Genomic DNA, 60,948 nt, shown 5'->3' on the forward strand with positions numbered 1-60,948 from the left:
ATCAAGGAGGTTGGTAAGATTGACAATGATGAATAGCTGATGCCATAACCTTCGCGAGGAATTCTAGGCGACAGTGGAATGCCAGCCTTAACATCAGAAGGGGAATCCCCAGTCTCCGAAATGAATGAATAAGCCCTCGAACCCTTGCAGATGATACAAGCTGATACAGAGCAGATATTGCCAATCAAATAAGCTTGCCTTTGAATATTGCACTCTTTTTGTTTTAGATTTTGTTATTCAATTGTATACTAAATATTGAGTAGAATTTACTCTTGCTACAGTTTTTTATGTTGAAAAATGGAAAATTTTGCATTGAATTTGTATCCTTCACAGATTTGTTTCATTGATTGTGAATTTTATTTGAAAAAATAAAAGGAGAAATGAAATGTCAATGTCAATGAGAGGGAAAATATCCAGTCTAAATGTGAGTGTTTGTGCAAATTAGTAACTATCGGTGCTCACCTTCAACACTCCTATAGACACTCGAGAGTTCATTTACACTAGTTCTATGTCTGTCTATAATACAGGAGAAGATACGTTCTCACATCAGCTATTTATTAAGATAAAAGTGACGCTAAATCTGAGCTACAAAGGTGTAAATATCTTTACCTTTTCCATATAACTCTTTAACATTTCCTTACTATGAAAACGTAAAATTTCATATCATTTCACTGTTTTTTTTTTGTTTTTTTTTAACATCCATTGTAGTTTCTACACTGTCATCAACTATTTCACCATCTTAGGTAATCAATGATAAACATCTATTCATTCCACAATCACCAATCATCAACATACCAACTTGTTATTTCAGTTGTACAAATGGAATTGTACGACAAAGACAGTGTTAACCTCTTTAGCATCAAGAGGCAAAGTGATGTTGCTGCTATATACCTATTGCCTATTAATAAGTCATTCCTCTTGTCTTCTGGGATGACCGGGGATTCCCCTCAAGCAGACGTAAGAGAAACTTACATTCCAAGGAATCCTCGCGTCGAATAGGATAGGTTTTTTTTTTTTTCGTGTTTTTTTTTCCATTTCGTTTGCATAAAAGTCTGAAATGGCAACATGATTCTAGTGCTGTGACCAGAAAGGAACAAATCACTAATTATGTGCATATTGTATAGAGATAATATCACTACACCAGCACAAAATGGTATTGAGTTTGACAAAAGATAGCGCTTCTTTTTAAGTATAGAATTATACGTCACCTAAAATAGAACATATTGAGCCAGCAGCAATTTGCTGTCCCCTTCAACTTTGTTTTTCGACAGCAATTACAATTCAGTCTGCAAATTATAGTCAGGTCGCTTTGTGAAATTACCGTTACATGGCGGATAAAAGCACCAAATTTGGAGAGATGACCCCTCAGGACCTACGTTTTATACTCATTGATATTTGAGTAGGAGCCCTCTGTAGAATTTTTATTTTCATGGTATAAATGCTGAATTTCTTTCTGCAGAAAATTTCACGGGTATGAAACTTTCGCAAATTTCACGAGGAGCTACATTCGCGAAAGCAAAATGCGCGCGATTCTAAGCAATGCAATTAATGCCAGTAGCAATTCGCGGAAGTTATATATGCTGCAAAAAAGACTGTCGGCTCAAATCCGCGACAATTTCAAGTCGGGAAAATACCACAGTATTTATGTATCTTGGGAAGTAAAGTAACAAAGAAGAGGCTCACATTGTTGTACTTTTTGTCTTTTTTCATGGAACTGAAAAACATGAACCCAATCTTTAGAATTCTATGATCAACAAAGCATTTGAAACATGGAGGTGGTTGAATAAATTACCGATTTATGAATAGAAAGAGCTGTTGAGGTGTCACAGTGTGATGTATAGGTCCTTACTACTCCCACTTACGTATACAATATCAAAGGGACTTGGAACATTTTCTAATGTCAATAAGGGGGGGGGGGGAATCACTCACCCTTGAGCACCCCCTCAACGGTTCGCAGCTCTCCCCACCCACCCCCCAACAGTAGAAAACGTTCTGCAGCCCCTTTTATGTCGGGTCTATGTTTTATATACATGTACATAACTATACTCTGAACTGGCAATAATAAATAACACTGTGACACCTCAACAGCATTTTCTATATTCATAAATCGGTTGGTCCTTTAGTTTAACCACCTCCATGTTTCAAATGCTTTGTTGATCACGGAATTCAAGATTGGGTTCTATGTTTTCTAGTTCCATGAAAAATGAAAAAAAAATACAACAAATACAAACTCCTTCTTTGTTACTTTACTTCTCCGATACATAAATACAGCTTTATTTTCGCGACATGAAATTTACGCGAATTGGAGCCGACGGTCTTTTTCGCAGCATGAAACTTCCGCGAATTGCCACTGGCATTACTGCATTGCTCAGAGTCGCCCGCATTTTGCCTTTGCGAATATTGGCTCCTCGTAAAATTTACGAAAGTTTCATACCCGTGCAATTTTCTGCAAAATGAAATTCAGCATTTATACCAAGAACATTTATTAATATCAAAATTTGACGTTAGGCGACCTGACTATTAGAATATAGGATACGCAGAGAAAAGAAGTAGAAGTGTACTTATTTAACTGTAAAATGCTACTAAACACGCAGAAACACACATTAGCCAATCGAGTACCTAATCCGAATGATTTAACATTCAATTTTATGAGATAGTATAATACTCATTTTTCAGTGCGGGGGAAGTAAATGCAGGAATATTTGAAGAAAAAATTTTTGTATTTGAAGAAAAAAGTTTTTGTTCTGCACAATATTACCACCAAGTTCCACACAGGATTTCACCATTTACTCTGAAATACAGCTTAAAATATTACAAAATACGAACATCTTCTTTAGTCTCCATTTCCAAACTCTATGGAAAAGAGGCTTGAGAGCATGGGACATCAAAGCAAGTGAAATGTTATAAAGCATTCCATTGTCATGCTATTGAACCTATACGCATAAATTTGCACAAATTTAATTGCGAAGAGATTCCTCTCCCTGGTATACAGATCAAGGAGGTTGGTAAGATTGACAATAATGAATAGCTGATGCCATAACCTTCGCGAGGAATTCTAGGCGACAGTGGAATGCCAGCCTTAACATCAGAAGGGGAATCCCCAGTCTCCGAAATGAATGAATAAGCCCTCGAACCCTTGCAGATGATACAAGCTGATACAGAGCAGATATTGCCAATCAAATAAGCTTGCCTTTGAATATTGCACTCTTTTTGTTTTAGATTTTGTTATTCAATTGTATACTAAATATTGAGTAGAATTTACTCTTGCTACAGTTTTTTATGTTGAAAAATGGAAAATTTTGCATTGAATTTGTATCCTTCACAGATTTGTTTCATTGATTGTGAATTTCATTTGAAAAAATAAAAGGAGAAATGAAATGTCAATGTCAATGAGAGGGAAAATATCCATTCTAAATGTGAGTGTTTGTGCAAATTAGTAACTATCGGTGCTCACCTTCAACACTCCTATAGACACTCGGGAGTTGCATTTACACTAGTTCTATGTCTGTCTATAATACAGGAGAAGATACGTTCTCACATCAGCTACTTATTAAGATAAAAGTGACGCTAAATCTGAGCTACAAAGGTGTAAATATCTTTACCTTTTCCATATAACTCTTTAACATTTCCTTACTATGAAAACGTAAAATTTCATATCATTTCACTGTTTTTTTTTTGTTTTTTTAACATCCATTGTAGTTTCTACACTGTCATCAACTATTTCACCATCTTAGGTAATCAATGATAAACATCTATTCATTCCACAATCACCAATCATCAACATACCAACTTGTTATTTCAGTTGTACAAATGGAATTGTACGACAAAGGCAGTGTTAACCTCTTTAGCATCAAGAGGCAAAGTGATGTTGCTGCTATATACCTATTGCCTATTATAAGTCATTCCTCTTGTCTTCTGGGATGACCGGGGATTCCCCTCAAGCAGACGTAAGAGAAACTTACATTCCAAGGAATCCTCGCGTCGAATAGGATAGGGGTTTTTTTTTTCGTGTTTTTTTTTTCCATTTCGTTTGCATAAAAGTCTGAAATGGCAACATGATTCTAGTGCTGTGACCAGAAAGGAACAAATCACTAATTATGTGCATATTTGTATAGAGATAATATCACTACACCAGCACAAAATGGTATTGAGTTTGACAAAAGATAGCGCTTCTTTTTAAGTATAGAATTATACGTCACCTAAAATAGAACATATTGAGCCAGCAGCAATTTGCTGTCCCCTTCAATTTTGTTTTTCGACAGCAATTACAATTCAGTCTGCAAATTATACATGTTATAGTCAGGTCGCTTTGTAAAATTACCGTTACATGGCAGATAAAATCACCAAATTTGGAGAGATGACCCCTCAGGACCTACTCATGGATATTTGAGTAGGAGCCCTCTGTAAAAATTTTATTTTCATGGTATAAATGCTGAATTTCTTTCTGCAGAAAATTTCACGGGTATGAAACTTTCGCAAATTTCGCGAGGAGCTACATTCGCAAAAGCAAAATGCGCGCGATTCTAAGCAATGCAATTAATGCCAGTAGCAATTCGCGGAAGTTATATATGCTGCGAAAAAGACTGTCGGCTCAAATCCGCGACAATTTCAAGTCGCGAAAATACCACTGTATTTATGTATCTTGGCAAGTAAAGTAACAAAGAAGATACTCACATTTGTTGTACTTTTTTTCTTTTTTCATGGAACTGAAAAACATGAACCCAATCTTTAGAATTCTATGATCAACAAAGCATTTGAAACATGGAGGTGGTTGAATAAATTACCGATTTATGAATAGAAAGAGCTGTTGAGGTGTCACAGTGTGATGTATAGGTCCCTACTTCTCCCACTATAGGTACGTATACAATATCAAAGGGACTTAGAACATTTTCTAATGTCAAGTGGAGGAGGGGGGATCACTGACCCTTGAACACCCCCTCAACGGTTCGCAGCTCTCTCCCCCCCCCCCCCCCAACATTAGAAAACGTTCTGCAGCCCCTTTTATGTCGGGTCTATGTTTTATATACATGTACATAACTATACTCTGAACTGGCAATAATAAATAACACTGTGACACCTCAACAGCATTTTCTATATTCATAAATCGGTAGGTCCTTTAGTTTAACCACCTCCATGTTTCAAATGCTTTGTTGATCACGGAATTCAAGATTAGGTTCTATGTTTTCTAGTTCCATGAAAAATGAAAAAAAAAATACAACAAATATAAACTCCTTCTTTGTTACTTTACTTCTCCGATACATAAATACAGCTTTATTTTCGCGACATGAAATTTACGCGAATTGGAGCCGGCGGTCTTTTTCGCAGCATGAAACTTCCGCGAATTGCCACTGGCATTACTGCATTGCTCAGAATCGCCCGCATTTTGCCTTTGCGAATATTGGCTCCTCGTGAAATTTACGAAAGTTTCATACCCGTGAAATTTTCTGCAAAATGAAATTCAGCATTTATACCAAGAACATAAAAAATTTACAGAGGGCTCTTACTCAAATATCAATGAGTAGGTCCTGAGAGGTCATCTCTCCAAATTTGGTGCTTTTATTAATCTCAAAATTTGACGTTAGGCGACCTGACTATTAGAATATAGGGCACGCAGAAAAAAGAAGTAGAAGTGTACTTATTTAACTGTAAAATGCTACTAAACACGCAGAAACACACATTAGCCAATCGAGTACTAGTACCTAATCCGAATGATTTAACATTCAATTTTATGAGATGGTATAATACTCATTTTTCAGTGCGGGGGAAGTAAATGCAGGAATATTTGAAGAAAAAAAAATTTGTATTTGAAGAAAAAAGTTTTTATTCTGCACAATATTACCACCAAGTTCCACACAGGATTTCACCATTTACTCTGAAATACAGCTTAAACTATTACAAAATACGAACATCTTCTTTAGTCTCCATTTCCAAACTCTATGCACTGCAAAAAGTCCGGTGTTAAATAGTGAACACCGGGCTGGTGTTAAATTTTCGGTGCTCATTTATGGTGTTAAATTAACACCTCCGGGTGTCATTTCCGAATTTTAAACTGTTTTTTGAAGAGTTTCTTAGTAACTGCACTTCTTGTTGATTTTTCATTTAAACAAGACGATCAAGAATTTTACATTAGAATACTAGATTTTTGAAAAAATGTGAAATTAAATTTTCACCAAAGTAACACCAGCTGGTGTGGTCTGTTAATGAAGCTGGACGGGTGTTAAACCATTGGTATTAACACCAACAAATATCAAATCAACACCATGTGGTGTCATTTTTGAATTAACACCAGTACAGTGTCAAAATAACACCAGGTACAGTGTCAAATTAACACCACGAAGTGTCAGGTGAACACTTTTCAACACCATCACAGTGCATTTTTAACACCTGTGGGTGTGGTCCTCTATTGAAGTTTGATCGGTGTTAGATTTAACACCCGTGGTGTTAAATCTAACACCGATGTTTTTGCAGTGTGGAAAAGAGGCTCGAGAGCATGGGACATCAAAGCAAGTGAAATGTTATAAAGCATTCCATTGTCATGCTATTGAACCTATACGCATAAATTTGCACAAATTTAATTGCGAAGAGATTCCTCTCCCTAGTATACAGATCAAGGAGGTTGGTAAGATTGACAATGATGAATAGCTGATGCCATAACCTTCGCGAGGAATTCTAGGCGACAGTGGAATGCCAGCCTTACATCAGAAGGGGAATCCCCAGTCTCCGAAATGAATTAATAAGCCCTCGAACCCTTGCAGATGATACAAGCTGATACAGAGCAGATATTGCCAATCAAATAAGCTTGCCTTTGAATATTGCACTCTTTTTTTTTAAAGATTTTGTTATTTAATTGTATACTAAATATTGAATAGAATTTACTCTTGCTACAGTTTTTTATGTTGAAAAATGGAAAATTTTGCATTGAATTTGTATCCTTCACAGATTTGTTTCATTGATTGTGAATTTTATTTAAAAAAATAAAAGGAGAAATGAAATGTCAATGTCAATGAGAGGGAAAATATCCAGTCTAAATGTGAGTGTTTGTGCAAATTAGTAACTATCGGTGCTCACCTTCAGCACTCCTATAGACACTCGAGAGTTGCATTTACACTAGTTCTATGTCTGTCTATAATACAGGAGAAGATACGTTCTCACATCAGCTACTTATTAAGATAAAAGTGACGCTAAATCTGAGCTACAAAGGTGTAAATATCTTTACCTTTTCCATATAACTCTTTAACATTTCCTTATACTATGAAAGCGTTAAATTTCATATCATTTCACTGTTTTTTTTTTTTTTTTTGGGGGGGGGGTTTAACATCCATTGTAGTTTCTACACTGTCATCAACTATTTCACCATCTTAGGTAATCAATGATAAACATCTATTCATTCCACAATCACCAATCATCAACATACCAACTTGTTATTTCAGTTGTACAAATGGAATTGTACGACAAAGGCAGTGTTAACCTCTTTAGCATCAAGAGGCAAAGTGATGTTGCTGCTATATACCTATCATTCCTCTCAGTTGTCTTCTGGGATGACCGGGGATTCCCCTCAAGCAGACGTAAGAGAAACTTACATTCCAAGGAATAGTCGCGTCGAATAGGATAGGTTTTTTTTTCCGTGTTTTTTTTTTCCATTTCGTTTGCATATATAATAAGTCTGAAATGGCAACATGATTCTAGTGCTGTGACCAGAAAAGACAAATCACTAATTATGTGCATATTTGTATAGAGATAATATCACTACACCAGCACAAAATGGTATTGAGTTTGACAAAAGATAGCGCTTCTTTTTAGGTATAGAATTATACGTCACCTAAAATAGAACATATTGAGCCAGCAGCAAATTGCTGTCCCCTTCAATTTTGTTTTTCGACAGCAATTACAATTCAGTCTGCAAATTATACATGTTATAGTCAGGTCGCTTTGTAAAATTACCGTTACATGGCAGATAAAATCACCAAATTTGGAGAGATGACCCCTCAGGACCTACTCATTGATATTTGAGTAGGAGCCCTCTGTAAAATTTTTATTTTCATGGTATAAATGCTGAATTTCTTTCTGCAGAAAATTTCACGGGTATGAAACTTTCGCAAATTTCGCGAGGAGCTACATTCGCAAAAGCAAAATGCGCGCGATTCTAAGCAATGCAATTAATGCCAGTAGCAATTCGCGGAAGTTATATATGCTGCAAAAAAGACTGTCGGCTCAAATCCGCGACAATTTCAAGTCGCGAAAATACCACTGTATTTATGTATCTTGGCAAGTAAAGTAACAAAGAAGAGGCTCACATTTGTTGTACTTTTTTTCTTTTTTCATGGAACTGAAAAACATGAACCCAATCTTTAGAATTCTATGATCAACAAAGCATTTGAAACATGGAGGTGGTTGAATAAATTACCGATTTATGAATAGAAAGAGCTGTTGAGGTGTCACAGTGTGATGTATAGGTCCCTACTTCTCCCACTATAGGTACGTATACAATATCAAAGGGACTTGGAACATTTTCTAATGTCAAGGAGGAGGGGGGATCACTGACCCTTGAACACCCCCTCAACGGTTCGCACCTCTCCCCACCCCCCCCCCCAAACATTAGAAAACGTTCTGCAGCCCCTTTTATGTCGGGTCTATGTTTTATCATTATACATGTACATAACTATACTCTGAACTGGCAATAGTACATAACACTGTGACACCTCAACAGCATTTTCTATTCATAAATCGGTAGGTCCTTTAGTTTAACCACCTCCATGTTTCAAATGTTTTGTTGATCACGGAATTCAAGATTGGGTTCTATGTTTTCTAGTTCCATGAAAAATGATAAAAAAATACAACAAATATAAACTCCCTCTTTGTAACTTTACTTCCCCGATACAAAAATACAGCTTTATTTTCGCGACATGAAATTTTCGCGAATTGGAGCCGACAGTCTTTTTCGCAGCATGAAACTTCAGCGAATTGCCAGGGAAATTAATTGCATTGCTCAAAATCGCCCGCATTTTGCCTTTGCGAGTATTAGCTCCTTGTGAAATTTACAAAAGTTTCATACCCATGAAATTTTCTCCAAAATGAAATTCAGCATTTATACCAAGAACATAAAAAATTTACAGAGGGCTCTTACTCAAATATCAATGAGTAGGTCCTGAGAGGTCATCTCTCCAAATTTGGTGCTTTTATTAATCTCAAAATTTGACGTTAGGCGACCTGACTATTAGAATATAGGACACGCAGAGAAAAGTAGTAGAAGTGTACTTATTTAACTGTAAAATGCTACTAAACACGCAGAAACACACATTAGCCAATCGAGTACCTAATCCGAATGATTTAACATTCAATTTTATGATATAGTATAATACTCATTTTTCAGTGCGGGGGAACTAAATGCAGGAATATTTGAAGAAAAAAAATTTTGTATTTGAAGGAAAAAGTTTTTGTTCTGCCAAATATTACCACCAAGTTCCACACAGGATTTCAAAATTTACTCTGAAATACAGCTTAAAATATTACAAAATACGAACATCTTCTTTAGTCTCCATTTCCAAACTCTATGGAAAAGAGGCTTGAGAGCATGGGACATCAAAGCAAGTGAAATGTTATAAAGCATTCCATTGTCATGCTATTGAACCTATACGCATAAATTTGCACAAATTACGAAGAGATTCCTCTCCCTGGTATACAGATCAAGGAGGTTGGTAAGATTGACAATGATGAATAGCTGATGCCATAACCTTCGCGAGGAATTCTAGGCGACAGTGGAATGCCAGCCTTACAATCAGAAGGGGAATCCCCAGTCTCCGAAATGAATAATAAGCCCTCGAACCCTTGCAGATGATACAAGCTGATACAGAGCAGATATTGCCAATCAAATAAGCTTGCCTTTGAATATTGCACTCTTCTTTTTTTTTAGATTTTGTTATTTAATTGTATACTAAATATTGAGTAGAATTTACTCTTGCTACAGTTTTTTATGTTGAAAGATGGAAAATTTTGCATTGAATTTGTATCCTTCACAGATTTGTTTCATTGTTTGTGAATTTCATTTGAAAAAATAAAAGGAGAAATGAAATGTCAATGTCAATGAGAGGGAAAATATCCAGTCTAAATGTGAGTGTTTGTGCAAATTAGTAACTATCGCTGCTCACCTTCAACACTCCTATAGACACTCGAGAGTTGCATTTACACTAGTTCTATGTCTGTCTATAATACAGGAGAAGATACGTTCTCACATCAGCTACTTATTAAGATAAAAGTGACGCTAAATCTGAGCTACAAAGGTGTAAATATCTTTACCTTTTCCATGTAACTCTTTAACATTTCCTTACTATCAAAGCGTTAAATTTCATATCATTTCACTGTTTTTTTTTTAACATCCATTGTAGTTTCTACACTGTCATCAACTATTTCACCATCTTAGGTAATCAATGATAAACATCTATTCATTCCACAATCACCAATCATCAACATACCAACTTGTTATTTCAGTTGTACAAATGGAATTGTACGACAAAGGCAGTGTTAACCTCTTTAGCATCAAGAGGCAAAGTGATGTTGCTGCTATATACCTATCATTCCTCTTGTCTTCTGGGATGACCGGGGATTCCCCTCAAGCAGACGTAAGAGAAACTTACATTCCAAGGAATCCTCGCGTCGAATAGGATATGGTTTTTTCCGTGTTTTTTTTTTCCCCCATTTCGTTTGCATATATAATAAGTCTGAAATGGCAACATGATTCTAGTGCTGTGACCAGAAAAGACAAATCACTAATTATGTGCATATTTGTATAGAGATAATATCACTATACCAGCACAAAATGGTATTGAGTTTGACAAAAGACAGCGCTTCTTTTTAAGTATAGAATTATACGTTACCTAAGATAGAACATATTGAGCCAGCAGCAATTTGCTGTCCCCTTCAATTTTGTTTTTCGACAGCAATTACAATTCAGTCTGCATATTATACATGTTATAGTCAGGTCACTTTGTGAAATTACCGTTACATGGCGGATAAAAGCACCAAATTTGGAGAGATGACCCCTCAGGACCTACTCATTGATATTTGAGTAGGAGCCCTCTGTAAAATTTTTAATTTCATAGTATAAATGCTGAATTTCTTTCTGCAGAAAATTTCACGGGTATGAAACTTTCGCAAATTTCGCGAGGAGCCAGTGGAGTTTCTAGGGAAAACGGCGCCCGGGGCAAGCACGAAAATTGCGCCCCTAATTTCTGAAAAAGTCTTCAACCCCAATCCCATCCCGGTCAAAACAAGGTCCACATGATGCTTTTTCAAGCACTTAAAAGGGATCTTTTGAGGGTGATTTAAATGTAATGAATTTTGATAGATTTTGGCGAGCGAGCGCAGCGAGCGAGCCGAAAATTTTTGTATTTCAGCTTACAAAACATGGAATTCTTGTCATATTTTGCTTACCAAATCTTACAATTCTAAACAAGATATAGTGACGGCCTTATAGATGACGAATTATACCAAAAAACTGAGGACCATACTCTACATTAGTACGCGCGAGTGAGCTGAAATTTGTATAATATCCTCGTCATCATCACGTATTGTTCTTATCTTTCTTAGTATAAATTTTGGCGAGCGAGCGCAGCGAGCGAGCCGAAAATTTTTGTATTTCAGCTTACAAAACATGGAATTCTTGTCATTTTTTGCTTATTAAATCTCACAATTATAGTGACGACCTTATAGATAACGATTTATATCAACAAAGTGAGGACTTGAAAAAATACTCTAAATTAGTACGAGCGAGTGAGCAGAAATTTTCATATTTCTGCGTTATCATTACGTTTTTTTTCTTATCTTTTTTTATTTTTTTGCGCCCCCCTCCCCCGTATGTTCGAAACCGTTGACGTCCTCTTTTGATAAAATCGGCGATCGCTTCAGAACGAATGAAATTGCAGACACTGCTCCGTGTAACATTTTTCCTGCTATATATAAAATGACATGAGTGAACACAATAGACATTGTCATTTTGTCCGCGTCATCGTCACGTTTTGTTCTTATCTTCTTATCTTTTTTTATACAAATTTTGGCGAGCGAGCGCAGCGAGCGAGCCGAAAATTTTTGTATTTCAGCTTACAAATCATGAAGCTCTTGTCATTTTTTGCTTATTAAATCTTACAATTCTAATCAAGATAATAGTGACGGCCTTATAGATAACGATTTATACCAACAAACCGAGGACTTGAAAAAATAATCTAAATTAGTACGAGCGAGTGAGCCGAAATTTGTATATTTCCGCGTCATCATTACGTTTTGTTATTATCTTGTTTGATTCGAGTTTTTTTTTTGCCCCCTCCCCCCCCCCCCCGTATGTTCGAAACCGTTGGCGCCTTCTTTTGATCCAATTGGCGATCGCTTCAGAACGAAAGAAATTGCAGCCGCTGCTCCGTGAAACATTTTGCCGAAAATTTTTGTATTTCAGCTCACAGAACATGGAATTTTTGTGTGAACACAATAAACATTGTCATTTTGTCCGCGTCATCATCATGTTTAGTTTTTATCTTGTTTGATTTGGTTTTCTGCCCCCCCCCCCCCACCATTCTCCCTCCCCCCTTCCGGGCGAGTTTTTTTTTTTTTCCTTCTTCTTCTTCTTTTCTTTTTTTCTTCTTCTTCCTTTTTTTTTCTTCTTCTTCTTCGTTTTTTTTTCGTTTTTTGCGCCCCCAAGGAGTGGCGCCCGGGGCACGTGCCCCCCTTGCCCCCCCCCCCTAGATACGCCACTGCTACATTCGCAAAAGCAAAATGCGCACGATTCTAAGCAATGCAATTAATGCTAGTAGCAATTCGCGGAAGTTATATATGCTGCAAAAAAGACTGTCGGCTCAAATCGGCGACAATTCAAGTTCAAGTCCCGAAAATACCACAGTATTTATGTATCTTGGCAAGTAAAGTAGCAAAGAAGAGGCTCATATTTGTTGTACTTTTTTTCTTTTTTCATGGAACTGAAAAACATGAACCCAATCTTTAGAATTCTATGATCAACAAAGCATTTGAAACATGGAGGTGGTTGAATAAATTACCGATTTATGAATAGAAAGAGCTGTTGAGGTGTCACAGTGTGATGTATAGGTCCCTACTACTCCCACTTACGTATACAATATCAAAGGGACTTGGAAAATTTTCTAATGTCAAGGAGGGGGGGGGATCACTGACCCTTGAGCACCCCCTCAACGGTTCGCAGCTCTCCCCACCCCCCCCCCCCCCCCCAACTTAGAAAACGTTCCGCAGCCCCTTTTATGTCGGGTCTATGTTTTATATTCATGTACATAACTATATTCTGAACTGGCAATAGTACATAACACTGTGACACCTCAACAGCATTTTCTATCATAAATCGGTAGGTCCTTTAGTTTAACCACCTCCATGTTTCAAATGTTTTGTTGATCACTGAATTCAAGATTGGGTTCTATGTTTTCTAGTTCCATGAAAAATGAAAAAAAAAAATACAACAAATATAAATTCCCTCTTTGTTACTTTACTTCCCCGATACATAAATACAGCTTTATTTTCGCGACATGAAATTTTCGCGAATTGGAGCCGGCGGTCTTTTTCCCAGCATGAAACTTCAGCGAATTGCCACTGGAATTAATTGCATTGCTCAGAATCGCCCGCATTTGCCTTTGCGAGTATTAGCTCCTCGTGAAATTTACGAAAGTTTCATACCCGTGAAATTTTCTGCAAAATGAAATTCACCATTTATACCAAGAAAATAAAAATTTACAGAGGGCTCTTACTCAAATATCAATGAGTAGGTCCTGAGAGGTCATCTCTCCAAATTTGGTGCTTTTATTAATCTCAAAATTTGACGTTAGGCGACCTGACTATTAGAATATAGGACACGCAGAGAAAAGAAGTAGAAGTGTACTTATTTAACTGTAAAATGCTACTAAACACGCAGAACACACATAAGTCAATCGAGTACCTAATCCGAATGATTTAACATTCAATTTTTATGAGATAGTAATACTCATTTTTCAGTGCGGGGGAACTAAATGCAGGAATATTTGAAGAAAAAAATTTTGTATTTGAAGAAAAAAGTTTTTGTTCTGCACAATATTACCACCAAGTTCCACACAGGATTTCACCATTTACTCTGAAATACAGCTTAAAATATTACAAAATACGAACATCTTCTTTAGTCTCCATTTCCAAACTCTATGGAAAAGAGGCTCGAGAGCATGGGACATCAAAGCAAGTGAAATGTTATAAAGCATTCCATTGTCATGCTATTGAACCTATACGCATAAATTTGCACAAATTGCGAAGAGATTCCTCTCCCTAGTATACAGATCAAGGAGGTTGGTAAGATTGACAATGATGAATAGCTGATGCCATAACCTTCGCGAGGAATTCTAGGCGACAGTGGAATGCCAGCCTTACATCAGAAGGGGAATCCCCAGTCTCCGAAATGAATGAATAAGCCCTCGAACCCTTGCAGATGATACAAGCTGATACAGAGCAGATATTGCCAATCAGATAAGCTTGCCTTTGAATATTGCACTCTTTTTTTTTTTAGATTTTGTTATTTAATTGTATACTAAATATTGAGTAGAATTTACTCTTGCTACAGTTTTTTATGTTGAAAGATGGAAAATTTTGCATTGAATTTGTATCCTTCACAGATTTGTTTTATTGATTGTGAATTTCATTTGAAAAAATAAAAGGAGAAATGAAATGTCAATGTCAATGAGAGGGAAAATATCCAGTCTAAATGTGAGTGTTTGTGCAAATTAGTAACTATCGGTGCTCACCTTCAACACTCCTATAGACACTCGAGAGTTGCAGGATTTCACCATTTACTCTGAAATACAGCTTAAAATATTACAAAATAAGAACATCTTCTTTAGTCTCCATTTCCAAACTCTATGGAAAAGAGGCTTGAGAGCATGGGACATCAAAGCAAGTGAAATGTTATAAAGCATTCCATTGTCATGCTATTGAACCTATACGCATAAATTTGCACAAATTTAATTGCGAAGAGATTCCTCTCCCTGGTAAGATCAAGGAGGTTGGTAAGATTGACTATGATGAATAGCTGATTCCATGACCTTCGCGAGGAATTCTAGGCGACAGTGGAATGCCAGCCTCACATCAGAAGGGGAATCCCCAGTCTCCGAAATGAATGAATATGCCCTCGAACCCTTGCAGATGATACAAGCTGATACAGAGCAGATATTGCCAACCAAATAAGCTTGCCTTTGAATATTGTACTCTTTTTAAAATTTTGTTATGTATATTGAATATTGAGTAGAATTTACTCTTGAACTTAGCTATAGTTTCTTTATGCTGAAAGCTAAAATTTTGCATTGAATTTGTACCCCTGATATATTCGTTTCGTTGATTGTGAATTTGATTTGAAAAAAAAAGAAGAGAAATAAAATGTCAGAGTGAGAGGGAAAATATCCAAGCTAAATGTGTGTGTTTGTGCAAATTACGCGTGTGTGCATACGCTTTGTGTGTAAGGTGAAAGGACATATCAATATGGTTTCAAAACGTAGCTAACAGTGGCGATGCCGAATGTGTTCTTGAAACAGGTTTCAATCAAATGAATCCAATGGGACATGGATAGTTAATCATGATATCCGGACACAGTATCAAAATACATAGGCTACCAAGGTCTCCCTTGTCCCTAATGTCACCCACAGGGTATACTCCCATTGTTCAAAAGTATCGACTTTCATAAAGGGTTGACATCGCCTGATACGGGCATCAAATCCTTTGACTTTTTTTTTTTATTTCTATAAAGGAAGCTACAGAGTCACCGAACATCAATGTTCTGAAAATAATGTTTCAGTATGATACCTTTTCCCCTGATTCCCAATAAGTAATGGAGATAATGCATGTAAATGGATAATTATTCGATGTGCAATCGGGCTGTAGATATTTCAATAAATGAGAAATGAATAACGCTGTTTTTGGGTGCACATCACGAGTTCGACACCCACGAATCATGCAGCCCACGAGTCATACGGCCCATGAGTTCCACACTAAGCAAACAGGGCCCACGAGCCCCACACATTAAGCCCTGTGTTGTAACGTCCACTCGTGGGCTGTTTTCACTGTCGCACTCATGGGCCTTATTTGCGTAGTGCCTAACTCATGGGCTGTATGACTCGTGGGCTGTATGACTCATGGATGCAGGTCTCGTGGGATGACCCCGATATTTTGAACTACGAGTGTGGAAGAAGCTTGAGAGAAATGGGCATACTCAGTCAGATTTGAGTTGAGTTCACCTGACCATTTCTACGGAACTTTATTTTCTTTTTTCAGATGAAATTCACAATCAATGAAACAAATAAGTCAGTTATATAAGTGAAAGTTTGGCTTTCAGTCTGAAATTCAATATAGCAAAATTCAATGGGAAATTTACTTCCATACTACTTACAGTATTATAAACGAGCAAGAATGGTGATTGGGTGAAATACATTATTATCTATAGGTATATATCCCCCCACCCTATATTCACCTATGACTATTATGTGTATATATCTCTTCCGTTCATGGCAGAAACTCATGTATGGCCATGATAATATCTGGAAAATTGTATTTCAAACATTTTTACATGCAATGCAATGATGGCACTGTTTCTTTTGTACATTGCGCTCGAAAATACGACGTATTGTTTATAATAATTTGTGTGCTGCTATGCTCACCCGAGCTTAAAGGGATAGTACAATTTCGGTTGAGATGGGGCTTCGGGTTTTCAACGTTTTTTTAATTATGATTTTTTGAGATAATGAGAAACATCTCATGAAATATGAAAGAGCAAATGATTCTAAGAGGAATTCAGAGTTTATTTGATGAAAATTGGTTTTGAAATGGCTGAGATATACAAAACAGTTCAAGGAAATCATAAACCTCGATTTACCAATTAAGCATCATATTCCACGTGTCCTGAAATCGATTCCAAGTCCTCAAAATGATGTACCTCGACAGTGCGGGAATAAACATGCTCACCTATTATGCCCTGGACAATAACATTCTGACCTGGGCCTTGCTGCATGCAGAGATTATCACATATCCGGATATTATGTGACCGGGGCGGATAAAAGAGACGTGCACGGAACTCTCCACCAACTGGGCATTGCCAATAACCAATTACTCTTATACCACCGCGATTTATATGAAATATTTCCACGTTTCATGATTGAGAATTCATCGTGTTATACATGTATAGAAACAGTATCAATCCTGAGTAAGACCAATGCTGTATAATCAACGTCCGGATCGACAGGCGAGTTTGACAAGACCTACGCGAGTGTTTAATAAGTGATGCAGTAATAATTATGGGAATTATCAAGAAAATTTAGGGTGCTAAATAAATGTCCACCTCTTTTTTCGGTTTTCTTTCTCCGACAATCGACCAGATATACCGATTATGACACAAGGTTGGGCTGATTGAAGGTTGAGTTAGATTGAGATAAGTTGAATCTATTTCTATAACTTTGTTCGTTGCTCCAAATGAATTACACAATCGATGAAGCAAATATTATGTCAAGGATACAACCGAGATACTTTTTCTTAAACAATGACATTTAGGAGGAATTTCTACTCCAATATTTTTGACAATATGATAAAAACATCTGAAAGGAGAATAAATGAAAGAGGAACCTGATGCAAATGCTAAGATTGTGTATAGTTTATGTCCAAAAACAAAACAAAGGAAATCAATACCGAACTAATAAATGCCTTAATCAAAACATACAAATAAAACGTAACGAAATTACAAAATTATTCATCAAACAATATAAAAAGTTGAGGAAATAGAAGAGGAAATGGAACATTACTCTCGAAACGGTTGGTTGTGAACGAGAGACACAGACATTGCTAATATAAGACAATACCATACATGAGAAGGCATACAAAGAATGGGAAAAGTGGAATATTAATAGAAAGAGAGAATAGTTGACATTAAGCATCGAATATTTGACTACAAAAGGTTTAGCTCATCAGGGTCATTACATTTACATTTAATAACCTTTCTTTGACACAAAAGCGCATAATGCGGCATAAAACCGCGTAATACCTTGTCTTCTGCTGGATTATAAAAGTGGAGGGCTTTCTGTACCCAATGCTTTCAAGAGTTGGAATGATACCTTCACACCAGGGTGCCTTTTCAACGACATGTCACAGTTGATAACTCATTAAGTATGCATTCATTCCTCAAGACGAGTAAACAAACGTATGATTGTTAGCAAAATATTACATATAAAGGTTCATTGCAAGCAACACTTATACGGACAAAGAAAGGAAATAATCCAATAAAAATAAACTAACCTGATTATTACTGAGAAATAGTGAGAAATGTATATATGATATTTCACTTTAACATCTATGTATATTTCTTCTATTCCACATACGACAGAAACACAATAATGATACGTACGACCAAGGGACATAGTCTAATACTATAAGGGCGGTGAGTTGGCTTAGTCGGTAGCGCGTCTGCCTCACAATCCTAAGGACCCGGGTCCGAACCCGAGTCTGGACTGAGCAATGTTGTGTGTAATCATACCGTCCCCTCTAGCAAGAGGTAAAAACACTCTGTCCCTCGGATAGGACATAAAATGGAGGTCCCGTGTATGACAGAGCAAGGAGCTGTGTGTGTAACTATGAGAGAGCAAGGAGCTTGTGTTTGAAGCTCCGTAATTAAGCTCCTTGCTTGGAGAGAGTCACAACTCATGCACGTAAAAGATCCCGCTTCATTCATTCATCGCAAAGAGCAGGGTGTTTAACCCGGTGAAGTGGTCCCACCTCACATCCAACTGGACCCATGGAAAACCAGCTTAGTGTAGCTAAATGTGGGCTATCCAGCCATCTTCTCAGATGGAAATGAACAAACAAACAAACAAACTTTAGTGTGTATAGCAGCGATAAGAAGCAACAAAAGCAAAGAGCTAAATTTAAAGGCATAATTTACCATTTGTAGATGAAACAAAAAACCCGCATTAGTGCTTTAAGATAGTTATACTATAAAATGTGAGTTAGGGATGGAAACAAACACTGTAAAAATTTGAATCCATATAATTGATGCTAAGTATCGTAAAATACATAAAATGTGAACAATAGTTATAATAAAAATGTTACCAGACTAAACCGTCTATACAGTTATGGTTTATAGAAAAAAATACTGATATCTCCTTATAGTATTTTAGTCTTTATTGCGAAAATATTATATGGTAGGATGTTTTGTGATACAACAGACCTACACATATGCATCAATGTGATATCTTGATTTTTTTTTTTCTAAATCAGGGGCCGCGGAACGTTTTTCAGTGTGGGGGGGGGGGGGGGGGCTGCGGGCGGGACCGGGGGGAGGGGGGGGGGTGGTGGCAAGGTCAAGACCCCCCCACCCCCCGCTTAGACGGGAAGAATCTAAGGGCGGAATCTTTGGGAATTGAAATTCGTGAGTGTCGTGATTTTTTTTTTTCCATTTTTTTCCATTTTTTTTTTTTTTTACGAACCAAAAGTGTGGGGGGGCTGCAGCCCCCCAGCCCCCCCGCTTCCGCGGCCCCTGTAAATCACTGCTCTCAAAGGTAAACAGGATATGATATTGTGTTGGTAGATTATCAATGACAGACAATAAGATAACAGCGTAATGAAAAGTACAACTTATTTAAAAGAGGTTCATTGGGGAAATGCTTTAGTCCTATGGTTGATAACATTCAGATATTTCTATTGCAGATACTACGAAACAAATAGAGAGAAAGAAAAAGAAAGCACAAATTAAAGAAGGACTATAGGTATGAGAGGTTAAAGGACTATTGCATTAAAATCAAAGTAAGCAACTTTTTAAAAATTAGATCAAGTGGTGGTCAAGCGAGCGCATTTTCTTTTCAGAATAACAGTTGGTACTGGTATAGCGCATAATTATAGAGAGAAAGAGAGGGTATTTAGTATAAAGTTTGGTATTCTATGCTTACAAAGATGTACAGTGAAACACTTAATGCATAGTAAGGGTAGCAGATCTATTAGGATCGTTCCTGGTCGTAAAATTTCGTTTTTAAGCACTATTGTTTTTAAAGATATATTAACATGACTTCAACACTAAATTGCCTCCATTTCAAACTTCTTCATTTCTACTCAGAGTTCAGGCGACAGTGTTTGATGACTGAGAGACGGAGAGAGAGAGAGAAAAAAGAAAGAGAATATGAACAAAAAGACATCTGACATCTTTTTTCCCTCAAAGTTTTGCTGAATGCAGCAGAGTCCAGATGCGATTGAGAGCGAGAGTGATTTGGCGGAAGAAGCGGTTGGCGTCCGTCTCCGAGCAGTTCTTGAAGGCACTGACAGTGAACTGGAGTCTGTATGCAAAGGGCGTGACAGGGCAACGTGACGTGGTGTGATGTTCTTCTTTATTCACTCTTTATTTCCAAATCATTCGTGCACACACCCTCACTTACACCATGGACCTAATACACATGGACTGTTCACTGCAGTCTTTCTTTGATGTAATGATCGTTATCGACACCTGATTATGTGTATCTCTGGACAATTGTGTGATCATGTATCGTCACTAACAAAAGAATCTTTTCCCTCATTTCAGTCTTGTTTCGCTGGTGTGCCTTTTTCAGACGGAAATATCTTTGAACAAATACAGATGATGAGGAGCAGCAAACCTTAGATCATTACAGATTTTGTGTCAAAAGATGGGTAATTGCTGATTAGCACATTTTCGCACACGCATAAGACCTTGCCTAATGGCAAGATATATCTGTTCTCTATCATTACCATCCCTTTTTGCTCTGGAATAAGCTGGAGAAAAATGAAATATTGAGATCACAAATGACAATCATTCTGCCAAAATGTTAGCTTTCTTTTAAAAACTGCCTGCTTCTCCCAGGCGAAATTGTTTAAGGTAGATTTCCTAACATACACCACAACTGCACATTCGCTTTACATGATTTTTGTGAGTTATTTTCTTCTGCGCATATAGTTTCAGATTTCTCGAATCTCCGTCTTGTTTTTCTCCCGGCTTGCTGACGGTGACGATCATGGGATCAAAGCAGTGAAGCATGCTAAAAATGTCTTTGTGGCGCTTTTGAGATGTACGGATGCATGAATTAATTAACGATACGATGAATGTCCATGTGTATTAAGTCCTTGAATATATCAAGTTCCTGGAAAGTATTCCGTTATAAACATGTTATGATCAGATTATAAATGTGTTGAATTGGGGGGGGGGGGGATTCATCAAAGAAAAAAGAAGAAGCGAATAAGTACAAGGGGGAAATATAATTGACATTCCATGTAAAGTCTCCTCGAATTATGCAATGCAATAAAGGAAGTGGATTTAAATAAAGTAAGAAAGTGATAACGAAATAGAGAAGGAAATGAAGGAAAATGAAGGGGGAGCAAGGATAGAGTATATTTGCATCGTAGACTCGGCTACTAAGTACCACATTCATTAACACTAGCACTAATTAGTATGTACTTGTATACTACAGTGCAAATTTGATGTCAGGGTTTGTTGTTGTTGTTGTTTTTCCTTATATACCCCCACCTAATTGCAAAACGAACATGGAAGAAGAATCGCAAAGGACGTCTTGATGTAAGTCTACATAGGATAAGCAGTTTCACTGTTATAATACTGACATATAGATCTACGTTTTGCAGAGTACCAGTAATACTCCTTTATAGATATAAACAGAAGGGAGGCGCAACTCACTCATCGCTGCCGATCCTGTAGCAACACATATATCCATCCTGCCTCATAGGGGCTATGGCTCCCAGGCCCTTGGTGTACCCAAGGGTGCTCGTAGACAGGGGGAAGTTGCCTCCACCTCCACTAAAAGTAAATATTGGGGAGCAGCTGTAATGTTTTGTATCAGAGAACATCCTCTATTGTCAGATCAAATATCATTCCTTTGATAAACTGAATTGTCAATCCCTCGTAAATATGGAGGAAAGAGACAGACTAAAACAAACTCCGACCAAACTGATAAAATTCTACCTTTAAGTTATTGGGGTTTTTTGTACCTCTTGTTTTGCAACTGATTGACAAATCGCCCAAGATTGACTTAAACGAGCACTGAAGTAATCAGTGTTTAGTAGTAGCCACTTTATGATAAAGGAAATCATGAGCATACATACTTTGGCAAGATTCGAACCTACGACCTCCTTTGTTTTACGTCGATGTAGGGCAATTCAATCAGTTGCAAACTCTGACCATATTACGTCATAATGGATGTTGTCAAGGAACTATCGAAATCAAAAGTCAATATATCAAATTGTTTTATTACATCCTCACATTGCATCAGTTGAAAAGAAAAAAGATGAATCTATATATTCGCTTGCATTAAACAGAAAAAGACCCTTAAAACAAAACTCGATCTTACCACTTTACAACATGATAAAGGATGTCATGAAAGAAAATTTCTGTCAGAGACAAGGTTTTGGAGAAACCCGGTTCTCGTTCTCTGTCTGTCTGCTCTTCCAGTTTGTGTCTTATTGTTTTACCAAGTTTTCGCATTGAGTCACTTGAATATACTTTTAAAATGATTTAATCTGTCAGCAAAATCGAGGTGAGACCGGTGATATATAGAATCTGTGTGCATATCTTTAGAACAGAGGAAATTAACCCTTTCTTTCATTGGACAGAATGCTTATGGAAGATGCATTCCCCACAAGATTAATACAATGTACTTCGTAAATCATGGTAGGCCCTACTTTTCATCAGGTTAGTATCATGACAGGCAATGTTGCGTATATCTGTATAGGTCACTGACCTGAGAGTGTAGGCCTTGTCCATAAAAAGTTCTGGCACCGGTAGGCCCATCTCCTGAGAAATGAGGTAAAGACCAAGGAGGTGCCGGTCAGTCCCTTGACCACTGGCCGCTTCTATCATCAGGGCTATGTGTCGGTCGTGTGCTGTCCTGAGCAGAACCAGTTTTGTAGATGCCTAAGATAGTTTCACACAAAGTTGATAATGCTTCCGGCGTCCATTGAGAGTTCAGTGTATCATTTCGCAGAATCTGTTCAACATTAGACTCTTCGAAACATCAGTGTGAACATTATAATGATTATAACTCGAGTTCAGTCACACCACTCATTCATATCTCATATAAATAGCAGCAGGTCAGCTGATTGACGTGTAAAATATGGAGGTCTCCTAACCGGTCATTTTTAGTCTGTATTCCAAAAGGAACTCTCATAACTTTCCTGATAAAAGATACTGGTATAGTCGATTGCTTCCATTTTTCATTCATACATTTCCCATCATATCTCGTTTGGCATTGTTCGTTCTTTAAGCGCATACAAGTATGTCATTATTAGTCATATTCAATTTCCTTATTTTTACAAATTATTATAAACCATCTTCATCATAATTATCATGATGAAAAATAAAAATTTTCTAATTTCAATGAAGGCCTGGCCGAAAGGATTGAAAAAGAAGAAAATAGATGAAAAGTACTGCCCTAGAGAATAACGGATATGTACTTTATTGATACCTTCAAGTTGCATGGAACGATAACTGTAGCTTGAAATAATGGCTACAGGGATAACTGAAGTACAGAAATACGATCTGGCACTGAAGGACAGATATATAGAAGCGTACAAATTAGTAGCGTCTATGGCATATGTGAAAACATACATTTACTCCTGGCATTGTGTTTGCGATAAACTATATCAGATTGTAGCCTCTTCAAACAGATGCATTGGTGGACACCATGCTAGACTACCAAACAAGGCGAAACACCTCATGATATTCCCACAGTTTTCTCATCCTCTTCAGCATGCTGCATCCAACGACCTGTGTCATTCTCTCTCTCTCTCTCTCTTTCTTTCTTTTTTTTTCCCCTCTCTCTTAGAATTGGCCAGTACACTCCTCTTTAAAGGACAAATTCAACTTTATAGACATGTAGATTGAGTGAATGCAGAAATATTAGTAGAACACATCAGTAAAAGTTTGGGGAAAATCGGACAATCTGTTCAAAAGTTATTGATTTTTAAAGTATCTGCGCAATCACTGCTGGATGAGAAGACTGCTACAGTGTATGATGTCACATGCGTAGAACGATATAAGGAAAATATAAAGAGAATTTAACAAAATTTTGTTCTGTGAAAAAAGTGCACATTTCCTCGACTTGTCACTGACGTATGTTAAGGGTAACATCCCCTGCCTTCCGAAAGAGGGAAGTTGAGCGTTCTTTTTTATGCGAGAAAAGTGAAAATATGTTGAATTTTCTTTGTTTTCTTTATATCGTTCTACACATGTGACATCACAAGCTGTAGTAGTCTTCTCATCCAGCAGTGACTAAGCAGAAACTTCGAAAATTCATAACTTTTGAACGGATTGTCGGATTTTCCCTAAACTTTCACTGACGTGTTCTACTAAAATTGCCACATTCACTCAATCCACATGTCTATGAAGGTGGACTTGTCCTTTCAGTATTTCTCCCTATCCTTCTTGGAGTCAAAATTGAGTCTGATGCTTAGCGTGACACTTCTTTTTCGTCTATTTGTATATACAATGTACTTTATTCAAGAAAGTTGACTCTATAGCTTACATCGACTGCTGTGTCCTGCATAGCTTTACACCAGTCTATGGCCTCCGCAGTGCAGGAGCGGTGAGTCTCAGTGCGACCGTGGTAAAACTGCCGAGTTGTAGCTGTCTCATAAGCAGCACCAGGTCTTACAGGCAGAAGTAAAAACGAAACGAAACAAAACGAACCGAAACGAAAAGCTCAGATTTGTTTCCTATGGGGACATGAATTATACAGGCCTTTATTTAGAATAATTATGTTTTCATTATGTTGTGGTTTAGTTCCTTCTTTATACAATATGCATGATAATTATTGCAGAATATATTGAGCAGAATTTGCTCTCAAAACATATAACCTCTGATGCTATTATATACTGAATGCCAAAGTTTCGCATTTCATTTACATTCTTTTTTTCTTTGGATGTGTTTATCTTTTGAAAAATAACAAAGTTGAAATAAACGTAATTAAGCTGAACTCAGTATTGTCGCAACGGTCATTTCAAATTCTTACGCAGTTTGCCAGTTCAGTCTATTCCTTGGTAAGTCATTTTCCAGTATAGCATTTATTTATTCTTTTTTATCACATGGATTAACTATGCTATTACACACCATGTATGTTGTAAAAGTTGAATTCAATTAATATATTAAATTGAAAATGGTAGAGTTTGCATCTTTATCGGAACTTAGATGAGAAAGGAATGGAGATCTAAAAAGTATTTTCATTAACCATTTCGGCAAATAAGATGAGATGCTGAAATCATGAGCTCACAAGTCTAGCTCCACTATGTAGCATCCAGTACTTGGCCACTAATAATGTTGTTAATGACCTTAATACATTATTTACATATCTGGCTTTCCATAACGGCCATGTGGCTTTATGACCACCCAGTACAACAGATTTGTGTATGACACACACATAGTGTATTGTATGACACATGCAGAGTGTACTGCGTACACACATACAGTGTATTATCTACACACACACACAAGGAGTAAAGAATAAAGGCAAGAAGAACACATGCAAGTGAAAGCATGGACCACAGTCAAGGTCTGCTAGTCTGTTTATTTATCTGTGCATCATCCTAAACATTACATTTGGCGACGAGGATAGATCATCCTAAACATTATACGTTCAAATCTTCACTAGATCTATGAGTTGTATCCTTATCCTTGTCAATATTTCTAACGTTGCTTCAATATAGCACATGATGACTCTTACATAAGGGGGAAATGAATATAGTTATTATATTTCTTTATTGCGACTATATCCACTTCCATCACACGGACATGATTTTATTATGACTTTGCTAGCAAACCCCCAAAACAATAACAACAACGACAATGACAATGACAATAACAACAAAGTACCTGCCAAATGAGGTGTAGTAGGCAAGTTGCAATGCAAGCTGGATGACACCATCTGGGTGCAAACCGTGTTTCTTCAAGAAGTCTTTGCCGAACACGTAGTAAGAGCTGCAGACTAATTCAAAATTAGCCGCCTGTTGGAGATGAAAATACCACGGTCACGCATTGTAAGATGTCGGCCTCAAAGAGTTAACTAGTTTGAAGAAAACTTGACAATTCGTTCAAGAGTTTGGATTGTTGAATAAAAAAGGATACAGGAATTCGTGACGTCGCAGCAGCGGAACGATATAAAGAAAATATGAATATAATATCACTATATTACGAATGCAATGACGACACCAAAACTACAAAAATCGGAACTTCCAAACAGATTTCCAGAAACATCACTGAGTATTCCACTTTTGATATCGCCACATTCGTTGAATCCACATAATATTCATAGTTTTGTTGTGCTAATTAAAAAAAAAAAACAAACTCAAAGTGATATTATCATATAATGTGTATAATTATGTTATTGTTGCGCGTTAGTATTCTCTTTCGATATGGGCTATTACCTCAATTTGTTACTTCTATAGTAAGGCCAAAGGCAAGAGTTACAATTTTTTATATGATTTATGCTGAAATGGAATGACAGCATTATGTATGTATATATATATAATATACATATATATATATATATATATATATATATATATATATATATATACACATGTATATGCTTTTTGACAATAATTGTCACAATATGGGGGTTGTGCAGGTGTATGGTGTGTATAGCTGTTGCCTTCATAAAGTAACACTGCAACAGGTTTAGACTATATTCCATGCCTATGCGATTACGTCTGAAGTTTAAGTTAGCTGTTTTACGCAATTACTTAATGGTATAGGCATATATTCATGTAAATTAAGTGTGTGAAATGGCCCGTGTGAAAACTCATTTACATAATGCATTCCACTTTGTTTACACAGCACGACATTCGCCTGTAACAAAAGTTTCCATTTAAGGTTGAGTCTTCCGAATTTTAGACCCTCATTGCTAAAAGCGAGGGCATACTGAAAGGGGAAAATAAGTTTGTGAAATGTTCCGTGTGAAAACTCATCTACCTAATGAATTTCACTTCTCATGCTGAACGTCCTCCGTGCAATTTAGATCTTCGTTTGCGCTAAAGGCTAGGGTTTATTGAAAGCGTCCTCCCCCGCTAATCATTTTGTCAAAATAAATGGCTGACCTGAATATTAGCCCATATCTGCTTCCTGTCCTTTTTTTTTTTTGTTTTGTTTTGTTTTCGGCTGGATCAAAACAAAGGAAATTGTTACGTGTGGTTGGAATGAACTGAGCGAGCAGACAACTTACATTTCTGTTGTACACGTCAATGGCGTGTTTGATGTCCTTCCTCACCCTCTCATCCGTGACAAATATGAGCTCGCCTGGCGTTTGAATGTCCGGTCTCTCAGTTACAGGTTCATGCTGTATAGCAAAATAATATGTTCATGATTATTATGATTGTCTTGTCATCATTCAGATCAGAATTGAGGAACGACACGGCATTTTGATGAATAATTACAATCCTGTAATGCCACACTTTTGATGCATGACATACACTGTAATATCTTATTTCAGATATTTCTTTCTAAATTCTATATCAATTATTTTGTATGAGCTTTATTGATATTCACTGAAATATCACTTTGTATATATTTTTTAAACTTGAAATATAGTTATGTCTGTTTCTTTGTCGATGCAATAATCGTGCATTTCAAGATGAATACATGACTAGTTTTATCTTCTCAAGCATCACCTTGCACATGACAGGACTGATAGCTCTGTGTGCGTAATAGTTCATCTCGTGTTTATTTTGCTCCTTTATGAGCTACAAGAACTTACCGGCCAGTTTCCACCACTAGTCTGCAATTGCTGGTAGAGGTACTGCGATAGTGGTATGACAGCCATTCCGTCAAATGGTGCATGCTGGTGGAAAAGACAAAATATTAGTATCACGGCCGACCATTATAACTATCTTTAAAGAACAAACAAACATGAAACTTCAATTTCGCGCTCCTCATATAATACTATTTGCAAGTTTGGACTTGTTCGAAAAGAGGGATGGCGATGGTTTTGGTGGAGATGAGAATTCAAGTTTTAGCTTTTTGCGAGATAAATAGAAATCACTTATCATGAAATATTAAAGAGCATACACTTCTAAGAGGAATTAAAAGTTTATTTGACGAATATCGGTTCTGAAATGGATACCAAAAACAAAGAGATCCTAACAAATGGTTGGACCAACCTTTTATTAGGACCTCTTTCTGTTTTGGATATCTCAGCCATTCCAAGTCGATTTTCATCAGATAAACTTTTAATTCATCTGAGAATGAGATGCTCTTTAATATTTCATACAAGTGGTTTCTAATTATTTCGCAAAAAGTTAAAACCTGAATTCCAATCTCTACCAAACTATGCCATCCCTTTAAAACAATCTTGTATCCATCACGAACACGTCCAAACTTGCCAATTTGAGGAGCGCGAAACTGAAATCAAAAGATTCATATAAGCCAGTTCGGGGTTCCACTTTGAGCATGAGCAGAAAAATGTCATTTGTACCAGCAGAGCATGTTGGTTTTTAAATTCACTGAGATAAGCATCTGTGATGTAATGATTATTCAAGCAATCCTTGTATTAAAATGGTGCTTGCCATCACATCCACCCGGCAGTAAAAGTAGTATTTGACAAAATCAATAGAAGAAGATTGTCATTACATTCAATGCAAAATGAATGGATGTTTTCCGAAGTGCCAATTGGTGGATCATTCTGGTCACCTGGTCTACGCGAGTACATCCTTTGTTTGAACATGACTGATGAATTCCATGAATTGTTAGGTCGGGCAAGCTAATGCATTCTGTTGCTTGAAGACTAGTGGAGTGCCTAATCAACTGAGAAAGAAGACAGGTCATTTGTACCCATCTGTACATGAGCTAACACCGAACTGGCTTATTGTGGCGGACACTCAATTTGAATTCAACCACTTACGTCAATGTTCGTACACAAAACCCCGTTCGAAGTGACGATCAGGCTGTATGACTTGTCGAACCATCTGTTGTGAGGGAAGGCACCTGCTATACCGTGATGACAGGTCTAAAGACAGTGAAAAAGTTATACATATATTATGAAGAATTTTGTGGCAGAGCGGGTTAAGAGTTAAGCACCGCTTGTAAACATTTTAAAGTGTAAGCCTTAATTTCAGGTCCCATTTTTGTAAGCCTTCAATGCAAGTCCCATTTTTATGCCAGAATCGTTTATCGTTTACTACAACTCCTCAGCTTTTTACTCTTTTATTTTGGGGATCTTATATCTCATGCCTCACGCACTGGCGTAGCCAGGGGGGGGGGGGGGCGATGGGGGCGGTCGCCCCCCCCCCCCCTAAGATTTGGACCGAGGAGTTGGGAGGCGGAAAAAAAAATGCGTGTATACTGTATGCATGCACATGAAGCGGGTCTCCTTTGCAACCTTTCATCAAATAAGATATATTTTTTTGAATATTTCACTCAAAGTGTGCACCAGATCGTTGAATTTCAATTCAAAATATGCAAAATCTCTCGTGCTTGGGAGGGGGATACCCCCTCCCAAACCCTCCCCCTCTTTGCCGCTTTCCCTAGCTAAGTACACTTTTTAGATTAAAAAAATTCTGAATAATTCTGAGTGCACAAGACTTTTCACTAATATTCCGAAAACTGAAGGTTCCCTCATGTATAAGGGGAATTTCCCCTTTTAATCGACCCTTTCCTCCCTCAGCCCCCCCCCCCATCATTTTTTTTTTGATTACCCAAATGTTGATTCCATCAAATATGCTTATTATGCGTATACGAGATATCTCAATTTCAGCCTTAAAAAGATACAAGCTCCATCGGAAGGGAAGAGTGGAGATAACACTCGCCAACGCCTTCTTCCTGTTCCCCCCCCCCCCCCGCCATGCAAAGAAGTAGACTGTGGTTATACCAAGATCGCTTTATTTCAATTCTAAAAACGCAAAAGCTCCGCGAGCGGGAGGGGGAATCCCCCTTCCCCTAAGTTCTACCTCACTAGGCTTTATACATACGCACAGATGGTGCACATTCGGAATAAGAGCTAAATTCCGTGATTTTAACACTTCGATGAAAAAGTGTTGCACCAAAAATTTGCACCAGATCGCTGAATTTCAGGTCTGAAAACGCAAAATCACCTTCGTGTGAGAGGGGATATGCCCCTATCTACACCCTCGTGTGCATGCTTTTTCTGTTTGATTGCTGAACAGACAGCGTTCATGATATTCAGTGTAAGAATTAATACAAGAAGACTAGTGTGTTTGAATTATACTGTTTTATAGGCAAATTGTTCAATAATAATCTACAATAAAATATACGGCAACCTTAAACAAGTGGGACTGTTTCAACTCGTTAAAACACGCAAAAACATGCATCAAATTGCACCATTTGCAACATCAAAATGCAAAAAGTTCTCACCGTAGGAGGGGGGACACCCCCTCCCACACCCTCCCCTACCCCCTCGCTCGCTCCGCTCGCTCGGGTTCAGTCGAGTTCGTGATATACAGTGAAAAGAATTAATACAAGAAGTGTATCTAAATTATACCATTTTATAGGCAAATTGTTCAATAATAATCTACACTAAAATATACTGCTACCTTAAACAAGTGGGACTGTTTCACGTCGATAAAACGCGCAAAAACATGCATCAAATTGCACCATTTGCAAAATCAAAATGCAAAAAGTTCTTACCGTGGGAGGGGGGACGCCCCCCTCCCACACCCTCCCCTCCCCCCTCGTTGGCTCCACTCGCTCGGGTTCAGTCGCGTTCATGATATTCAGTGAAAAGAATTAATACAAGAAGTGTATTGGAATTATACAATTTTATAGGCAAATTGTTCAATAATAATCTACACTAAAATATACTGCAATCTAAAACAAGTGGGACTGTTTCACGTCGTTAAAACACGCAAAAACATGCATCAAATTGCACCATTTGCAAAACCAAAATGTAAAAACTTCTCACCGTGGGAGGGGGAAACCCCCCTCCCACACCCTCCCCTACCCCCTCGCTCGCTCCGCTCGCTCGGGTTCAGTCGCGTTCATGATATTCAGTGAAAAGAATTAATACAAGAAGTGTATTGGAATTATACCATTTTATAGGCAAATTGTTCAATAATAATCTACACTAAAATAAACTGCAATCTTAAACAAGTGGGACTATTTCACGTCGTTAAAACACGCAAATACATGCATCAAATTGCACCATTTGCAAAATCAAAATGTAAAAAGTTCTCACCGTAGGAGGGGGGTTCCCCTCTCACCCTCCCCTACCCCCTCGCTCGCTCCGCTCGCTCGGGTTCAGTCGCGTTCATGATATTCAGTGAAAAGAATTAATACAAGAAGTGTATTTGAATTATACCAATTTATAGGCAAATTGTTCAATAATAATCTACACTAAAATATACTGCTACCTTAAACAAGAGGGACTGTTTCACGTCAATAAAACGCGCAAAAACATGCATCAAATTGCACCATTTGCAACATCAAAATGCAAAAAGTTCTTATCGTGGGAGGGGGGACACCCCCCCCCCCCCTCCAACACCCTCCCCTCCCCCCTCGCTCGCTCCGCTCGCTCGGGTTCAGTCGCGTTCATGATATTAAGTGAAAAGAATTAATACAAGAAGTGTATCTAAATTATACCCTTTTATAGGCAAATTGTTCAATAATAATCTACATCAAAATAAACTGCTACCATAAACAAGTGGGACTGTTTCACGTCGATAAAACGCGCAAAAACATGCATCAAATTGCACCATTTACAACATCCAAATGCAAAAAAGTTCTTACCGTGGGAGGGGGGACACCACCCTCCCACACCCTCCCCCCCCCCCCCCCTCGCTCGCTCCGCTCGCTCGGGCTCGGTCGCTTCGCTCCCTCGCATACTAACCGCCCCCCTAAGATGAAATCCTGGCTACGCCGTTGGCCTCACGTGCCCTGGTTTTGACCCATATCTTTCTCCCTTTTCTCTGTCCACTGTGTAGGTATAGTCTAGCTCTTGTCATTCATTCCACCACGCTTGCTCACAGTTTCTCTTTCCCTCGATTACAAGAGAGCTGTATTGTGTTTGTGTCTGTATGCGTATACTTCATCACTGTTTTACTTTACTTTTTTTGCCTCGTTTTATCTGTTTTGTAACTACAGTGGGGTTCTTATGAAGGGACTGCAGACTACAAGCTCTGCTTTTTAGCATTCCCCTCCATTTCCAACTTTTTTTTCCTTTATTTGTCTTGAAATTAAAAAAAAATTGTATTACTGTTCATAGTTCGTTTTTTTCATTGCATTGTTGTAGCATTAGTATGTGTATTCAAATTTTGTAATCATATGAAATGAAATAAAACGAAACAAAAAGTAAGACCACCATGTGAAAGAAGGAAAATGAACTCTTTACAGCGATTTATATCTCACTTGTTACACTCCGAGGAATACTTTTTGAGTTTTGATTAAGAATACGTTTTCTTATTTTTCCTGTGTTTTAGCACCTTTAATCGCAAATATGTCGCATTAACCGAAGAATCAATTTTGCTATCAAACTCTTCATTTAATGTATCCTTTACACAGCACATCATTGCTTTGCCCACTTTTCCTAACTCCATAACACACGTAGGCACGCACATAATTATACATAACTAGGCCCTTATGTAGGCCTGTTATAGCAATACGATTAATTTTTATTTTTAGTAAATTCAGCATAATTAAGTCAACAAAATTACAAAGAAAAAGAGAAAATATATTGCAATAGTATTAATAATGAGGCGAGTGGACAATCTCTACTGCACTTATCTTGGTCAGTTTTGTGACCACACGCAGGGTCGATTGTATGATAACAGTACGCCTATAGGATTGTGTCAGATCATTGACAATATACAGCGTGTCCCAGAAAAAACGAAACCGGGTTGCCGTGCAACTTTTTACTATCAAAATCATACCTTTTCTTTATGAGATATACATCAATGGAAAGATAAACTTTTCTTCTTTCATTTTATGTACAACTTAATGTTCATTGTTCATGCCATGACTGAGTTAGAACAATGGAAAGTGGTGCTACCAAGTTTTCATTTGCACGCGCAAATTGTGAATTTAAGTCAATTTTTCAGACTTTTAACGTTACGTTTTCGAAAAACAAAGTTCATAACCCAAATATTCATATTTTCTTCTTTCATATGAGACCTTACGCGTCAAATATAAATAATGCATGCTTGAGAAAAATTTGTATGAAAGCATGCTTCATTTCTACCAATTCTACGGATAGTCGAAGAAAACAAGCATTCAGCTCTCCCGACTTAGCATTAGACAATGGGCTCATCTGCACCATTGAATTCACACAAAACAACCGCAGTGCTACAGTGAATGTTGTTCGGGGGGGGGGGGGGGGGGTAGGCCTATTTACAGAGAATGCTGTATGAGACGGACAGCCCTTTGTTGTCATTTATTTAGAATAGGCTATGAGACATAACCAATAATTGAAGATTAATATCGTGAGTATTCTCAGGCTGCACGCAGTCCAATGGCTACGGGAAATCAACATTACGACAATGATGCACATTTTGATGATTTTTATACCTCAAATTTATTTCACTGTTTTTATTCCTCTACATTTCCCTCACGCGTGGTTAATCCTTCATCACTGACAGGGTTTTGAAGTTTTTGAAGGGGGAGGCGAAGCAGAAAGAGAGGGTACATCACTTTATTTATCACTGAAGTTGCGCTTCTACCATTTTCAAAGGTGCAAGTGCAGGGTAGAAATTCGTCTTTTTTTTGGGGGGGGGGGGGGGGGGCTCGGAAGGTTTTTTTTCGGTCCGTTACTCCCACCCCACCTTCCCAAACATTCCGCTGATGAACACCCTTTGCTCTGTAGTTAGCTGCATGGTCAGGCAAGCTCATGATCACGTGCTGATTTAGGACCCTATTCACAACCAAATCATCTGTAACATTCCCTTTTACCCCATCCCTTCATGTTTGTGGAAATTCACTGAATCATGAAGGCCATTGTTATCTGCCAAGTCGGGCAGGAGTCGGGAAAGCTAACTGCTCCTTTTTCACTATCTATCTATCTGGGTAAAATGTAAGGATATTTTCATATTAAGTTTTCTCGAGCAGGCGTTGATCATTTTTTACGCATGGGATATCATATGAAAGGAAAAAGGATGAATATTAAAGCTATGATTTTATTTTTTGCAAAAGATTGCTGAAAAAGACTGAAAAATTCATTCAAAGTCGCCATTTGCTCGTGCAAATGAAAATTTAGTAGCAGCACTGTCTATTGTTCTAACTCAGTCATGCATGAATTATGAACAACGTGTTGTGCATCAAATGAAAGAAGAGAAGTGTATCTTTCAATCCATGTACATCTCATATAGCAAATATATGATTATGATCGCAAAGAATTGCAATGAAACTCGGTTTCGTTTTTTTTTTTCTGGGACACGCTGTATAGCACTTGTGATCACGTCTATAAGCCAGTTCACAGTTTCAATCTGAGCATGTGCAGATAAAGGTCATTGCAGACCTTCTATCGAAATGGATTTGCAACTGAGGTATTCAAAACCTAGATAGAGCTTGTTGACAACTGTGTTGTAAATGAACCAGGGGGGTGTTTCATCAACGTTTGTCGGCGCTGACAACTTGAATCACCATAGTAACAGTCAGTGACCAGAGCATCTCAGCCAATCAAAGCCAAGGATTTTGCTGAAATTGGTCAGCGCCGACAGTTGTCGGCGCTGACAAGCGTTGATGAAACACCCCCAGATGTAGATTGATATTTACAGGTGAATGTGCATTCTTTTCAGCAAAACTAACAAAAGCCATTCATGCAGCATTGACATGTAAATTAACACTTCCTGCATGGATGTTTTCAACTGCTCTTCTTGAAGACTATTCCATGTATTGCAAAGTCTGTGGTTGGAGAGATCATTGCAGACTAGTGCTAACTGTGAACTGGCTTATTGTGAAATAATCCAAATTACTCTTATTTTTGTAATCTGTCAGTTATGTCTTCCTGAAAAAAAAAATATCCTTGGTTACGTCTTACGTCTTATAAAAGCTTAGGATTACCTCTTCAACTTTAGCCACCTCAGGGTTAAATTTCTCCCAATAGGCCTACAGTCGTGTGACAAAATTACTTTCAATCCAAACTTTTCTGACTACCGTTCAAGGCATGATAGTTTAGGCCTAGGTCTCTTCTTCCTAAAGGATGCGTATACTGATACATCTCTTCTCTGATTGCATGTACTTATCGTCTGACTTGTTTTCCCCACAGAGATAAATAATTATATGATGAATTCTTGTTTTTTTTACTGCAATATTTTTTTTAAAGCTCTCTGAGTAAATTCATTTGCTTAACATTATACTCTAACTGTCATGATGGTCAGGAGTAGTTTTCTTTTGCTTTTCTTTTTTTTTTTTCCTGAGGAAACTTTTCCGACATCCGTTTTAGGTTCCCTGTTATGCCTTGAGAATTGTCATCCACGCCAGTTAAAATGTCAAAGGTTAAGCAGCCAGAGGGTAAAAACATCAGACGTAAAATAGTGAATTAAAAAAAAAAAAAGCCCAAGCAAAAATATCCGAAGAAACAACATCAGAGGTAAAAGTGGTAGAGGCTAACCGTGTAAGACCAAAACTGTCCTAGGCAAAACTGTTTTAGGTAAATGCCAGATATAAATGTTTCAGCTGTTAAAATTCGAAAGATTAAACTGTGAGAGGTCAAAAAGATATATACAGCTGAAAGTTACCTGGCGTAAAGCGTCAAAGGTATACTTCATGTCAATAGTGAAAGTGGAAGAAGAAGAAATATACTAGAGATAAAGATGCCTGATGTAACGGTGCCAGAAGTGAGAAAACAAAAAAGACAAAAGAGAAATTAAAAGAAGCACAAAACAATGTGTGACTTTCGATATAATATGTCCATGCTTTGAAAATTGAAAATGTTGCCTGATATCATGTGTTATGTGTTATTCATTTTCGGACTTGCTTAAGGATCTTGTCGCGTACACAGGATATGACAATTTCGAAAGCTTGCAAGGCGCGTATTGTAATTCTTGGCCAAGATGTTTCCCAATACACTGTGTCCCTCGATCTTGGCCTATAAAAATTACACTTGGTAATGTGTGATAGATAGCTGGGCCTTGTTTCATAAAGCTTCATAAAACTTTCGAGTGGGCAGTGTTATTACTGAAGAGACTATCATGTGTAGGCAAATAAGGTCATATATTATCGTTATCTGTCGTTTCTATAGCAACGAAAAATCATGTGACGATGCATGGCTACTAGTCATGGAATAATAGGAGCTAACATGTTAAAGAAACCAAGGAAATTTGAACATACTCTCGTGACCTCTCATTATAGACCGCGGAAACACCTACTCAGAAATGTTTTGTTCATTATATTATGATTATAAGACTTGTAATATAATTCTAGAAGCCCTGAGGAAAAACATTCCACCTGGCCATCATGTCATACTTCCGCATATGTCTTCGGGTTTCCGTCGTCTAGAATGAAGCCCATGATACTGTTTTTGATGGTCTCTACGTGCTTGCGGTTTGCTGGATCCAGAGAACACAGGTGATCAAAAGCCTGAAGAGAAGCAACAAAATGCAAATACAATGGCCAATCATGTGCATGAATTATATAATGTCAAAACATACACAATAATAATCATTATTGTATAACGTGCGATTTAATTCACATGTTATACCAGAACTATCATAAAAATTGCGTGTTACTACTACTACTACTACTACTACTACTACTACTACTACTACTACTACTACTACTACTATTACTACCACTACTACTACTATACTACTACTACTACTATCGATACTACTACTACTGCACTGTATCTGTACGTGTTGATATTTTCAAGTTCTTCATGCCAAGCATGCAGAGACAGCCAAGCAAATCCATACGTGAAAGTATATCGAAATATATACTTTGCTTCTTTGTTTGTTTGTTTTCAAACAGTGTGTGTATGAAGCATCTAAGCGGTCAAGATAAATTAAAGGGACACCCCATACCTCCTCGAAATGAATATTTTCTGATCCCTGTTCCTCTTCATCTTTACACCCAAAGTAACCATTAAGATTGATAACAATAAACGTTTGATATATATATATATATATATATTGTCTGTATGTGCGTTTCATGCAAGTTTACTTTAAAAACTTACTTTTTTTTTCTACAGCATTCTGCTTTCCTAAAATAGGCCTATCAGGAAAGAGTTCACGAAAAGCCCACTTTCTTACCTTGGAATTTTGTTTATCAAATCAGAAGCTTAACATCGTAGATGATGACGAAAAAGGCATTAGACTCCTTGGAATTTTGTGCAGTGTTTCAACACCTTTCATCACCTTACCATTGACACCACCAGCCCCCTTCCCCGAAAAAAAAAATCAAATTAAGAAGAAGCAAAAACATAAAGACTTGCACGCAAAGCAATGATGTACGACCTTGGCGTAGGTGACCCGATCGTCCGCGGAGAGAGCGCCTATACACTGACCCCTTTCTCTGCTCATCTCTTTGATGTAAGTCAGTTGCCTACAAAACAACCAAACTTATATTTTATTGAATCTTGTAGCACAACGTTAAATAGCAAAACTAGTTTTCAGTCTTGGAGATCGTTTTCAGATTCAAAACTCATGATATTATAGTTCATGACACTACATACTGCTTCATACATTCGATGAATAATGGTCACTACAAAAAGCCAATATATCATCTGGTCGTCAACTGTATTATAGGTATCATCATACTCAACGACTGCTCAAAAAATAAATAAATAAAAAATAGCCTCTTTGACTCTTCTCGTTTGCATCCCTACAACGTTTCAAGTGTTACGTTTATGTACCCCCGACGATACATCGACGTTTTATGTATGTATATAATGTGCTTTATTCATTATTCATTATTAATCGGTGTTGGCTTTTTTTAGATTACGTTCAGACGCGTTCTAACTGGTATTCGATAGGTGCCTAGACACGTCATATGATTATCACTAAAGATTACATTTTGTTGGTGATCTATCACGAGCGTCGTGAGCCATACTGAGATAATATGCTTCAATTTAGAGCGAACACATTTTCCAGCTCCTGCACTAAGCAACCTACCCTCGCTTGTTGACGTCATTTGATATCTTTTGACTCATCCGGTTACGATGAAGTCACCTTCATATCCTACATCGCTCAACGAGTTAAATACAATTATTCTCTTTCACTTCGTTTGTTTATTTATTTTCTAATGATTGCGATAATCCTTCTGTTTACCTGAATATTTCCGATGTCGTGTTAAGATTACCATCATCATCAAAGGGCAGCATCTTGAATATGTGCCCGTTGCAGATGACATGAATATGCCTCGGGCATTGACCCTCGCTTTCTGTAAGAAAATAATAATTCTGTTCCTAAACATTCAATCAGGCAATATCTATCTATACACTTTCCCCAAAGACAACTTTAGTTGTTTGATAGAAATTGCTCATTGAGTTTCAAATCGGAAGATAACACGGCTATATTTTTCGTGTTTTCTTGTACATGACTTTAACCAGTTTTCTTCAAATATGAATACGGTATCTTCACATCAAAAGGGATTTTAGATGAGACCTCTTTGTAGGCTTCTTGTCGTATTTGTGATGATGAAAAATAAATAATGAAGATGGTGATCTTATAGGAGGAAAATAATGGCGATTCATTGACGATTTTTATTATCTAAGTCATTATTTTCATCGTAATTGTTATCGTCATTACTATAATGCGTGAAATTGAAGCGCATGTGAAAGTCGGCATAGCAAGAACTGCTACGATTTAAACATTTTGTGTAAAATACAAGAACGAAAGAGTAAAGGAGTCCAGACCAGTCTTGAAGAATCTGAAGAGCTCGTCCCGCTCTAGTCCAGGTTCTCGACAGGTGTGGAACAGACCCCGCAGCTGGTCCATCGAGAAGATGTGTGTTCCGGCCCTGTTCTTGTCCACGGGGATCTGCTCCCTGTATCACATGTACCAATGTAGAACCTATACCATTTTTAAAGCAATACAGATCTACTTTCAAATAGTTTTTTTTTTTCTTTATATTCCTACAAAAAAAAAAAATCGCCATTCGCATGTGTAGAAAAAGGTCAAAGTAAACAACGCAAAAAAAAAAACAAACAAACAATTATCTTTGGCACAATGGAAACGGTGATCAATGTTTCGTCGTTTGATACATGGCTCAGCTGTCTCTTTTCTTTGCAATAGAGTTTATGCTAACTTTGTTTACAAGCATGAAAAGCTAAAAAAAAAAAAAAAACACACACAACAAAAACAAACAAACAGCAGCACCTTTTTGACTGGCTCTCATATTTTATTTCTTCAAAATGATTGGCTAAAAGAAGCGACAACAGAAGAATACGATGACATGTCATCTGCTCCTGCGACAATATTGCTCCGGTCTTTTCTCCAAGGACTTATCAATAGGGTTAGGGTTGTGATAGGGTTCTAGGTTTAGTTTGATGTGAAAAATAGAATTAAGGTGAGGGTTGTGTTTGTTGGTAGAATTTATGTTTGGCTTAGCGTGCAGATATTTCATGGCAGCAATTTTCCCTAGGGCATATGTCATGGAACCAAACAATACACAAAGTTCATAACGTTTGCTATGATAGATTACAATCTTATCAGGGGGCAGATCCAGGAATACCGTAAAGAGAGGGGCGCCTTTACAAAATTACTCTATTTCTTTTGTTTTAAAAAAAGGGGGGCGCCCGGTACCCCCCCCCCCCTCCCGGATCCGCAACTGATATTGGAAGAAAAGGTGAGTTGTCTTCAAACCTTACTTTCTAACAAGTGTGTAGAAAGTGAGTACATGCCAGAGAGCGATGGCCCCTCGTTCAAGCTGACTGCCTGTCATTGGGGGCCACATAGTGTCTTGGGCTGAGAACGACCCGGAAGGGTTCTGGAAAACTCCAAGAGGACGTCGAGATGACAGATATGCTATTTCTTCCCACCATTGTTCCAACTATACAAAATATTCAAGCGGAAATGACGGGCAAGTGATCTCCTATAGCTCAAAACCCACAAACAATCTCAGATTATGATTATCTGAAATGGACCAAAATATGTCATCTGGGTTGACCGACTCAAATCATGTAAGTTTACATTGTCTTACCTAGGAGAGTGATATTTTCTTTTACTATACTTTTCAATATTTTGCGGCTTAAAACAAAACCCAAATTGAGATATTAGCAGTTTCTCTGGACAATATATCTATATATACACTCAACAAAAAAAAAAAAAGTAAGTTCCCCCCTAGCATTTTTGGATATAACTCAAAAAAATGTTTTACCGATTTTCATAATTCAAACGGGAATGGATAGGGAATTTTATTACTCATAACATGAATGGCATATCGTTGCCACCAGATATCATTATTGGTGTGAAAAAAATGCATTTTATGTCAATATATATATATATATATATATTATTTCTTTTTTCGGACAGGTGCTGCACTGGGAAACAGAATATATTTCCATCGATACTTCGGCACATCACTCCTTAGTGGTCCTAATCTTTAAATCTTTTTTTTTTCTTCCCCTTTCTTATGAAACTGCGCACCTCCTACAATGCATTAACCTCTCCCTTATTTCAGTCACTTTTGAATGATTTATGTGTTTACATGACTTTAAATCTTTGAGATTGATTAATACCCTTTTGTACCATGTATAAAAGTGGAAATTCACATTGGCCTATATACTTTCTGTGGAATTTGAGCTGGGCGGTCGCATTATCTTTTCCCATGAAAATTAAAAATCCGTCTTCCCCCATTTTTTTCTACCGTCTCACAAATCTGGCAGAAAGAACAAAACGGAGAATATATATATCTAATATAAAGAAGAATGTATTTAAGCAGAAACAACAACAGCAAATAGGTAATTGATAAACTATCTAAGTCCCTGCTTTATCTGTTCTCATAATTATATGGGTTATGTTTGCTTAATTATGTCTTAGTGTGAGCTAATGTTATCTCAATGCGAGGCAAGTGTGTCTGTTTTTACATCTTATCATGCCTCGCGACAATGTTACATTCTAAATGCACCTTCCGCCTGAGCTTATCAATATCTTAGATTTTGTTTTGTATTGTATAGTACAGAGTTCAAAGGTGGCAAAGAGTGCTCTGATATCATTTTCATATTCTGTTTGATGGCATATTCTCTTAAATAGACCCAAGGCATAATTATTGTGTCAAAATATTATATGGAGTTGATATTTGCGGGCTTTCTTATTGTGTTGTTTTCAAATTAGTTATTGCCAAACTCGTTTTTACTATTCATTAACAAGTCATTACCTGATAGTTATGAAATACACGACTCGTTTTATAGTGCCAGTACATTTAGCTGAAGAGGGGAATTCACTTCCAAATGACCATTCCCTCTGACAATAATAATCATCAGAATATTTTACTGCATTGAAACGGAATATAGTCCAAATGAGAACACATCCTACTAACCTTTAAGGAAATATAAGTAAATGCTGTCGGTCTGAATACTTCTCAAATCTTATACACATCGAAGAACACAACATAACTTATTGAAGAATGATCAATTACCCAATTTTTTGAAGCTTCGGACTTCTTGAGAAGCTCGTTGTGAAGTGTTTTACCCGTTCCTTGACCGAAGCGTCCCACAATTCTTTGCGTCTCTCGGAAGTCATCCTCAGACAAGAAGGGCTTTACTAAGAAAGTAGAAGAAATTGATACAGACAAATGGGTGTGCTTAGAGACACGAGTGGGGTCATGTCATTGATGTTGATACCAACGGCAATTATTGATTATATCTACAGTTATCGTTACTTTTATTAGAGGTGGTTGATTCTTAGATTCTCAGATGCGTGATTTTCATGAAAGAATTTTATCGTTTAAGCAACAGCTATTGAATATCGACTGGGAGGATCTGTATTTATTGGATAATGCTAATGATTCATATGAATATTTTATTCGGGTTTTTACAGATTTATATGATCAGTGTTTTCCTCTCATCCAAGTGACATGTAAGAAAAAATGTAAGAAACCTTGGGTTGCTTGGGGCCTATTGAAGTCAATAAATCGTAAACACAAGCTTTATAGCAGTTACGTCAAAACACCAACTAACGTGAATAAAAAGAAATATGTAGAGTTCAAAAACATTTTGGTTAAAACTCTTCATCTAGCAAAGAAGAATTTTTATAACGATTTGTTTCAAAGAGTAAAAGGTGTATTAAAAAAACGTGGTCACACATTAATGGACTGTTGGGATGAGGTAAGAAGTGCTCAATTCCTTCTGAGATGTTTCATGAAGGATCATCTCTGGTGTCGAGTAAACAGAAGGCAGAAGCTTTTAACAGGTATTTTATAGGATTACCCGCTAAAATAAGTAGAGAGATTCCTTCAGTACCACAGTCTTTTTATGAATACTGAAAGCCAAGTAGTGATAATTCATCCTTGTTTTTTTAGACCAACTTCTGTATTTGAAATCACTAAATTTGTATCCTCGCTTAAGTTATCGAAGTCAAGTGGGTCGGATGATATTGCCCCTCGGGTTGTCAAGGAATGCATTCATTTTTTTTTTTTTTTTTTTTTTTTTTTTTTGCTGAGCCATTATGTGATATTTTCAACAAATCATTGTTCGAAGGAATTGTGCCTGACAAGCTCAAGGTAGCTGAAATAGTTCATGTGTATAAAAAAGATAATAATAAGAATCTGAATAATTACAGACCTACAGCGCTTTTACCAATTTTTTCTAAGATTTTAGAGAAAATAGTCTACAAGCATTTGAACGATTTTTTTTTTTATTGAAAAGAGATGTTCTAATTCCACAACAGTTTGGTTTTCGTAAACATTTTTCTACTAGCATGGGCGTTTTCAACTTGTTGGATGCTATCATAAAATCCTTTGATGATGGACACTTTTGCCTTGGAATTTTTCTAGACTTGTCAAAGGCATTTGACACCATAGACCACAACATCCTCTTGAGTAAACTTGAACACTATGGAGTACGAGGAACAGCATTATTATGGTTTAAAAATTACTTGCTTAACCGCTCACAACATGTAGTGATTGATGGTGTAAAATCGCAATCTGGTTCCATTCGGTATGGTGTGCCACAGGCATGTTGGCCACAGGGGTCAGTGCTTGGTCCTTTGTTATTTTTGATATATATCAATGATATCATTAACTCATCAAAAATATTTTCATATTCACTATTTGCTGACGACACTCGTTTACTACGCTCTAATAAAAACATTGTTACTCTGATGACGGTTGCAAATGCTGAAATTAAAAAATGATTTGCTTGGTTTTGTTGTAATAAGCTATTGCTAAATGTTCAAAAGACTAAATGTATTGTATTTCGATCTAGAGGTAAAATTATTCCGAATGATATTGATACTTTAAACATCGGGGGACACAATGTTGTCCTTAGCGAACATGTTCAATCCCTTGGAGTTATTGTCGATGAGCATCTGACTTGGAAACTCCATCTAGAATCTGTTTGCACAAGGTTTCTCGAAGTGTTGGTGTTATATGTAGATTAAGATATATATTGCCAGAGAGGATTTTAAGAACTTTATACAATAGCATTGTTTTTCCTTACCTAACTTATTGCAATGTTGCATGGGGCAATACGTTTAAGACTCACATTGATGAATTGAAAGTATTACAAAAGAAAGTAATAAGGCTTGTCACCAATTCCAATTTCCGACAGCCGAGTAAGCCATTATTCCTTCAGTTAAAGTTACTACCAATTGATGAATTAGTATCGTTTCATTGTTTGGTTTTTGTGTTTAAACTTCAGTCTTGTCCACAATTTTGCCAGTTAAAAGAATTATTTGCCCTTAACTCACGGATTCATAATTACAACACACGTCAAAGAAACCTCTTCCATCGTCCTCATGTAAGGACTACTGTTTGTTAAACTACATGTTCAACTTTTATTTGATGTTATGTAGATTGGCCAGTCTACTTTAGTTTTGAGTGCTCTGTGTGGTGTGGTTGTGTATGGGGGTGTGAGGGTGTGGGTGTGTGTGTATGTTAGTGTGTTTATGGTCTCCTTTTTTATGTAGGTTTATCTGTTGCCATTGTATATACATTATGATCGTTTTGATATATACTTGCCATGTTGTAGGGTTAGTGTGTGAACTTACGTGGTACCTTGGTCTGCTGTCGGTGGTTTCAGTGACTGATCTGAATGTTCTCTCAACTGATTATTATGATGGGGAATGTCACTTAACATCATTGGCGGTTGGCCTTTGTGCTGCTCAGTCCCAACTTATTTGTACCTTGCATCCCCTATAGGGCCCCACTCATAAGCCTTGCTTCTTTCGGGGTCCTAAAAACCATGTAAATTTTTGTATCAGCGATTTGTGTTATCTTGTTATTTATGTTTGGTTTTTGAATAAACTGACATTCAACATTCATTCATTGTAAATGCATTGGAAGTATTATCTTACCCGAGTCGATGTATTTCTTCAATGTTTGCTCAAGGGGCGGTACCGGTAAAGGAGGCAAATCGTCATCGTATTGGAATGTTCGCTCTCTCGATGAAGCTTCCATTATCAATGTCACTGGTGATGTATCTCAAAGATATCAACCTGCGCTCTAAAGGGAAATGATGGGGGGAAAAGACTCGATGCGAAGCCGGGTTCTCGATTGTGATTATAAAAAACAAACAAACAATGACTGGCATAAATAACAATTCCTGAAAATGCGTCGACTACCAACTCACAAGCACACGTGGATTCACTATACCGTATACACACTAATATAAACATACATTACGCAAACGAACTCACATAATACATTATAATTACCATCAAAAGAGATTATTAAAAAAAAACAAATGTATCAAAACGTGTGAACACGAACACATGGTTATCGGAAGAGTATGTCCTCCTGATATTCTGTAGGCCTTCACTGAAAGGACAACGAAGTCAATATCATACCTTATTCTTTCTTCCCCCTCCAAAACCAGCGTACTTTAAATCGAAATACACCACGCGAAATGCACCACTACTTTTCAACAGTCTAAAAATTCATAATTAATCAAAGCTGATAGCCGTTGAACTTAGCCGTGTCGCATGATTTCTTATCAACTTTGTATCTATTTATTTAAAGTATTATCTGATCCCTGACGGGGAGAACTGATGGATATGTTTTGTGAATGGTAACTGTTGAACTTTAGACCAACGGGGTAGCCAGGATTTCATCTTAGGGGGGCGGTTAGTCTGCGAGGGAGCGAAGCGACCGAGCCCGAGCGAGCGGAGCGAGCGAGGGGGGGGGGGAGGGTGTGGGAGGGGGGTGTCCCCCCTCCCACGGTAAGAACTTTTTGCATTTTGATGTTGTAAATAATGGCGTTTTATCGACAGTCCCACTTGTTTAAGGTAGCAGTATATTTTGATGTAGATTATTATTGAACAATTTGCCTATAAAATGGTATAATTTAAATACACTTCTTGTATTAATTCTTTTCACTAAATATCATGAACGAGACTGAACCCGAGCGAGCGGAGCGAGGGAGGGGAGGGTATGTATGTTTTTGCGCGTTTTATCGACGTGAAACAGTCCCACTTGTTTAAGGTTGCAGTATATTTTGATGTAGATCATTATTGAACAATTTGCCTATAAATGGTATAATTAAAATACACTTCTTGTATTAATTCTTTTCACTGAATATCATGAACGAGACTGAACCCGAGCGAGCGGAGCGAGCGAGTAGGGAGGGGAGAGTGTAGGAGGGGGTGTCCCCCTCCCACGGTGAGAACTTTTTGCATTTGATGTTGCAAATTGTGCAATTTGATGCATGTTTATGCGTGTTTTAACGAGTTGAAACAGTCCCACTTGTTTATGGTTGCAGTATATTTTGATGTAGATTATCATTGAACAATTTGTCTACCAATATGGTATAATTTACATACACTTCTTGTATTAATTCTTTTCACTAAATATCATGAACGAGACTGAACCCGAGCGAGCGGAGCGAGGGAGGGGAGGGTGTGGGAGGGGGGTGTCCCCCCTCCCACGGTAAGAACTTTTTGCATTTTGATGTTGTAAATGGTGTAATTTGATGTATGTTTTTGCGCGTTTTATCGACGTGAAACAGTCCCACTTGTTTAAGGTTGCAGTATATTTTGATGTAGATTATTATTGAACAATTTGCCTATATAATGGTATAATTTGAATACACTTCATATATTAATTCTTTTCACTGAATATCATGAACGAGACTGAATCCGAGCGAGCGGAGCGAGCGAGGGGGGAGGGGAGGGTGTGGGAGGGGGTGTCCCCCCCCCCCAACAGTGAGAACTTTTTGCATTTTGATGTTGCAAATGGTGCAATTTGATGCATGTTTTTGCGTGTTTTAACGAGTTGAAACAGTCCCACTTGTTTAAGGTCGCAGTATATTTTAGTGTAGATTATTATTGAACAATTTGCCTATAAAATGGTATCATTTAAATAATCTTCTTGTATTAATTCTTACACTGAATATCATGAACGCTGTCTGTTCAGCAATCAAACAGAAAAAGCATGCACACGAAGGTGTAGATAGGGGCATATCCCCTCCCACACGAAAGTGATTTTTGCGTTTTCAGAAATGAAATTCAGCGATTTGGTGCAAATTTTCGGTGCAATACTTTTTCATCGAAGTGTTAAAATCACAGAATTTAGCTCTTATTCCGAATTTGCATCATCTGTGTGTATGTACAAAGTCTAGTGAGGTAGAGCTTATAGGGGAAGGGGGATTCCCCCTCCCACTCTCGGAGCTTTTGCGTTTTTAGAATTGAAATAAAGAGATCTGGGGCACACTTTTTGTGGAAAATTCGGAAATTGTCATTCCCAAAAATGTACCAAGTCAATAGTGGGTAACAAGCAATGAATGGGTGGCAAGATACCTCTCCCATATTCAAGGGAGCCTTCTTTCAGTTTTAAGCTTTTAGAACTGAAATTCAACAATCTGGCACACACTTTTGTAGGAATATCTGGAAATTTGTCAATCAGAAGAGAAGTGTAGCAAGTCTGTGGAAGGAGATTCTGTACAATTTTCTGATTGCAGTTTAACGTTTTGGTGCGCACATTTTGTGTCATATTTGGAAAACTGTTTATGTTCAAAGTGTAGCCACAGTCTACTTCTTTGCATGTGGGGGGGGGGGGGCAGGGAGAAGGCGAGGGCGAGTCTTATCTCCATCCTTCTCTTACTATGGAGCTTTTGCCTTTTTAAGGTTGAAATTGAGATATCTCGTATACGCATATTTGATGGAATATTTGGGAAATCACACACAAAAAAAAAACTGATGGGGGAGACTAAGGGAGGAAAGGGTCAATTAAAAGGGGAAATTTTCCTTGTACATGAGGGAACTTTGAGTTTTCGGAATAAAAGTGATAAGTCTTCTGCACTCAGAATTATTCAGAATTTTGTGTAAATCTAAAAAGTGTACTAAGCTAGGGAAAGAGGCACTGAGGGGGGGGGGGGTTGGGAGGGGGATACCCCCTCCCAAGCACGAGAGATTTTGCATATTTTGAATTGAAATTCAACGATCTGGTGCACACTTTGAGTGAAATATAAAAAAAAAAATAATATGATATTATTTGATGAAAGGTTGCAAAGGAGACCCGCTTCATGTGCATGCATACAGTATACACGCATTTTTTTTTTCCGCCTCCCAAATCCCCGGTCCAAATCTTAGGGGGGGGGGGGGGCGACCGCCCCTATCGCCCCCCCCCCCCCGGCTACGCCAGTGCTTTAGACTTCATGACATAAACGGCTCACGACAGCAAGATTGAGTGAAATCGTTTGAGTGTTATCTTCTTCGATCGATCATCAACTTGGTCGATTCGAGACGTAAGATCTTGTCTCCGTCGATGAAGGGAATATAAAAACATTATATAGCCATTCCTGCTTGTCATAACTTTTGAGTCTGCTTCCCGAAAGATTTGGGAGGCTTTGCAGTACCTTGAAAGACGGTAAAAGGGGATGAGGTGGGGGGGGGGGGGGAAGGGAGGAGCGTATCACAGCCGTGACTTTGTAACAGATTCACTTTAACATAAAATCTCCACGAGACATTGTTCTTATAGCCTGTGAAGTACAATTGACGTTGTATAAAACTTCTTACCTGAAAGTAGGTCCCTGAGACACAGAAGAAGAAAAAGATTCAGCATCATTTTCGTGGCTGTATTGTCTTCAATTGTGAACATGAACACGATGAAACGCATTCAACATTAGGAACCAACTAGCACTTTTACAGGCATTGCTTTTAGTTGGTTCCTTAATTCATACATGTATTTCACACTTTCATTCGTATCGGGCCTAATGCTTTTATTCCTTCATTTACGTACTGATAGCCTTGTGTTTTCGACTTGCATGATACATTTAGCTTTGTAGCAATACGTTGGGTTGTTTTTTATGCCTCCGCCACGAAGTGGTGCCGGAGGCATTATGTTTTCGGGTTGTCCGTCCGTCCGTCCGTCCGTCCTAATTCCGTCCGTCCTTCCGTCCGTAATGAATTTTGTGCCACAGCGTAACTAAAAAACCTTTTGAGGTATCCTAATGAAACTTGGCATGTATGTGTATTAGGGGGTGAAGTTGTGCCTATCAACTTTTGGGTGCACATGCTCAAGGTCAAAATGTGAAAAGGTCAAGGTCAAATACGTAAAATTTCACTATTTCCACCATATCTATGCAATGCCTGAAGATATTTTCTTTAAACTTAGTGTATACATGTATTACCCAATTAAAATTCTTTGGTGAAAGTTTGAACTTTTCATTATAGAAATTGCACTTTTTCTCCATACCTTGAAAATTACTCAATGCATAAACTTATGAATGGGTCAAAGTCAAGTTAAAGTCCTTAAATCCCCAAGTACATGCTCTCCTATTCATCCAATAAACCTAGGTCAAGGAAGGTGAACATTCAACACATATTTTGTGACTAACTTGTCATTTTGATAGTTTGCCAATTTTGTGAAAATGTAATCACACTTTGTCTACATGTACTACAGACCTATTAGGAGAATCGTGCATTATGGCGGAGGCATACCAGTCGCCTTAGCGACATTTCTAGTTTTTCATGTTTTGCGTTGTAATATGGTTTTGTTGTCGGTTTTTGTTTTTGTTGTCGGTTTTTTTTTTTTTTTTTTTTTTTTTTTTTGTTCCAGTGTCAGTGACATGTATTGTGCTTGGTCTTCTTGTGAAATATGAGAATAAATTGAATTGAATATCCGGTTGCAACTACGTGTATAAATTATTGATTTGTAAACAAATAAACAAATAACTGTCCCAACCCTGATCTGATCAATCCTTGCTCTATCATACTGTTTGACTCATTCATTCTATATGAAAGCCATCCTAAACGTGATGAGGTAATATAACGCACTAAATTCTTGAAGTTATAACTCGTTTGAAAAAAAAAAAAGCACCCCATATTCTGGTCGTCTTTATGCTTTCACTTTTACTCTATATCAAACGAAAATTCAATATGGAGTGATATTTCACTCTATAGTTCACATGCTTGAAAACGTTCCTTTCACCTCTGTGGAAACACTTAAAATAGATAGGGGAAAATTGAAGTTTTGCACGAATAAGAGTGAAGACTCGTTACACTGAGTTGGCAATAGCAACATTTTCCTTCAAGTTAAGAAGTTTTGACACAATTCTGAACCCGATAGAAGCAATTTCACGGTATGAGAAATGAATGTCTGTGGCATGATCAACCAACTTAAACGGATTATTTTTAGATTTCTATGGACTTTGGAGGGGAAAAAAATCACAATTTTACAGGTGAAGCAGAAGCACTCATGAACAAAACACCTAGCAGGGGCGGGTCCAGGAATTCCGTAAAGAGGGGCGCCTTTACAAAAATTAAAGGGGGGGGGAGGGAGCGCACGCATCCCACCCCAACTTTTTTCTTTTTATTTGTTCTTTTTTTTTTTGTTTTAACAAAAAATAAAAGGGGGGCGCCCGATGCACCCCTGCCTGGATCCTCCACTGGTATAATGTCCAGTCATCGCCATGAAAATCATAAATGAGGATAGCGCAAATCAAATACTTTAATGTATCGTAATACGTATACATAGTGAGACAAAAACAAAACAAAAACTCAACAACTCGACATAAAGACAACGAGGGATCATCTGCAACAAATACATGTAATAGAATAACGCAACTGAATAAACCGGAGCCACTCTACTTCCGTGTCCAGTGACAGCAACGCAGTTTGAAATTTGATCACTTTATTTTGTCACGTTGATAGCAAATGGTATAGCTGCAACAAACTGAAACTTCAGCAGACAACTTGAACAAAACAGTCGTATGCGGAGACCATGGCAGCTTTTCTCCCCAATCACCAACTAATAATGATCCATTTGTTAGCAGCAGTGGCGGATCCAGGGGGAGCGTACCGGGCGCCCCCTTTAATTTTTGTGAAAACAAAAGAAATAGAATGAAAAAAAAAATGGGGGGGGCGTGCACCCCGCGTTATTTTGTAAAGGCGCCCCTTCCATGCCCTCTTTACGGAAATCCTGGATCCGCCCCTGAGCAGTATAATACGTTTAAGCAAGAAAATGTCTGCTTTCATTTTAGACTGGTTTACCTGAAATAGCACTCCAAGGTTCACATTGTATTATATGGAATTAGTATAGGCCTATATTCTTTACACATTTAATGGGGTAGCATGTGTTCAGCAGAATATTAAAGCAAAACGCCGCGATACTATGAGAGTCGAGAGAGAGAGAGAGAGAGAGAGAAGGGCGTGTACAGAGAAGGCCTACAAACATGATTGTTATCCTACCCGTCAAATCGTAATAGGAAGAAAAATGCTGAAAACATAGACCTACGCCGTGATGTGAATAAATTAAGGATTCATTGTTTGTCAATGCAGCCTCGAAAAAGTCGTTAAACCGACAGATAAATTGCTATAATACATTGTTGAAATCTAGCTAAATTACGCCTACCGCCCATTCCTTATAATTCGCAATAAATGTATTTGAATGTAGGCCATACGATATGACAACAATAAATCGCATCTCTTTGTGTAGATCGACATTTTACTTAATACTGTAGAAGTATTCAAGTATACAATGCACATTGTTGTATTCATGAAGCATCCTCGGGACACGGTTCGCCATGAAAATTTCACATCGTCGATAACAATACATCACACTCATGATTCGACTGGTGATCTAATCGTGATGTAGGCCTATAGTCACAGTGTTTCAACGTGCGATATTCTGCACTGGCAAGCGGCAATTAATACGAATTCAAGGCAGGAATAAAAGACAATGCCTGGGAATACCCCAATCCCGCTACCACTCAAAGCCTTTGGTTGTGATACGTGCAAGTTTAAAGGACCTATATGTCATGCAAAGCAGACAGAGTTGTGTTGATTTATATCATGAACATCACTTACATGCACAAAATGATGTTTGAATATTATGTTATATATTAAAAGAAGAATAAACTTGTTACTTTTCTTCAGGTTACTTGGATATGCCCCCACCCCCAAAAGGAAAAAAATCCAACCAAGATTTCGATGACAATGTCGTTTGTTTGATAATCATATTTTTGCATTATGGAAACATGCAAGTTATGGTCGGTTTTGAGGAAGGGGCATTAATGTCTTTTTGTGGGTGTATCAAAATAATCTGAAATACAAAATCAGAAAAAAAAAAATCAATATATGGCATGTACAATGCATTTAGATATTCTTTACGCAACATAGGTATTGATCACGGAATTAGAAATCAACACAATAAATCAACATGAATTAATATTGCGTTTGTCTTTAATTCAACACATTCATGCTGAATCCGGCAATTAAATTCCACTGCTAGTGGCGATACGAAAGGCAAACAGTTAGTAAATGATGCAGACCGCAGTTCCCACCAAATGTCACTGCAGGAAGTGGTTTCAGTTAAAACGAAGTAAAAACAGTCAAACCTGTTTATAGCGGCCGACAACGGGAGACCAGTACACAGTGACCGTTGTAGACCGGTGGTCGCTATAGACAGGGTCATTAACATCATTTTGTTCCTGGGGGAATGTGTTTAGTGGTCGCATACGGCAGGTGGTCGCAAAACAGGTTTGGCTGTGCATGTATTAGGTCCTCTAATAATTCCTCAATATCATCTTTATATTAGGGGCATATTGTTTGCCTGAAAACAAAACTTTGATAGGTGTATACGGACAGAAAACCAACGGTTCCGAGAACTCTATGTTGCCTGGAATCTCTTTTCACTTCTCAAACATAAACATGCTCTTAATTTGGAGCCTTCAAGCTGTGCCACTTCAGCACTGCCCTTCAAACTTTTATTTGTCTGTATTGGTTGCAGCATGGCGATACTGGAGAGAAAAGTCAGCTTCATTTAAATCCTAATACAAGGTGGGCGCCACCTTTCTATTAGGATCGGGGTGGGTTTTTTTTTTCTTTGTTTTTGGATATCTCAGCCATATTTAAACTGATTTTCATCAATAAACTTTGAATTCCTTTTAGACTTATATACTCTCCAACATTACATAATACAACTTGTATAGTGGCTTCTAAGTATCCTGCAAAAAATTAAAAGATAAATTTTCATCTCAACTGAAACTATATCATCCCTTTAAAGGGATGGTAAAAATGTACATTCTTTATGTTGATTTCTTTCTCAGATGAGAAACATCTTACGAAATATGAAAGAGTAATATAAGAGGAATTTAAGGTTTATTTGGTGAGATTGGTCTTGAAATGGATGTGATATCTAACACGAAGCAATCCTACTAAAAGGTGGAACCCACCTTTTATTAGGATCGCTTTGTTTTACTTTGTTTTTGGATATTTTAGCCATTTCAAAATCGATTTTCATCAAATAAACGTTCAAATTCTCTTTGAATTGTATGTTTTTAAATATTCTATAAGTGGTTTCCAAGCATCTCGCAAAAATTTAAAAGCTGAATCTCCACCTTAACCAATACACCATCCCTCTTAAACACAATCATCAGACTGATTCCCCCTCCCCCGAACATGCGCGCGCGCGCACACACACACACACACACACATCCAAACAAACAAACAAACAAACAAAAAGGCAGCCTAGCCTAGTACGGTCAAGTTGTGTATAGGCCCTACCTATCCAGCCATCTTCACAGATGGAAAATGAACAATAACAAAAAATTAAATAACAAAAAATTAAACATTACAATTCTCATTTTGATTCATTCTTTCCATGGTTGATGACGCCCAGTAAATCAAAAACTTGTACAGGGCCATTCAAACAATCCAATCCTGAGCCTGAGGAGTTCCATGTGATGTATCCGCGGGATTATAAGTTTATGCAATCTGGATTAAATTTGTTATGTTTTTGATCATTGAGCTTAGACTTGAAGGCGTTAACTGATGTTGCCACGACAGTCTCCGCACAAAGGCTTATGCCAAATATTTACTACTCCCTGGCTGAAAGAGTTTAACCTCTTACTAGTTCAAAACCTTCCTTTATACACATAACTTACGACCGCGTGTAACTTGATCAGGGTGTTATCATAAATAGACACGGTCTCATCTACCAACGGAAGTCTCATATTGAAGTGTAAGCATTGTTCTCCCAGTGGGCCTTGTCTACCAGCATTGTCATGCAACAATGAAGCCTTCAAGTTCTGGGGTAATTGTGGCAAAATGATAATCTTGTCGTCACCAACCTAGCCAATCTGAATACAGTGGACTCCCGTTCTAACAAAGTCCTCTGGACTCGCAGTTCTCTTTCGTTATATCGAAATTTTATTATAACCGAACAAATAAACAATAAGAATACATAGAGAAGATAATGTTGCGGCCTGAATTTTTGTAACCGGAATTTCGTTATAACCGTGTGCGCCGTACCATATGCTAAAGAAAGGTTACATAGAGTTGGTAACATTGATGTAATCTGCACAAACTCAGAAAAAAAAAATGTAACAAAATATCACCAAAGTTGAGAAAAAAACAAGTCTGGAACTACAGCACGTAGTATTCTTTAAAGTGTGTTGCCAATTCAGAGGCAGTCAAGATTCCTATGGAAAATGCTTGTGCCTGAAATAATCATTGAATATGAACAACGAAGGGCTGGAATGACAGAGAAGTTTGTACTCTACCTTATCAAACACAAGTAAATCGTCGGCTGGGAACCAGAAGGGCTTTAGCGTAGTGGGGGGGGGGGGGGGGACTGAGTTATAGGTACAACTGTATCACGTTGCAGAGCTAAATCTCCTCTACATTATAGTGTCAATTTTAAATTACTTTCATTTTCAGTCAAATGTTGAAAAATTAAAACCATACTAGGGATGCTATTTTACCCTATATTTGGAAAAATGTTTATAGATCTACCCACTTTTAATTAAACTTTTTATTTGATTGTTTCATTTCTATCTACGCTCAAATCTTACTGATGTCATGATAGCGCCCTTCTTGTTCTCAGTAGACGAAATGCTGAAAATTTAACTAAAAACAAGATACAGTACAGCATTAAAGCACTAAAGTGTGGTTTCTAGAAATGGAAGGGTTAAAACATCTCAGCGAGGATTCGCATGCTGAATAAAACATCTTTTCCATGGGTGCACACGTCAGACAGGCCTAAACCCAGGATCACATCTTGGGATGTTTGGCAGAGCCTGGAGACATATCTAACACCACACTGCTGGCAAGAATGTGTGAGAGATAAGGGTGATTTCCATATACCTCCACATCTGGCTTTGAGATGTGCTCTTCACACAACTTTATTTGCACACCAACATCATGTGGCATGAAGTTGATCAATCGATATATTACTGAGATGTCCATGTGCACATAAATACTGAGAATTGAGGTAGACTAGGTTGGGTAGTTTTATATGGAAATAAACTGATTGATATAAATAAGTTTTCTTACATTGAGGCAAAGAAGGGGATGGGGCAGGGGATGATGTTGGGGAGAGGAAAGAGACATTAATCTTAATTTCTCTTTTTCAATGGATGAGAAAATTCTCCTTCAACATTAATACACTATACTGCTTCATAGCACAGATTAACAACTTAATAAAAACTCATCAAATTACCAGCAAGGAACTTTCCTTTGTACTAGTGTCCAATTGCCTATCAAACATACACATGATATTGTTATGGAATTGACAAAAACAAAAGAAAAAGGGGGGTCTGTGTGTTCAGACTATTAAATGCTGGGTCAGCACAAGTTCTGGAGCTGGGGACTACTGGGGTCGAGTGTGCAGACTCTCAGTTTGGACTGGAGCTCGGTAGTGGAAGTCATGGTGAACTGAATGCTGTGTAACTTGGAAGGTGCTGGAAGCTAGGATTTGGGGATCGAATGCAGAGTGACAGTTGACAAAAAGTGAGTGTACTGTGTAGACAACATGGTTGTGGCATCCTCAGTAAACTGTGTACATATTTCGTAGATTAGAATCAAGAATAAAGTACGCCTAGATTTTAGGGTTTTGTTGTTACCACATACTCATGTGCATGTGCGTCTTTCTTGGTCCCCAAGACTTTCTTATGCCTACCAAGTTTGGTAAGGAAATCAAGGTACATTAGTGATCAGACCAGAGGCGTATCTAGGGAAAACGGCGCCCGGGGCAAGCACGAAAATTGCGCCCCTAATTTCTGAAAAAGTGTTCAACCCAAACCCCATCCCGGTAGGGACTTTAAACAAAGTCCACATGATGCTTTTTCAAGCACTTAAAAGGGATCTTTTGAGGGTGATTTAAATGTAATGAATTTTGATAGATTTTGGCGAGCGAGCGCAGCGAGCGAGCCGAAAATTTTTGCATTTCAGCTTACAAAACATGGAATTCTTGTCATTTTTTGCTTACCAAATCTGACAATTCTAATCAAGATATAGTGACGGCCTTATAGATAACGATTTATACCAAAAAACTGAAGACTTTAAAAATTACTCTAAATTAGTGCGCGCGAGTGAGCTGAAATTTGTATATGTCCTCGTCATCATCACGTATTGTTTTTATCTTTTTTATATGAATTTTGACGAGCGAGCGCAGCGAACGAGCCGAAAATTTTTGTATTTCAGCTTACAAAACATGGAATTCTTGTCATTTTTTGCTTATTAAATCTCACAATTATAGTGACGACCTTATAGATAACGATTTATACCAACAAACTGAGGACTTGAAAAAATACTCTAAATTAGTACGAGCGAGTGAGCCGAAATATGTATATTTCTGCGTCATCATTGCGTTTTTTTCCTGCTAAATATAAAATGATAATGAGTGAACACAATAGACATTATTATTTTGTCCGCGTCATCGTCACGTTTTGTTCTTATCTTCTTCTCTTTTTTATACAAATTTTGGCGAGCGAGCGCAGCGAGCGAGCCGAAAATTTTTGTATTTCAGCTTACAAATCATGAAACTCTTGTCATTTTGCTTATTAAATCTTACAATTCTAATCAAGATATAGTGACGGCCTTATAGATAACGATTTATACCAACAAACTGAGGACTTGAAAAAAAAAAAGTACGAGCGAGTGAGCCGAAATTTTTATATTTCCGCGTCATCATTACGTTTTGTTATTATCTTGTTTGATAAGGGGTTTTTTGCGCACCCCCCCCCCCATGTTCGAAACCGTTGGAGCCTTCTTTTGATCCAATTGGCGATCGCTTCAGAACGAAAGAAATTGCAGCCGCTGCTCCGTGAAACATTTTGCCTGCTAAGTATAAAATAACATGTGTGAACACAACAGACACTGTCATTTTGTCATCATCACGTTTTGTTCTTACCTTCTTTTTTATGTAAATTTTGGCGAGCGAGCGCAGCGAGCGAGCCGAAAATTTTTGTATTTCAGCTAACAGAACATGGAATTTTTGTGTGAACACAATAAACATTGTCATTTCGTCCGCGTCATCATCATGTTTTGTTTTTATCTTGTTTGATTTGGTTTTCTGCCCCCTCCCCCCCTACCATTCTCCCTCCCCCCTTCCGTGCGAGTTTTTTTTTTTTCCTTCTTCTTTTCTTTTTTTTCTTCTTCTTCATCGTTTTTTTTTTCTTCTTCTTCGTTTTTTTCCCCATTTTTTTGCGCCCCCAAGGAGTGGCGCCCGGGGCACGTGCCCCCCTTGCCCCCCCCCCCCGCCTAGATACGCCACTGGATCAGACAACATTGACTGCTAGCAAACTTATAAGGCATCTACATGATCACAGATGGTAACTATTGATTAATAGATACACAGGGTTGTTCTTTGTGGTGTATAAGGAGCACAAGATTCATAGCAAGAGGGAATACAGTAGGCCCTATGTGCACTTGTGTTAAGAGAGCAATGCAAGATATTTGAACGGCCCGATTTTGCACATCACTTAGTGAAAGTTGAATCACTTGTGCGTTAGTGGCTTACTTTCTTTCATTCTTGGGAGTAAAGTTGGGATTTTGGCTTTAATAAGACATAAGGGGGTTGAATAGAGGAATTGGCTGTTGAGTTTTAGTCACATATGGTTGTGCAGAGTTGATCACCTGGTTCCAGCCATGTTGCGGTCACCCATTTCCACACGTACAAGGGGGTGTGGACGCTCTTCCTAGCCCGGAGTGGGGACACACCTCGATGCCTTCAACAAGTTCGCCGAGGGGACAGCTCGTAATCACACAGCAAATCTTGCCCGGCTTGACCAATTTGCTTCCTCCCACCAAGAATTTGAGAGGCGTCTGCAAGCACTGGAGGCCCGTGAGGGGGAGAGGTCAAAACCAACGCAGCCAACAGTACCAGACAGAGAAATGCAAGCTACTTTGGAACATCCTGTCTTGCCTTCCCCAAATCCGGCTGAGACTGCTCACCCTCTTGTGGTTGAAAGTGAGTCGCCTATTGTTTCTCCCTGTCCCTCGCCGAAGATGAGTAGGCATGAGAAAACCATCCGACCTCCAACATATGATGGGAAGATTCCATGAGAAGCGTATGCCTCTCAGTTCAACATGCTGGTAGGAATTAAATGGATGGGAAAAGAGCACAAGGACTGTCCACCTTGCAACGAGTCTGACTGGTCAGGCAGCCACGGTTCTAGCCAGCTTACCTTCAAAGAAACGATCAGACTTTGATGCCCTTGTGAACGCCCTCAACTCACGATTTGGAGTGGCTCATCAGACTGAGCTTGCCAGCTAGAGTCCAGTTCCGCAACCGGAGACGGGGAAAGGATGAGAGCCTGTCAGAACTTGCTGGCGATGTGGAACGATTAGTACAGCAAGCATACCCAGATGCAGCCACGTCGATGCATGAGACTCTGGCGATCGATCAGTTCATCGATGCATTTTGGGAGGAGGATATGCGTCTTCGCCTTCGACAGAGCAAGTGCGCCACACTAAACGAAGTTCTAATGGTTGCCCTGGAGTTAGAGTCGTTCACTCTTGCTAGTAGGCAGAGGAAGGAGGTACGTGTAAGAGAATTAAGTCAGAACTGACTTCAACTTGCAAGTTCTGAATCAGCTCGTCACAAGACTAGAGCAACTTCTTTCCAGACCAAGCAACAGCAAGTCAAGAGGCCGCTCTTCTCCAAAGGGACCTTAATTATAACTGTGGGAAGACATGCCACTTTGCAAGAAGCTGCAAGGACGAAAAGGTGACCTGTAACAAGTGTAAGAAGACGGGCCATACGGAGCGGTACTGCCAGGAGTTGGTGCCACCCCCAGAAACGTCAACGCAATACAACCAGGGAAACGACCAGTAGCCGTCCCCATGGAGCAGAGTGCGGCTAGCAATTTGAAGGCTCCTCGACCGGTAATGATTCGTTCTCTAGGTGGGGAACCAGAGGGTCTGGTAGCTCAAGGATTGGTTGGCGGTCAAGTGTGCGATCTCCTCGTCAATACAGGATCAGGAGTCACCTTGATACGGCCAGATGTCTGGGAGAGAATCAAGAAGTACTCGCCGCGGTATCAATTGAATCCTAAAACGAGTCGAATCATAACGGTGACGGGGGAGACAGCTGGTTTAAGAGGGGCAGTCACACTTGTTATATACAGCTAGGAGATAAAAGTGTGCGTCACCGTCTTCTCGTTGTAGACATCTTGGATGAGTGTATTCTTGGGGTAGATTTTTTTTCTGCAAATCAGTGCACTATCGACATGAGTGAGAGGATCCTAAGAATTGGGAATGCCCAAATTCCCCTCCGATGTGGCACTCACAAGGAAGAAGAGGAGATTAGCTGCTGTCGTGTAGCACTGGCTGACACAGTGACAGTTCCACCTAACAGTGAGGCTATTATCCCAGCTAGTCTCTCTTTGGATATGACGATGAGATGGGGAACGGTCGAGGGTCACCACGGCAACCCAAGATGGCTGGCTGTTGGGAGTACTCTAGTAGATGGTGAAGTTCCAACTGTTGCTGTGCGAGTAGCAAATTTGAGTGACGTGGAGCAGAAGATTCAACAGGGTACCTGCATAGGGAAGTGCGAGCCTGTGCATTATGTCGTGAATGTCCCAACCCAAGGGAAAAGAGGTGATGAGGGAGAGGCAGAGGACTCTGAAGGGGAGCTTCAAATGCATTTGGTGCCGCTTTATGAAAGGAGCAGCCCTGCACTGTCTGAGGAACAGAGGGGAAAATGCGGAAATTCATCCTCCAGAGGCAGGATCTGTTTTCCAAGGGATCGATCGATATAGGAACCACAAGAGTCCTCTCCCACAAGATAGACACAGGTGATGCCACCCAAGCCGACAACGTCCCTATAGGTTACCAGCAGCCAAGAGAGAAGAAGCTACTCGAGCTATTGCAGAGATGAGGGAACAGGGCATGATTGAACCAGCCTCTGGAGAATGGTGTTCACCTATTGTCCTGGTTAAGAAGAAAGACGGTAGCACAGGTTTCTGCGTAGATTACCGACGCTTAAACCAGGTCACGAAGGACTCTTACCCTCTCCCTCGCATCAGTGATATTTTGGATGCATTGACAGGTTCGGAGTGGTTCTGCATGTTAGACCTAAAGTCCGGGTACTGGCAGGTAAACCTGGATGAGGAGGCTAGACCCAAGACTGCGTTCTCAATTGGTACGGGACTATGGCAATTTAGGACTATGCCTTTTGGTCTATGCAATGCGCCACAGACTTTTGAGCGGCTAATGGAGCTTATGCGCGGCCAGCATTCCATGGAGTACATGCATGGTATATTTAGATGACATTGTAGTAAATGGGTCGTCATTTGCACAGACACTAGAACGCCTCAACACTGTATGTGATCGATTACAATCTGTGGGATTGAAGCTCAACCCAAAGAAATGTGAGCTGTTTCAAAGGGAGGTGTCATATCTAGGACACATTATCAGCAGCAAGGGGGTTAAGACTGATCCAGTGAAGGCGCAGGCAGTACAAGACTGGCCTGTCCCACAGAACGTGCAGGAAGTGCAGAGTTTTCTGGGATTATGTACATACTACAGGCACTTCGTAAGGGACTTTGCCTCGATCGCCAAGCCGCTACATGAACTGACTCAGAAGAACAGAAGATACCACTGGGATGAATGCTGCCAAAACGCATTTGACACTTTGAAGAAGGCATTGACAACAGCTCCCATTCTTCAATTTCCTACCCACCATGACAGCTTCATATTGGACACCGATGCTAGCCAGGATGGTATAGAAGGGGTGCTCAGTCAGCCAGTGGACGGGAAGGAACATGTGATCGCCTACTACAGTCGAACTCTGAGAGGACCAGAGAATTATTGCGTAACGAGGAAAGAACTGCTCGCTGTAATTTCCACGGTAAAGCACTTTCATCACTACCTGTATGGACGCCATTTTAACATCCGAAGTGACCATGCATCATTGAGGTGGTTGATGAATTTTCGTCAACCCGAGGGTCAACTAGCTCGTTGGATGCAAACCCTGGGCCAGTATGACTTCTCTATTGAGCACCGTGCTGGTCGTCAACATAGCAATACCGATGTCTTGTCTCGACGACCCTGTGCCGGTCAAGAGTGTCGTCACTGTGAGAGGGCAGAGACAAAATCCCAGGACGAGAATGTGTGTCATGTGCGGGTAACGAAGATGACCTCAAATGAAATCAGCAGCGAAAAGTTTCGTCAAGCTCAATTAATGAAATT

The 60,948-nt window shown here is 38.4% G+C and overlaps 1 protein-coding gene across 1 annotated transcript; it reads right to left on the reverse strand.

Moving 5' to 3' along the window:
* Positions 1–20,200: 20,200 nt before the first annotated feature.
* On the reverse strand, positions 20,201–44,491 carry LOC140243881 (peroxisomal carnitine O-octanoyltransferase-like). Its single transcript, XM_072323551.1, has 15 exons — positions 44,389–44,491; positions 41,513–41,637; positions 39,744–39,925; positions 38,790–38,920; positions 38,203–38,314; positions 37,390–37,477; positions 36,401–36,514; positions 28,893–28,997; positions 27,750–27,833; positions 27,219–27,332; positions 25,871–26,001; positions 24,528–24,651; positions 22,746–22,918; positions 21,686–21,805; positions 20,201–20,321 (listed from the first exon to the last, which is right to left on the reverse strand). Exons 1-15 carry the CDS (start codon positions 44,489–44,491, stop codon positions 20,201–20,203), a joined length of 1,827 nt encoding a protein of 608 aa, XP_072179652.1.
* Positions 44,492–60,948: the final 16,457 nt, after the last annotated feature.

The sequence above is a fragment of the Diadema setosum genome, chromosome 20 (genome assembly GCF_964275005.1).
Source record: "Diadema setosum chromosome 20, eeDiaSeto1, whole genome shotgun sequence".
In the NCBI taxonomy this organism is placed as follows: Eukaryota; Metazoa; Echinodermata; class Echinoidea; order Diadematoida; family Diadematidae; genus Diadema; species Diadema setosum.

What these genes read in the sequence shown, in the direction of transcription:
- LOC140243881 (XM_072323551.1), bottom strand. Translation starts at nt 44,491, where the DNA reads ATGGAAGCTTCATCGAGAGAGCGAACATTCCAATACGATGACGATTTG. An exon ending in TTCTACACACTTGTTAGAAA is followed by an intron (nt 38,921 to 39,743) that starts GTAAGGTTTGAA and finishes CATGTGATACAG; the next exon opens with GGAGCAGATCCCCGTGGACA. An exon ending in TGCAGGACACAGCAGTCGAT is followed by an intron (nt 22,919 to 24,527) that starts GTAAGCTATAGA and finishes AAACTATCTTAG; the next exon opens with GCATCTACAAAACTGGTTCT.